This window comes from Canis lupus, chromosome 22 (genome assembly GCF_011100685.1).
Source record: "Canis lupus familiaris isolate Mischka breed German Shepherd chromosome 22, alternate assembly UU_Cfam_GSD_1.0, whole genome shotgun sequence".
Classification (NCBI taxonomy): Eukaryota; Metazoa; Chordata; class Mammalia; order Carnivora; family Canidae; genus Canis; species Canis lupus.
Window position 1 is genome coordinate 45,392,997 of NC_049243.1, and position 72,089 is coordinate 45,465,085.

A 72,089-nucleotide genomic window follows, 5' to 3' on the forward strand; every position below is an offset into this window, starting at 1 on the left:
AGGATGAAAAGCAAAGAAATTAAGCTACTAGGAAAACCTTCTTCTTTCCCTCCATCTTCCAATCCTGTGAAATATTTCCATTTTAATTGAAAATGAGAGATGGGGAAAATTATGTAAAGAACTCACCAGGGAAGAAAGCCTATTATAGTAGTAGTCATCAAAGAAATTTTGTTAGAAAGTCAATAACCATCATGAACAAAGCGGGGATGGCTGTGGCAATCCTGGGAGACCCCAACATTTGGGTTGAGTTATGTAACCCGATATTCCACTAGAGATTCAATCTGTCTTTCCGCGTTGGGTTGATTTCATGTTCTCTGCTTCAAAGAAAGGGATGCCTGAATATGAGCTGGGTGTCTTAGGGAAGGTGAGTCATTGAATGTGGGCCTCTATAGCAGTGGATGTGGGACTCCATGGAAGCCTCCAAGATTAGCTTCTTTTGGAAATAAGAGCAGGTGGCACCATTGTCCCAGGAAAGAAGTGTGATCAGCCATCTGGACCTCCAGGTCCCGAGGGGAAACACTGTCCTTCCTCTGCAGGGACAGAGACAGGGAGATCAGAAACAACACTAATCTGATGTCAAACCCCATGGTCCTGGGGCAGCCGGTACCCAGGGTGAGGAGAGTATGTGTCATTGAGTGAGCTGCATCCAACTGCAGCTCAAGCAAAGAAAAAGAAACAGGACCCTTCAAAGGGCAGCCAAAGATAAGGGAGTACAGAACTTCTCAGTAAAGAGTGGGCCAGGATGTGGTTGAAGGGTATAAGTTCCCAGTTATAAGATAAATAGGTGGTGGGGATATAAGGTACGGCATGATCGCTGTAGTTAACGCTGCTGTATGCTGTATTTCAAAGTTGCTAAGATAGCAAATACTAAAAGTTTTCATTACAAGGGAAAAAACATTTTTTCTTTTTTTAGATATCTACATGAGAGAATGGATGTTAAGAAAACTTGCAACCATTTCATAATATATGTAAGTCGAGCCATTGCACTATACACCTTAAACTTAACATGCTGCTCTCTGTCAGTAATATCTCCATAAACTGAGAGGGGGAAAAAAGAGCCAGAAAGAAGGGAAAAAGGATGTCAAGAGTCACAACAGAAACTGTCCAACCCACATGCCTAAAATAACCATTTGGCTCTTGACACAAAAAGTTTGCAAACTGTTGAGGTTTGCAAAACCTCAAATACAACAAATGCAGCTTTATTACTGCAAAGTTGAAAAATATGTGTAAATCTGTGGTTTTATATAATTGAAAGTAAATGAAATATTAAAGACAACTAAATTCAATTATTATTTCAAATGATTGGTCTTGTGTCGTAGCCAGCAAGATTTGGATGAGTAATAAGATAAAGACGTAATAAAACTATAGATTTATTTTATAAATATTCCTTCATATGTTCCATAAAATTAAGCTTTGTCTTAATGTTAGCAAATTCAATATGTTTTCTCTCTAAATTTTACATAATTTATGCTATGCTAATAGCAAAGATTGGAGGATTAGAAATACAATATAAATGTACTTAAAGCATTCAATATTTTAATAAATTTTCATGAAACTGCAAAGTAAATGTAAATTTTAAATTACTTTTCATATTGTGGTTCAAAAACGTTTTGCTCTAGAATACTCAAAATGTATTAGGTTTTTACAAATAAGCAAGCTATTAATTAATTTCCAATTGAAATCAAAACTATAAAAAAGTCGAATTTGTATTTACTTTAAAAAAATTTTTTGAAACATTACAAAAAAGTGAACCAAGGTGATTGGCTGAACTGTTTATAGCCAGTTTTCAAAATCCACACAAGGAATCATGAGAAGCAATATAAAGAATGATTAATAATTAATTAAAAGCCAGTGCTTTTTCCCTCAGGGATGGAGTCAGACTAAAGATTATGCAACCCCTGGGAGTGTTGAGCAGGTCAGGAAGGGGAGAGCCCTGAGATGGAAATCCTAAATTTCTTACTATTGGGTCCAATATCATATAACTGGAAAAAAAAAAAGAAATATAATTCTTTCTGGACCTTGAGGTTGTGACTTCAGTTATGCCTACTACTTTTGAAAGAGCCTTTTTAATTAGGGTTAGGAATATAATTACTATTTGTTAATTGAATTGTAACAGTGATGAGTGATAAAAGAGCCAAGTTACATTTGCTTAGTTTCTTTAAGCTTGTTCAGTAAGTATATAATTTGGAGAGAGGGGGAATGAAATTCATTTTGCTCAGATTTAGCACTTTAAATACACAGACATTACTTTTACATGCTTAATAGCCTAATGAAACAGAATAGTCCAGGGTTAGGATTGCAAATTAAAATTAGCCTTAGCTAGGGGCATATGGGTGGTTCAGTTGGTAAAGTCATGGTCATGACTTTGGGGTCATGAGATTGGACTCTACACTCAGCCAAGGAGTCTGCTTGAGATTCTCTTTCTCCTTCCCCTTCTGTCCCTACCACTTCACACTCCCTCTCTCTCGATTCTCTCAAATAATTAAATCTTTATAAATAGATTAGATAGATGATAGATGATAGATAGATAAATAGATAGATGATAGATAGATAGATGATAGATAGATAGATAGATAGATAGATAGATAGATAGATAGATAAAACTAACCTTGGCCAAATACCGTTTACCGGACAGCAGCCAAATCTAATTCTAATGATGGTAAATATCCAAAGACGTTGAGGTTGAATGACCAGCAGCAAAAATATATTCTAAGGGAGTGAAACTATATTCTAAACATTTCGAGTACACTTCACCATTTCCACATAATCTCTGATGATGCACTTTTAGGGTTTTTATTACTCTTTCTATTCTTTCCTTTTGCAACTACACCCACAGTTAACCAGGTAACATCCTGGGAGTGTTAAGTCTATCCCCACTTAATCACCATCTTCCATCCAGGGGTATTACATTTGTGAAACTTACCACTAGGGTTACTTTCTTATGTTAGTTTGTTTCCCACTCACCTTTCTAAAATAGTAAGGATTAAAATGAAATTAAATATTCAAATAAGTATGCAAACTGTGCAGGAAGAAAACCCTAAGAACTCTGGAAACTGAGCCGGCCTCTGGCAGGCAGCCCTGCTGTGGGGTGTAGCACACAATCTTCATTGGTGCAATGATATATGCAAATCCCATGTGCAATGTGTAAGGCAGTCTAAAGGTATCAATGCATGATTTGGGGAAGAATATGTTGTCCAGCACTCAACTATGTGAAAGACAACAGACACAATATGAAAAGACCAAAAATGACCTCTGGAAGTTTGAAATTATAAATTGAAATCTTTGGGGTGATTGGATAGCTTAGTGGTAGAGCATCTACCTTTAGCTCAGGTCGTGATCCTGAGGTCCTGGGATCGAGTTCCCCAGCGGGCTCCCTACGGGGAGTTTGCTTCTCCCTCTGCCTGTGTCTCTGCCTCTCTCTGTGTCTCTCATGAATAAATAAATAATCTTTTTAAAAAGCAATAAAAAAATAAATTGAAACCTCCAAATATTTAGGTGTGTGCTAAGGGGCAGGTGGCTTAGCAGGGGGCATCTCTTCATTTTTCCTGCCAGTAAATGGCTCACACTCCAGACAGAGATGGAGAGTTAGTCAACCCTTCCTTCCCAACTGTTCAGTTTCCTGTTTATCTCCCACCTCCAAGCCAAACCAAAGGAGCAAACTAAGGAAAGCGCAGTGTCTGAGGATCCCAGTATATCTGTGGTGAATCCAACTTGAGCCTGCCAGTAAAGTTCAATTCTTAGGAAGGATAGGAAACTAGGAGCATTTGCTCTGGCTTCACTGGAAAAAAAAAAAAAAGGAAAGAAGAAAGAAAGAAAGAAAGAAAGAAAGAAAGAAAGAAAGAAAGAAAGAAAGAAAGAAAGAAAGAAAGAAAGAAAGAAAGAAGAAAGAAAGAAAGAAAGAAAGAAAGAGAAGAAAGAAGAAAGAAAGAAAGAAAGAAAGAAAGAAAGAAAGAAAGAAAGAAAGAAAGAAAGAAAGAAAGAAAGAAAGGAAGGAAGAAGGAAGAAAGGAAGAAAGGAAGAAAAAATGAAATTGGTAATGAAGCAGAAGTACCATGTCAGTTGCTTAAAGTTCACTCACATTTAACATTTCACACACCATTTACACTCCTTGTTCTCTCTCCACCAAGTGAAAAAGGCAGTGGTGCCCTTTGGGGCTTCGCAGGCTGGTTGGCCTCCTTGAAGTGTCTCTCTCCCTGTCACTTTCTCCCTTCCCCTTTTTCCTGACTCGGTAGTGAGAGATCTTCATGCCAGTTGAGACCATCTGTGGCTCAGTGACACTCCGCCCCCAGCGGAGCACCAAGAAATCACACAGGCCCTTCGGGCGTGAAAGAGCAATGATCCTCCAGCAGAATCATGCTTAGTTTTGCAGATAACTCTACAGACCCCATAGAGCCTGCTTTTGCGTTTCGGAGCTCTGATGGCTTGGCTTGATCAATGAGATTTCACCTGCAGCACTGATTTCACACATTGGGCATTCCAAAGAGATCTGACAGGTAACTTCAACATTTACTGAGCGGCTTTTCTGTTCCAGGCTGCTATAGGCTGAATTATATCCCGGTCCCACTTTATATGTTGAAATCCCAACCTGCATGCAGTATCTCCGAGTATTGCCATATGTGGAGATAGGGCTTTAAAGGGGGTGATTAAGTTTCAATGAAGCAATTAGGCAGCCCAAATCCAATCTGGCTGGAGTCCTTAGAAAAGAAGACATTTGAACACACACAGGGAGACACCAGTGGGGGCATGTGCATCGAAGAGAGACCATGTGAAGAGGCAGCAGGAGGGTGGCTGTCTGCAACCAAGGAATCATCAGAGGAAACCAACTCTGCGGGCACCTTGATCTTGTATTTCCAGCCTCCAGCACTATGAGGGAATAAATTTCTCTTGTTTAGACCACCCAGTTTCATACATAGGCAGTGTTCTGAAGAACTTACGTATATGAACTCAATTCATTCCTACAACGACCTGTGTGTGGACAGAGTAGGAGGAGCATCTTGCAGACCAGGAAACTAAAGCCCAGAACAGTGAAAAAAGAAAAAGCCCTTCTTATGCACCAGTGTTTTTCTTGCAATTTTTAAGGAACAAAGAAAATATGTTTCAATAAAGGCATAGATTATGGTGTCTGAAAATAAAGAAACCAGCTCCTCTGCTTTCTCACTTTATTTTTAAATTCCTTGAAGATGAGGGTGGCTCAGTCGGTTAAGTATCTGACTCTGAGTTTCAGCTCAGGTTATGATCTCACAGTTGTGGATCAAGCCCGGAGTCGGGCTCCGTATTCATTGCAGATTCTGCTTTAGAGTCTCTCTCCTTCTCCCTCCCACACACACACACACTCTCTCTCTCAAAAAGAAATAAAATATTTTTTTAATTCCCTGAAGATGATTTATCTTCATATCGTAAGAGAAATCCCAGCTCAAACGTCTTGAAAGAAAGAAAAAAATTGCCCCCTTCACTATCAAAGTTTCCCTCAAGGAGACAAAATGGTTGCTGTGATTCCAGACTTCATGTCTCCATACCATAACACTCAAGGGTAAGACCTCATCTTTTGGCTTTACCTCCCAGAAACCTCAGAAAGATTTCTTTCCGAGGTTAAGTCCTTCCATTTTGAATTCATGACTGAAACCCTACAGCCAAGGGGATGGAATGGAGTAATTGATTTAAGACAATAAGGTTCCCATCCAAAACACAGAGCTTGGGCAGCCCAGGTGGCTCAGCGGTCTAGCGCCACCTTCAGCCCAGGGTGGGATCCTGGAGACCCAGGATGGAGCCCCACATCAGGCTCCCTGCATGGGACCTGCTTCTCTGCCTGTCTCTCTCTCTCTCTCTCTCTCTGTGTCTCTCATGAATAAATAAAATCTTTAAAAAGCAAAAACAAACAAAAAACACACAGAGCTGAGGGTCTCAGGATGGAGATGGGAGAGACTCCTGAATACCTTGTTAAATAAAGGTATCCAGGGGCACCTGGGTGGCTCAGTGGTATCTGCCTTGAGCTCAGGTCATGATCCCGGGTTCCTGGGATCGAGGCCCACATGGGGCTCTCCGCAGGGAGCCTGCTTCTCCCTCTGCCTATGTCTCTGCCTCTTTCTCTGTGTCTCTCATGAATAAATAAATAAAATCTTTAAATAAACAAAAATAAAGATTTCCAAGGCCAGTGGAGAGGGAGAGAATGTTTAACGGGCACAGAGTTTCTGTTTGGGATGACCAAAGAGGTCTGGAAATAGATGGTGGTGACAGTGCACAACACTGTGAATGTACTTAATGCTGAACTGTACACTTAAAAATGGTTGAAATGGCAAACTACGTTGCGTATATTTTGCCACAAAAAAAATTAATTTAAAAAATAAAATTAAAAACTTTCTTAACACATTTCACTTGCATGCCAGCTGAAGCCAGTTGGTATTTCATCCGCAAAGTGCCCCTTTGCCATTGAAAATAGCCCTTGGGGACCCTCCCTAACCACTGAACCAGCGCCAAGGCCAACGGGCATAAAAAGAAACCTGCCAAATGTCAACACAGAAAATTATGCTCAGATTGTATTGAACACTGGCCTGTGACAGGGCTCAGGAAATACCATGCTATTCATGAGAGCAGAGAACCCTTATCTTAGACTGCCAGATATTTCATACAGGGAGATAATTAAGGTCAAGTCTCTTACTGGTGGCTTGAATGGGGAAAAATAGTGGGCTTTTTTAACAGATATCTTCTAGTGGCTTTTTTTTTTTAGTGTAGAGAGGAAAGGAACAAGCTCCAGTGGGGTAAGTGACAGCTATAAATGGGAAACGGGCTGCAGCATCTGTCTTGTCCTGCGTCTATCTATAGTGAGGTACATATGCAGAAGTCTCAGCCAAACCTTCCGGAGAGCAGAGTTCTTGCCTTCTGACAGCTACAACAGAGGTGAGCAGATTGCTCTGTGATAAAAGCCCGCATGCCACTGCATCCTGTCGCCAGCAAGTGGAAAACCAGGTCCGAGGCAGCCATCTAGCTGCAAGGTGAGTTCACAGTAACCTGCCGCTCGGAGTAGCTGCTGTTCAAAACCAAGGAATTTACATCCACTGCGCCCTCTGTCAATTTCCGAATGATTTTATCAAGCCTGCTCTTGTGCCGCTAAGCTGGAAAATGTGGACTGTGACATCCTGAAGCAGAAAAGGAACAAATTTGCATGTTACTGGGCTGGAAGAGCCCTTTGATTGTCGGAGACACACGATGATGCTGTCAAGCGCGGGCAGACAGGGCACCCGGGACGCAGCAGATCTCCACTCCCGGCGGCTGACAGCAAACGATTTAGAGTCAGCACAAGATCAAAGAGTGGGGACTATCTCAAGTAAAAGTGTTAAAAACACAAAGAAGCCAACATCTTGATAAGAGGACATCGAGAGGAGAGAAATGCACGGAGAGAAAGAAAACGACCTTGAATGCATAATACGTTACAAGCCTCGGAATTGTAAAATGCCTGAAATGAAAAGAAAATGTGCAGCTGGGATGAGAGCTGCAGAGCTGAAAAGGTTGGAAGTTGTATGCTTGTCACAATGGAAGAAGAGACTATTGGGGGAACAATAGGCTACTGCAGGATTATGACTGAGATTACATGTCTGTGTTCAAGGTTGATCACTTGCCTGCAGAAGTAGGTCTGTGACTTCGAGCCCCAACACATATGCATTTTAGCCGAGTGTGCCTCCTTGGTATCAAACACAAGACTTTTGAAATACAAGTATTCTTCTAAGAAGAAAAGGCCGATCCCTGGCAACAGTCGAGTCAAAGCTTGCTATTTAAAGAAGCACATAAAAATATTGGAAGTGAGACTTTGGGTAGAAATATTAATAATAAATTTGCTGCTTTGGGAATTAGCTTTTCAGCAAAGTGTGCCATATAATAACATATTTATCAATGGGGAATATATTAATGATTTCCTTCAAGAGAAGGCTTCATCTTCTGGAAGCATTCTAAGTGTTTCAAATCCGACTCCCCAATATTTTTTTGCCTTTTTCCTACTCTCCATAAAAACAGCTACCATCACTGTGTCTGGAATTGCCATTTGAGAGAACCACCAGAGAAGGAGAGTGACAGGTATATTGAGGTGCAAAATTTTGAGACTCCATTTTTCTCATGTACACACAACTTCTCAAAATAAGTGAAGAAGAAGAAGAAGAAGAAGAAGAAGAAGAAGAAGAAGAAGAAGAAGAAGAAGAAGAAAAGAAGGGAAAGAAAGAGAGAAGAGAAAGGAGACAAGAGGAGAGGAGTGAAGAGAGGAGCTGTGCCCTGTATTTCCTCCTTTAATCCTTGCCTGGGTATAGATATTAGAAATGGAAACTTTATAAAAACTACAGATAAAGCATGCTTTCTTTACTATTTGAGTCCTTTTTTCAGTCACCTAATATCAGATAAACCCCCTGTGGGCACCCAAATAAAATACTTGCTTTTGGTACCATCATACCAGTTGTGTAGTCTTGAAAAGTGAGTTTTCCACAGTGAAGGATGTTGCCTGACACTATTCACACCCTCACCTGAACTCAGACACTTATTTATGCCTGGTTTCAACTCACCAATCCAGTAGTTTTTCTGAACACTTCTCAAAACTTTAAAATTTACCAGCTTCTCAATAATAGATTTTAATTGAAAAAAAAATTTCCCCAACCTCCAGCTATGGTGTGATCTTATTAATAATATTGTATGATAAATTATCCCCTGCGTATATTTGACAAGCATAAAAGAGTTTTGCCCAGCAGCTGAAATGTTCCCCCAAATTTTTTATGGTTTGCATTTAACATTTCAAAATATATTAAAAGAGAAATTCTAAGAGCCTTAATAACTACTACCTTGCTTGCACAGGAAATCATTTCCTCCCAAATAGTGTGCTTTATCTGTTCTGATTTCTGAACTGACAAATCTTGCAACATTTTTTTCCCCCAATCTAGGTGATTAACCACAGTAAAGCTATGAGAACTTTAACACGTGGTGCAATTTTTTTTTTTTTGCCATGGTGCAATTTTCTAATAAAACACAAGAGGGCAGGTTTTGCTTTAGTGTAGGCCTAATTTCACTCTGCTGTTCTTCAAGGTGGTCATTGTGCTAATTACGAATTCAGAAATGCTTAATAACAAAGTGAATGAGTAATAAGAGTTTGTGCTCTGGCAGTGAAAGCTTTGCTGCTTTAATAAATGACAAGTCTTTCTATGAGACATTATTTATGACACAGAGCACAATTACACTTGGGGGGACATGGGGGTAGCTTTACCAGAGAATGGCTTGAAGAAGAAAGAACCACATTCATATTGCATCCATGAAGTCTGACTTGAGTCAATGAGGCAAATTACACAAATGGATTTAGGGTTTTTACCAAAGAGATACAGTCTTGATGAAAATAAATAAAGCATACATGCTTTGAATAGAAATGTTGGGTTTTATTTTTTTTAGAAAACTTCAACTTATCCAATTGCTCACAATTTTCTTTCATGTTGTTTTCAAGATTTCATTAAACTACCACCAAAGCATAATTCCTGTTGCAGGAGTATTTTCATCTTGAATTACCCTTGTAACTAAAGCCAAAGTCTCATGTCATAGGTGGACAGTTTCTGAAGCAATCCTTGAGTCCATCTGCATAAGAAAGGCACCGGCTTGCCTGCCTTCATTATTTGGCCACTGAAACAAAGTTTTTAAGACATCAGATAGTGGAGATCCCTAAAATGATAACATGAAGTCTTCACTTTCTATCCTAGTCCCTACAAATGGTACGAATGAAGGCCTACTGATGGTGGGAAGAATATAGCTGAAAGTGCCCCCTTGCATTAGGGTGCACAGAGTAAACGTCCAGGTAGCGTATATACAATTCAGAATCCAAAAAAGAGGTTGTTACTAATCTCATGTCAGGGATTCAAGACCTCACTACCTTCTGCTTTATCCAGCACATGTTAAAACAGATGCCAGAGGCCCTGAATGAAAAGTTCTACTTTGAGTTCAGTTTATTCAGTAAATAATATTTATAAAGGACTCAGGATGAGCAAGGCTCTGTAGAAATAGGAAGAGTTCCACCTTGGGTTTTGCCATTGCATTGAGGAGAGTAACTATCTCCCCACTGGGGAATGAAGTGGCTCTTTTATGTGCCTGTCTGATTAACCACCACCATTTTCTGGGTACTGAAAGTGCTTTGATACAACGGCATTGAACCTATACAGACAGGTGTCCAATCTGATCTCTAGAAGCTTCAATTCTAAATATGGAAGCCAACTCCATATAACCTCATTGACTCTACCTTCTTTCTTCTGGGGTCTCCAACAAAATGTTTGAATTGGCAGGCTTTCCAGGAGGATCAGCAAGCTAGCTGCTGTGGGGCCTTGGCTTCCTGGTCAGTGACTTGAAGTAGCCACCCTATCCCATCCCCAACCCCAAGACCAGTCTTTAGACTGTGGGGAAGTCAAAAGTAACTCAACACCTGGGGAGAGATGAGTGTCTTGTTTTTCTGCCTGTATAATTGAGAGCCAGGAAGTAGCAATTACTGAGAAACTCAAAAGAAGGTAGAAACATCAATTTATCTAAGAACTTATTTTCAAAAGTGAAGTAGTAAGTATGTATTATATATACATATACATGTATACATATTCTATTATATGCATGCTGAGTACAAAAAAAATGGGAATGGGTGTTCACAAATTAAAAAATAATAGCTCCAACAGATGAACAATATAATCTGCAAAACATTTATTTTTATTTTCCTCTTTAATAAATTTTTTATTTCTTGTTAATATGAAATTAAAATTATTCATTAGGATTACTATAATTAACAATGTTAAATCCTAAGCAAGACAGAAATTAGTATCAAAGAATTTTAAAATTAGAAGGGAATTTAATTCACAAAGGAAAGAGGCTATTAGATTTAATTTCACTTCTGAATGTTAACTTTATAAGCATTTCTTTTGAAACAGTAATTCATATACATACAATTTTCTAATTCTGAGGATATAAGCATGTAAAGTGATCTATTCATTTTCTTCAAGGTTAGAGTTTTCCTCCATCATTGAGAAATATAACCAACCCTACAACGCTTCGAGGTATTTTATGAGTTGATTTGCATAATATTCATGTAGGTAAATACTAATTTTTTCATTCTAACAGGTTTGTTCTACCTTTAAATTTCTTAAAAGGTATTCATCATTGACTGACTGTAATGTCAGGAAATGTTAGAAAATTTTATTTCTCTTCTATGAACTACAAAATTAGGAAATCGTTTCTCTTAGGAAGACATTATAAAACATAGTATTTATAAGAAGTTGCATCTGCTATGGATAAAAGTAGCTAAGTATAAATGATTACCCTCTAATTCTACCTCAGATCTTGCTTTAAATAAATCACGTGGGAATACAGTGAATGAAAATTCTGATGTACTGGAAAGGGAAGAGAGAGGTGGTTATTTGCTTTATAGAATTATTCATATGGCTCATCTATAAAAAGTCATTTTTCCTGCTACTTTTATTTTTTATTTTATTTTTTTAAGATGTATTTTATTTATTTTAGAGAGAGAGAGAGCACACAAGTGGGGGGGAGGAGTGCAGAGGGAAGGGAGAATTTGAAGCAGACTCCCAGGGGAGGCCTGAGCCAAAGGCGGCCTCTGTCTTACTACCTTGAGATCAAGACCTGAGGGGAAACAGAGTCCCTCCCTCAACTGACTGAGCCACCCAGGTGCCCCTCCCCTACTATTTTTAACATGTAATTAATTTAAAGATAACTTTTTAGAAACACACCTACCATGAAAAGTTATGTCTTCATTTCAACATTTCTCTTTTGGCTTAAAAACAAGATGTAAAACCGTGTTCCCCAACAACCCTGCGTTCAGAGCATAAACCTTCCAGAATGAGTATGTTCATGAAACTTTGCAGTATTTTCCATAGATGCTGTTAAATGCAGGGATTAAGATCTACTTGTGGTGGTGGCTACAAAGGCCCATGCAGGGCTTCAGCCCATGAAGAACTCTAGGCTATCTTGATTCTCATCTGCTGAGCCCACTCTCAGATATGCCTGTAGCTTTATGAGGCTCACTCAGACTCAAATTCGGTTCAGATTGGGCTTTGTCCAGTTCTCTGACTGTCACAGTGTCATTCTGAGGAGATAACACACCTTCTAGTCCCCTCCTCCATATGTAGAAGGCAGCTAGCCCCAGGGTCCTCTTCCCATCCATTCTTTACACACATCCATTCCAGTAGAGAGGAGGTAAAATGAATGGACAGACAGGCTACCTTCTAGAACTTTGGCCTCACCCCTGAAGCACATGTACCAGATAGGAGCAGATGAGATTTACCTTGACATCTCAGTAACTGCCAACTTCTCAGAAGTAGGGATCATCTTGGTAAGTCTGAGCATATTAGTAAAGATGGCTTCATTCTTATCTCTCGTGATATGATGATTATGTAGTGGAATATAACCGTTTAATTCTGAAATGTTATGTTTTGTATGGATGGTTTGCTTCTAAATGATAGGAGTTAGTTGATGAGCATCCCTAAATAACTGTCAGTACAGTGCAGCATTAGTAAAGTCTGAGGTCAACTCTTAAAAATAAACCAACTGCATTATATGTGAATAATTTTTCATCTGAGGTTACCTGCTAAAGAAATTGGTTTGGGACCAGCCAAATGAGAACTCAGAGCAATGGAACTCTAATCAAATTGTTAGGATTCTAGCCTCACAGCCTTTCCCAGCCAGGCTTTCCTGGAAGAAGTGGTTCTATAAGTGTTAGTAGATTTAAAACAGTGTCTAATTAACTAGAAAACTCTGTAATTTATCTCTCATCTATTTATCACTACAGGATCAATGTTTACCCAGCTATTGAATCTCATGATATGTCTACTGTTAAGAACTACAGATTTGGATAAATTCTGGAAAGTCTAATGTACAAAAGAGAACCAAACTGATCATTCATTCATTCATTTATTTATTTTCCATCCTTTTTGGAAAATAAGGCCTATTTTCATCTTTAAGTCCATTTTACAGGCTGGAGAAGACAAAAAAAGAAAGGAGAAAAATAAGCCACAGAAAGATGATCAGGAAGGCACCTAAAAGCATAGATGTTTATAGCTAAACTCATGGAGACTCAAGGAGTACCTGCCACCCCCGGCCCCCACCCCATTACAAAAGGAAGACACTTGGGCTAAGAAAAAAATGAACATGAACCATGTCCAGGTCTCAAATTACACTGACCTGCAAATTAAAATGAATGCTTCTCTTTCAGTTGTGTGTGTGTGTTTCAGAACAAGGAGGCTTGATCAAAATGGGGAATTATTATCAGATACCACAAATTGTCAGCTTTACCTTCGTTTGATGGTAGAGATAGCCTCAAATATCCTAGTCTGTGTTTGTTAAACAACAAGTAAACTAGAAACTCGAGCTAAGCATCCTGTGTATTTGGGATAATCCCTGCAGTGGGGGACTATATGGAACATCTTCAGCTAAAGGAAGAACACTGAGTAATTGTTCATCAGCAAGGTCAGAACTCCAGCTTGGCTCATGCCTCTCTAGAGGAAGGCACGAGATCTCTAGGCTTCTTCTGTGTACTTCTTGTCGCTTAAATGTGTCTCCATTAGGGGTGTATAGCCTTTTCGGAGTCTTCGGTACTGAAGGAAAAACAGCACCACAAAAACACCAACCAAAGCCACCAGCATTCCCATGACCGCCAAGAGGGTTGTGGTCCAAGCTGGAGTTTCTTCAACTGGAATCAAAGCAGAAGAGAAGGTTCTATGATTGGGAGTTTCATCAGCTGAATAGTCTCAGAGAAGAAAAGAATGAACCAATTTGCTTTTCATATGCATTTTTGTTGAAAAAGCAAAACTATACTGGCTAGAATAAAATTTATCTTCTTCCCCACCAACAATGTGCCATATCCACAATTGTTTGTCTTGAGGAAACGGCATTTCATTATTTAAATACAGCTGATTGCATTTTTTAAATTTCTTACAATAAACACTTATACAGAATAAACCCTCCAAGGAAGTATATAACTACTTTTGTGAGTTAGAAACTCATTTGTTAAAGTGGATGTAAAGTAGTATCTGGGGAACTGCAAAATACACAACCCTCAGGTGGAGAAATTCCGCTATTGTCTCTACCTTTTTATAGGGTGATAAATGTGTAAGACAGATCAGATTAGCTATTGTAATAGGAGACATTCAATAGCAGGGCAGATGAAATTTGTATCCATTTAAATAGTTGTGAATAAAATCTGAATTTTCCACCTGATAAAGCTAATACTAGGCCCAAATATATTTTATAAGAACTCTCTACAAAATTAATGGGTTTCATTTTAATATATTTATGCCTATTTGTTGTTTCTTTAAAAATTCTCTTATTCTTGGCCAGCTATTCTGGCCAAATTAAAATTTTTTTAATTTTTTAAAAGATATTATTTATTTGAGAGAGAGCGCGCGCGCGCATGCACAAGCAGGGGGAGGGGCAGCGGGAGAGGGAGAAGCAGATTCCCTACTAAGCAAGAAGCTGGGCTTGATCCCAGAACCCTGAGATCATGACCTGAGCCAAAGGCAGATGCTCAACCAACTGAGCCACCCAGGTTCCCCTTGGCCAGCTATTCTTAAATTCAATTTCTCTGACCTGGGTTCTTATTCTAAACCCTGCATAAGCCTAAATGTAAAAATCTTCCATCTAGTTTTTTCCTCCATTTCGCAGAGGGCCCTTACTCATCCTGAAGGGATTTCTCCAAGATTCTAATTTTTCTCCTCCAGCAATCCAGCATCTGTTGCCAGAACCATCTTCTTAAAATGCAGATGTTTATTCTGACATTTCTTTGTTCAGGAACCAAAATGACTATTCTTTTAATTGTGGAAAAATACATATGATGTAGATTTAACCATCGTAATCATTTTTAAATGCTCAGTTCTGTGGCATTAGCGCATTCACACTGTTGTGCAACCATCACTGCCATCTACCCAACAGGACTTTTTTCAGCTTGCAAAACAGACATAATACCTCCCCAGTGCCCCAGCCCACCAGCCCTCCAGCCCCTGCAACCCCCATTCTACTTTCTGTCTCTATAGGTTTGACTACTCTAGAAAACTCATATAAGTGGAATCATACGGTTTTTACTGTTTTGTGACTGGCATTTTCAGTTAACATAATAGCTTCAAGATTCACACACATTGTAGCATACAGCAGGATTTCCTTCTTTTTTAAGGCTACATAACATTCCATTGTGTGCATACACCACACTTTGTTTATCCATTCATCCATCAATGGATATTGAGTTCTTTCTTTTGTCTATTGTGAATAATGCTACTATAAACAGAGGTTCACAAATAATCTGTTTGAGTACTTGCTTTTAATCCTTTGCTGGCTCGTATGGTAATCTGATGTTTAATTTTTTGAGGAGCTACCATATTGCTTTCCACAGAGGCTAAATACCACTCTACACTCCCACCAGCAGTTCACAAGGGCTCCAATTACTCCACAGCCTCATTGGCACTTGTTATCTACTGCTTTGTCAGTAATAGTCATCCTAATGACGGGAAAGTGGCATCTCATTATGGTTTCTGCCTAGCTTCTAAAGCCCTCCATAATCAGGCTCTTCTCACAGATCCAGACTTAATTCAGGTAATCTTCCCAAGCCTTCTTCTCCAGCCAGGCTTCTTCACGCAGTTCTCTAAACAGACTACACCTTTCAGAACTCTGTCCCCTACCTCTTTTCAATCTAAAATGCTCCCTTCTTTCTGCTTCACCAACAGAAGATCCACTATCTCTTTGAGTTGTTCAAAGACCCATCCCTTTCAAGAAGCTTGTCCCAAATGTCCTACTCCCTTCACCAATCTTCAGCTATCGTTGTCTCCCCAGATAGGATTGTGAATTTCTTTGTCAGACCAATAAATGAAATGTGAATTTGTGTCTTCCCATGTGTCTTCCCACATTCTGGGCATATTTAGACTCTCAGTCTATGCCTGTTAATTGGCTGATGTCAGAGGGACAAAGGCACATCCTAAACTTTGTGATTGTTACTCTATTCAATTCCAGAGAAACAAGAATGAAGTTTCAAAAAGATATCTCAGTTGTCCAAAGAAAGGAAACTTCAAATCAGTAAGGAGAACAGGCAGTCAAGGTTGCAGGACTAGAAGGAAAAGCAAGGGACAGATTCCTGGGTCTGGAAGACTCTGAAGTCAGAGAAAGAGAGAGAGAGAGAGAGAGAGAGATGAGCTCACAAGTCACTATGATGACACCACAGGCAGAGGTTTAGGGAAAATGGGATAGACACAAATGGGGAAGACTCACCAGTAGATGGACTCTGTGTTTTTTTGGGGTTCTGGACAAAATAAGATATTTTTAATCACATTAGCTTTTCTTTCTCAATCTGTCCTAACATTGCCTAAGTGGCCCATGGAGCTATATTGGGCCCTGGGCCAATAGAAAAATATGTGCCCATATAGACACTTATCAAAACATCTTCCCATATTTTCAACCAAGTGGAAAAAGCCAATAAAAAACCTACAGTGAAAAAACATGACTTAAAGAACTTTAATTAAGAACACATATACATGAATCCCCATGTAGCCCAATCTGTTTGCAGGCCAAGGTCAACCTCATAAACCGACCCAGCAGGGCTTGAAGGGGCTAATTGGAAACAACAGGTCTCATTACAAAACAAACAATAACAGCAGCCTGTCTTTATTTAAAATTTTGAGAGTGTATTCATCTTTTTTGCATTAATTTTGATTTTTCAAAAATAGTGCCTTACATTATTATTTATTTCAATTACTAAAGTTTTTGGTCCCCCCTCCAACTTTGTGCTCAGGGCCAGTGCTGCACTTGCCTTACCCCAAACCCAGCCCTGCCGTCAAGTAACGATTCTCCAAGTCGCAATGATCCCCATCCACATGTGGCTAATGCATTTTGATTTTATTGATTAGACATTTCAAACCACAGCTGGTTTTTTTATTAATTCAGATTATTTACTATATATTTATTATATATTATTATTTATTAATTCAGTCACCAAATCAGTCCCTCTTCTGATGTTTAATTGGTAGTGTAAAGGCTCTTTTGCCTAACCTATATTCTAGAAAACTGCTAATAAAATTAACTAAACCTGAGTACTTGAATTCTAGACCTTGGTTTGCATTTTTAAAAAGAAAGAAAGGTCCTTCAGAAGATGAATGAATTACCCACTTCAAAGTTGTATTTGTTACCTGGTAGATCGATGGCATAGCTGTAGCCAAGTTGGTCTGCAGTTAAAAAGAGTTCTTCATTAGTCACCGGAGGGAAGAAAGGAACCATGTTATACATCCGATTGTGACCGATGGGTGCCAGCTCCTGAGGCCAGGCATCCACAGAAGGATTGGATCTTTTCATCCACTCATCAAAAATGGCATCGGTAAAGGAATGAAGTACCTGCAAGACAATTGAACGTGGCATTGACATTGATCTATCTATTCCAATCAGGCCAGTCTGACTGGAGCTTTCTCTAAAGGGGAATGGGGTTCTTCCTGACATGAGGAGCTTCTCTATACCCAACCTTGTCATAGTGACATACCCACTGACATTTTTAGTTAAGTTTTCAAGGCTGCTTGACATCTCCCCAAACAGGATCATAAACCCCTTTGTCAAGCGAACAAATGAAAGAAAGTTCATTTGCAGATTTAACACTGGTTTGGAAACATCTGATGCTTTCAATAAGTGAGTGTTAATTATTAAGTTGAGGAGAGATGCAAATATGATTAGATATATGTCTTTGGTTTTGGTTTTAATAGAAGAGAAAGAAGAGGCTGTGTATTTTAACAGTATTAAAATACAATGAACAGGAATACAATGAACAGAAAGAAAGAAAGAAAGAAAGAAAGAAAGAAAGAAAGAAAGAAAGAAAGAAAAGAAGGAAGAAGGGAAGGAAGGGAAGGGAAGGAAGGAAGAAGGAGGAAGGACCTTCCTTCCTTCCTTCCTTCCTTCCGTCCTTCCTTCCTTCGTCCTTCCTTCCTTCGCCCCTCCCTCCCTCCCTCCTCCCGCCCTCCCTCCCTCCCTCCCCCTCCTTCCTTCCTTCCTTCCCTTCCTTCCTTCCTTCCTTCCTTCCCTTCCTTCCTTCCTTCCCTTCCTTCCTTCCTTCCCTTCCTTCCTTCCTTCCTCCTTCCTTCCTTCCTCCCTTCCCGTCCCTCCGTCTTCCCTCCTCCCTCCCCTCCCTCCCTCCCTCCTCCCCCTCCCCTCCCTCCCTCCCTCGCCCAATGGAGTTTTCATCTCCAAAATGAGTTTTCAATTTTTCTTCAAGAGGATGGCTCTTCTATGTACTCATTTTATAACCCTCTCATTTAAATTTTCAGTGTTAACGCCAGCAAAACTAAGTCTAAAAAATGTGATGTGCATAGCGCTCATTTTTATTTTCTCAAGGAAGCTATTAAAGTCCTTCTCAAATATAGCAATTATTACATGTCTTAAAATAATTAACAGCAAAAGTTCCACATTTATAGCCCCAATTTTGCAACACGATGTAAATGGGAAAGTTAGCCTTTCTGCTGGGTTCCTCTTTTGTTCCTAGACTGTAAGTTCGAGGACCTAAGGACACTTCTCTTCTCACCCCTGGGTCCTATGTGCTGTCATCCCAGAGCCTGTCACATGGGGGCAGGAGGGTACTGATTCCAATAAATAAATGCTTATGAAATGAATTCATTCACCTAATCAATCACCACTATTCCTTGTACTCCAATTAGAGCACTGACCAAAGTATACTATAACTTGTTACTTATTTATCTATTTTCCTTAACAACACCCCTAACTCATAAAGGTCAGAGATCAGGTCTTTTCACCTGTGAAGCATCGGTTTAGCATTCAACCCAGACAGAATCAATGTTTAATAAGGATTTGTTGCCTGAAGACAGTGTCACGCAAAGCAGTTTTATCTTTTGTACAGTTCAACTAAAGAGGCTCCTTTCTAACTGGTGCTGTTTCCTCAGCTTGCAATACCATTTCTTCTGTTTTCTGGTATCAGTCTATCAAAGACCAATGCAATGGTCCCTGCCCTGAAGCATTTTCCCTGATTGCTCCCAGCCTGGATTCATAACTTCTTGTACTTCTCAAACACTTAAGTGCATTGCCCTGCTGGCTTGTGTTGCTGTTGTTTACTTATGAAATAATATTTTCAAATCTTACCCGAGGGTCCTTGTAGTTACTTCCCCTATCAGGCAACAGCGAGAACTTTCTACCTGCATTATCTCACATGACTACATACAGGATAGTTAAAGGAATCAAGTGATTTACTCAAGGGATTCTTTTTTCCAAATGGATTTTTACAGTTCATGGCAGAGACAATCCTCTTAAAAACAAAAACATCAAATTTTAAGAACTGGGCTTTTGCAGAGATAAAAGATTTTTCTAAATTCTAAAAATCTTAGCTTTGAATAACAAAACTGAAGCTCCAAAGAAATAAAGGTATAATGTTTATTGTATAAGCATCGACTTTGGAAGACACGTGCTAATGCAAGTGATCAATGTTTCCTACAAGGAGAGTTTAGAAAAAGTCACCAGCCCTGGTAAAAGAGCTAAATGTTAGTTGTTGGTGTAGGTTGCTGAAAAGGTACCTTATGTCCTGAATCCTGGGAACTCCAGATAAGGTTAGAAGTTTCCCACACAGAAAAGTTATGCTTCATCTTACAGCTGCAGCCTGGGGAGCCTGCCAGCTTCAAATAGAACTTTTGCCATGAGCATGGAGCCCAAGAAAGATGGAATGCCTAAGGATAACAAGCACTAAGAGTTGCTTACCAAATTTCCACTCTCCTCTTTTTCCTCTGTAACCTCCTTTGAATTCTGAGTGAAGCAATGTATCAAACTATGTCTGAGACTGAACTAGGAGTCACTAGACATGACTTCTAAGAAAGGTCTTTAAAGGTAGTGGTCTCAGCTTAAAAATGGCCCTCTTTCCCTTTCCATTTATCCTTGCTGTTTCCTGGAACATGGATGTGATGGTTGGTGCTGCAGCAGTCATCTTAATTACCAGTGAACAAAGTTAGGAAAAGAAGCCACTCACCCAAGGTGGTAGAGCAAAGATACAGAAGGGGCCATCATGACTATAGAGGTACTATACCAGCCCTGGACTGCCTGCCACTGGGGATCTTTTACATTAGGAGAAAAATAAACCTCTTTTTTGCTTGGGTTTCTATAACAGGTTTTCTGTTCTAAGCAGCTGAACCAAATCCTAAGTGATAGGCAGGAAAAGTGTCTAGGGGTGTACCAGAGTATATTTGCCAAAGAAGGTCACACGGTATCTCCTGAGCTTTTAGATACTGAGTTCAAGTCAGAGATCAAATTGTGGTTAGAAGAAGAGACAAGGAACTCTCAGGACATAGAAAGGTCCAGATTCAGTGCTGCAAGAGGCAAATAACTTTTGGAAAACACCAGAATTCACCCAGTGTAAAATTTAAATAATTAAGGAGGGGACAAGACTCTGCAGCAATTCATAATTTGGAGAGATAAAAGATCAGGGAAAAATAATGAGAGATTATAGGTCTCGGAAGGGCTATAAAATATTTTACAATAAATGCTCTGGTAGGAACTATATACAGAGCACCCAATTTATAGAAGGTAGTAAAAGAGGCTAGTGTGTGCCAAGAAGATGCAAAGAATGCAATAAACAAAATGCTGCAAGCAATAACGTATCCACAGCCATAAAGAGAAGTAAGTAGTGCAACCTGTAGAATAGGCATTTTTGTTAGAGTTGTCAACATTGTTCCTAAACAAGATACCTTGAATTGCTCTTGAGAAACTAATAGTATCTTTGTTTGACATAAGTTAAAAATGAGCTCAGTTAAAGTCTCTGTAAGGCTAAGTACAATTTGAGGGTAATAAATAAAAGCCAAAGTAAAGTAACAGTATACCGTTGTTGCCTTATATCTGCTATAGAGGTACATAGTTATATTTTGATATTAAATATTGAGTGCTTCAGATATGAGGTTACAATTTTGGTTTACAAACCCATTCTATCTTGCTCTAACAACATAAGGATAGGTACAGGAAGAAACAAACTTTCACCTTGGAGGCAGTATTGAAGAAAATGTGGGGCAGCCTGGGTGGCTCAGCGATTTAGCACCTCCCTCAGCCCAGGGCGTGATCCTGGAGACCTGGGATCAAGTCCCACAGTCAGGTTCCCTGCATGGAGCCTGCTTCTCCCTCTGCCTGTGTCTCTGCCTCTCTCTCTCTCTCTCTCTCTCTCTCTGTGTGTGTGTGTGTGTGTGTGTGTCTCATGAATAAATGAATAAATAAAATCTTTAAAAAAAAAAAAAAGGAAAATGTGATTCCATGGGCTTTCAAGGTAAAAATTTTTTTAAATGCAACCCTTGTAGAAAAAAAGTAATCAATCAATGGCTATTGTGTTTGCAGGCATAAAAGTACTTGAATAAAATACAAGGAAAGCATGCATATATTTTTCAGGATCACTGGAAGATAAAGTTACTATCAGACTCAACCTTAACTTAGATGTCTGCATCTGCACATTCGGATTCTTGCCACAATGACTGACACCAGTATGTCGCCAAAGACCAGAACATTGTGATTTTCACCACTTGTGTTCATGCATTACTATCCAGAAGACATCATTCATAGTCAGAGTGACTCTTATTGTAGTAATGTTTTGCTCCTCTGAGAACTCATATGTGATAGACACCCATTTAAAACTTAAGGTAGGGGTGTCTGGTTGGCTCAGTCAGTTCAGCATCCAACTCTTGATTTTGGCTCAGGTCATGATCTCAGGGTCACGGGATCGAGCCCTGCAGCAGGCTCCACACTCAACATGAAATCTCCTTGTCCCTCTCCCTCTGTTCCTCCTCTCTCTCTCTCTCTCTCTCTCTCTTTCTCTCTCTCTCTTTCAAATAAATAAAGTCTTTAAAAAAAAAACACTTAAGGTAGAAAGCATAAATAAAAAGTCAAGACAAAAGTTGTAAATAAAAGAATCCGTAATTGTAATTCCCAAAACCTCTCTCATCACACTTACTATTTCATGATGATATTTATTTACTCTTGCCTTGTTCTACCAAGAATTTGAGGCAATGTACTATCAGAATATTGGCTTTACATTCCTTAAAGTAGCCATATGTAATAAGGCATGAAATAGTTCAACACCCCCGCTCCCCGCCCTATTTAGCTGACTCAGCTGGGACACAGGGAGGTGGATATGCCATAGATAGCACATTCAGTGAGAGACTTAAGCAATCTGAAAAAAGGATATTTGAGCAATAATAGTCCTCCAGGCAGTGCTCTGCCAGGATAGTGTGTGTTTTCCATTTTGCCAATATTTTTTCTCCCTAGCCTTTCCTACCTTCTTTCTCACTGCATCCTGAACAGACAAAATTGAAGACATTTTTCAGGCATTTTGGAGGAGTCACGCTGAAAAAGCACCTTTTCGGGTGCATGGGTGGCTCAGCTGGTTAGGCGTCTGCCTTCGGTCCTGGGATGGAGCTGCTACATTGGGCTCCCTGCTCAGTGGAGAGTCTACTTCTCCTTCTGCCTCTGCCCTGCCCCACCACCGCTCACGCTCTCTCTTTCTCTCTCAAATAAATAAATAAAATCTTAAAAAAAAAAAAAAAAGAAAAAGAGCATCCTTTCTACACATATGAATATAATGGCATTGTATACAAAATACACATAAGTATACATAAAATGTATGCAATATATGTTGTATGTAAGATACATTAGCATGTATATAAAAAGAAATATCAATTATGTGTGGTGACAGATGAAAACTGTATGAATTGTGATGACTGTTTTTATGAGATATACAAATATTGAGTAATTATGTTGTACACCTGCAACTAACTTAATTTTATATGTCAGTTATATTTCAATTTAAAAAAGAAATGCTAGTTGAGCCTTTGAGGAAGAAAGCTTATACTTTAAGAATTAAATTTGGAACACATACAAACAGAGGACTACAAGAAGTTCTGCTATTAGTAGAACATCCTCAGAAGAAGTCACTGATTCAGTCATTAGCACATGGGAGGGAGAGAACAAAGGTGATGTTAGCAGAGATTCTAGAGAAGAACTGAGATACTTCCAGGCCATTCATGTCTAAGGAATTACCAAAGCTCTAGGAGAAAGGAATCCAAATCAATGCTATAACCACTTTAAATTTGTATATAAATGTGGTTTGTCATTATACTACTTAATTTCATCAATGATGAAGAGTATGTAGTTCACCTCAGTATAGGTTTCATTTTTCTCAATACAGCATGGGTCTATCCTTATAAAGTTAAGAGCTGAAAAGAATTTCTTCAGGCGTCATTTAGCCCCTGCCAAGTTAAAAAACCAAATTATCTCCTAGACCAAGCATATAGCAATCGTGCCACCTTGGGATTCTCTGCCCAAGCAGCCCAACCTTATCCAATACCTCAGGTCTTATAAAATTCACCAAGGTGTCACACTCCTTAGGAACTGGTGACTTTATCTCAATTGTTTAAAAATACATACATTAATTAAACAAATGTAGAATTATTTAACCTTCTGGAGGGCAATTTGTCAGTATTCACTGATATTTCAGATGCATTTATTTAATCTTTGACCTATTCTCCTGACTTATGCTATATGTTCATGCACTGTAATGTTGTTTGCAAAGTGAGAGATTAGAAACCACCTACACGACCATCAAAAGACAACTGGTTAAAAATTTCAGGATAAAGCCATCCTATAGAATACCATACAGCTATACAAAAGGAACTGGAATGGCCTTTATGAACTGAAATGGAATGATTTAGAATAATGAAAAAATACAAATAGAAACAATGAAGTCACAGAAGTGTCTAAGTATGCTACAATTCAGATAACATATTTGCTTGTATATTTATAAAATAAATCTGGAAGAATAGGGAAAAATGATAATGGCCAGCTGGGAGATGGTAGTGATACAGAGACTTCATTTTACATCTTTTATATTTGAACTCCTTCTGTGCATTATCTATTTTAAAATTTCAAAAAGAAAATATTTAGGAAACTAAGTAACAGCCTAAAATGTGTACATTATAAGTACAATTGTATGAACATAGAATATAAGAGGAAATAAGCAGAAAATTGAGACTAAATTACAGACAGTTAAAAACCTTTTTGCCAATATTTCTGAAACTCTCAATTATTAAAAATTGTTAAACTATTTAAAAATTAACATAAAAGGTAGGCAATGTTAAATACTCAAGTTATTAGCTTAAGTATGCTTTTTTAAAAAGATTCATTTACTTTTTTTGAGGGGGTGGGGGAAGAGGCAGAGGAAGAGAGAGAAAATCTCCAGCAGATTCCCCAGTGAGCAAGGAGCCTGATGTGGGGCTTGATCTCATAACCCTGAGATTCTGACTTAAGCCAAAATCAAGAGTCAGATGCTTAACCGACTGATATGCTTTTTCTTTTGTAAGAAAGAGAAACAAAATGGATCCATTTGAAGTGCTTCACTCCTAGAGAGAGAAAAGCAATGTCCTATATACTTCTCTTTAAAAATTTTAACTAAACTCAAACTAATTCACAAGTATTTTGTATGTTATTATGACCTATTCATTTTACTAATTTTATTACAGCCTAGAACAGTAGAGTCAGAAAGGGATTAACTTCACATAGTCCATTAGATTCTTATTTTTAGAAACTCATTTTCACTTTTCTTGCTTTTTTTCCCTAAATTAATGGAGCTATTTTATCCAACTATTAGTCATAGTCAAGAAATATAAACAATGATAAGACTCTGTGTACATCTTATCCCATGTAGAATTTCAGTGTAGGAGGTGACAAACACATGAACTATGCAGTGAGTATTAGCCATGCAACCTATGACGTCCCCAATCACTTAGGAATGGAAAGAATTAGAACTTGCCAGATGTACCTTTCTAAAAGACTAACATCCAAATGCAGCCCGAAGAAGAATTGCTTTGAAACAGAGGAAAATATTTAGTCTCTAACATAGTTTCTTTCTTGGCAGTTAACTCAACTATTTAACTTGAGGGTCTATTGGTCTTTCTCTCCCCCGCCACTGCTAGATTATGCCTAGATTCAATATTGAAGACAGCACTATTTAGCATTTCTGTGACCTAATCTTACTTTCCATGATAAATATGTGCATTTCCTTCAATTACCTTATGAATTATTAGGACTTCAGAGACTGGTTTCAGAGTTTTTCCTGTATTTTAACATTGTATCTTTTACTCATTATTGTGATCACATACAACTTTGTACCTCTCTTGCTTGAAGAGATTTCACTAAAATAATTTTAATAAATGTTGTATGTAATATATTTGCATAAATTGCCCTGTGAATTTGAAATTCCAGAAGCTGTCACTCTTTTAATTGAAATGATTTAACCTGGATCTCAATATGTGCAAAAGTCATTTAAGCTTGAAATGGTCTCAACATGAAACTATATAAATAGCCTAAAGTAATTGTGAGTTCTGGAACTAGTGCTGAAACACTGCACGCCTGCAACAACAGCAAAAAAAAAAAAAAGGCTGTGGCTTTTTGTCTATTTATATGCATAGGACAACTTATATCAAAGAAAAACAGAATTTTAAATATTCAAGGTATTAAAAGTAATGAAGATGAGGATGATTAAACGTCTAGTATGTTGCATTACATGTAAGTCACAGAATTCCTCATCCATAAAATCATAATGTGGGTTCTCCTAGAACAGGAAGAGAAATATGATAGAGAGAAAATACTGCAGAGAGGGAACATTGATTCCTTAGAGCAGGATTTGGCAAACTAAAACCTGTGGACTAGGCTCTCTTTTGAGAGAGAGAGAGAGGGAATGGAGTGGGGGGCAGAGGGAAGGGAGGAGAATCCCAAGCAGGCTCCACACTCAGATCAAGCCCAATGCAGGACTCAGTCTCATAACCCTGAGGTCATGATCCAAGCCAAAATCAAGAGTCAGATGCTTAACCAACTGAGCCACCCAGGTGCCCTTCACCACCTGTTTTTTAAATAAAGTTTTATTAGACCACCACACTGATTCATTCATGTATTGTCTATTCAAGTATTGGCTGCTTTCACGCCACAGTGGCAGCTTTCAGTAGTTGCGACAGAGAGCATTTGGCCTGCATTCACGGAAAAGTGGTGCCTAGCCCTACACACTTACTGAGCAGCCTCCTAATAAGGAGATAAGATGTAACAATCCTTGAAACTTAAGGTGTTGAAAAGCAAGTCACTGGCATCACCCTTGTTTCCTTTAGTAGGAGAGAAAGGTTGTATGTGGACATATAATCCTCAATTTGTCAGAAGATTGTGCTGTTCTATTTATAATATTTTGAAGTACTGGATAAAGAGTACTGTGACTTTTTTTCTCATGAATATAGACTGTGTATAAATTATATAGTTGAAAATATGTTTTATAAACTTAGAGAAATACAGTATAGATAAGCAGATTTAAAGATATAGAGCAGAAGGAAGACACAAGTACTGCATGGCATAAGCTGACGGCTGAGATAAGAGCCAGAAAAATGATGTGAAATAACAGGTTAGAACCAATAAATAAGGCAAGCATCCTCCAGAAGAAACTAAGATGGCTGTGGAGAACTTGCACACAAGCCTCTGCTTTGCTGGAGGTTGGGATCAAGAATTCACATTTCTGATAACTCCTTCATGTTTTGCTACACACAAATATGAGGGAAGAAACACTTTTTAAAAAAAAATTTTTTTATTTATTTATGATAGTCACACACACAGAGAGAGAGAGAGACAGAGAGAGACAGAGAGAGGCAGAGACACAGGCAGAGGGAGAAGCAGGCTCCATGCACCGGGAGCCCGACGTAGGATTCGATCCCAGGTCTCCAGGATCGTGCCCTGGGCCAAAGGCAGGCGCCAAATCGCTGCACCACCCAGGGATCCCAAGAAACACTTTTTAGAAAGAAAGAACAATTCCATCAACTGCTCTGTTTTTGCATTTCCCACAGCTCACCCTTCCCAGGCATTCACCTATCTGGGAATCCAGAAAGCTACCTAGACCTTCACACCACCAGGCAAGCCTAGAGCATTGTGAGCTATACCTTTACCCTCCCTCTTCATATCTCCTTTTTTGTACCCTGGGTGGAGTAAAAATAATAAATCATCTTTGAAATACCTAAGTATTTCTTGTCAGTAAAATTGCCTTAGGGCACAACAGTCTGTTATGGAGAACAAGATAAAGAAATCTTAATTAAGGCTTGGAAATTCAGAGCCAACATACAGTTCTTTAATTCTTTCCCAGCGACTACGGTAAGAACACATTATTGTTTTATAATTTTTGTATTGTATTTGGCAGTTTCTAAGGCAGTCTCATATTATTCTAATCTATTAAGTGTTGCCTTAATGAGCACACCTCTCTCCTCTAACACCACATCAAGCCCTGTGACCTGCCCTTTGCAGCATAGGAAACAGAGCCTCCACACAGTTCAGTGAGACTCCCAAAATTACACAATTCAGGACTAAATAAAAAACTTATTTAATTTTTAATCCAGGGCTCTTTTGACGTGGCCTCCCTGGAGTCCAAAAAACAAACTGCTGTAAACTGATGGTTTCAGGAAACATTATGATATGGACTGAATTATGGCCCTCTCAAAATCAAATGTTGAAGCCCTAACCCCCAATGAGACTGTATTCAGAGATGGGACCTACAAGGAGGTTATTGGGTTAAACACAGTCATGTGTGTGGGGCCCTGAGATTATAGGACTAGTGTTCTTGTAAGAAGAAACACCCACGAGAAAACTCATTACCTCTCTCTCCACTATGTAAGAACACAGCACCAAGGAGGCAGTGGTCTGTAAGCTAGGAAGAGGGCTTTCACCAGGAACTATGGCATTCAGTGCCTTGCTCTTGGACTTTCAGCCTCCAGAACTGTGAGATATAAATTTCTGTTGTTTAACAGTCTATTTTATTTTTGTCATGGCAACCCAAGCAGACTAAGATACATTGATAAAATTAACATTACGGTTAGGAAAACTCTGGAAAAAGTGCTTATTACTATACAATCTATACTAATAACAATTCATCAAAATACTCTCAAAAAAAAAAAAAAAAAAAGGACCAGTGGTGCAATTTCTTCTTCTAATTGCTCAGAAACCATCAATCCAAGACACACAACCCTGAAAACAGACCATGTTAAAATAGTGGGTAATGAGTTAAGTATCTGTAAAGTGGAGATGGTTGGAGGGGGTTAGCAGCTAGAATACAAATTTTTAAGATATCTAAAGGTTCTAAGCCAACTCTGGGGAGCTGTATTTAAGGGGTGAAAAAAGCAACCCCAGACATCCTGGAGCTGGCCTGGCACTGTCTGGGAGGCCCTTGGTAAACACATTTTTAAAACTAACAAAACTTGGATTCTTTACAATCCAGTGTCAAGTTTCTTTCTGTTTTTCCTTTTGTTCTAAAGTGAGACAGAAATCAGATTCAAGCATATCAAGCGGGGGGTCATCACACTTTGAATTTTAAAGAACTATGAGATTTCACCCTAGTCAACAGCAGCCCGCTGTCCTGGCTGTATTTACTCTCAGGGATATGAAGCCAATTAAGAAATTAAGAAGCATCAGGGGTTTTTATTAGCTCAATGGTTGAGCATCTGCTTTCGGCTCAGGGTGTGATACTGGGGTCCTGGAATCGAGTCCTGCATCGGGCTCCCTGCATGGAGCCTGCTTCTCCCTCTGCCTGCGTCTCTGCCTCTCACTGTGTCTCCCATGAATAAATAAATAAATAAATAAATAAATAAATAAATAAATAAATACATACATACATACAATTTTTTAAAAGATCTTATTTATTTATTCATGAGAGGCAGAGAGAGAGAGAGAGAGAGAGGCAGAGACACAGGCAGAGGGAGAAGCAGGCTCCATGCAGGGAGCCTGACATGGGACTCGATCCGGGGTCTACAGGATCACACCCCGGGCCGAAGGCAGGCACTAAACAGCTGAGCCACCCAGGGATCCCTCTTTTTTTTTTTTTTTTTAAATTAAGAAACACCAAATGTGGCTTTTATATTAACTAAAGGCATGTGTCCTTTTTCTATCCAGCCCTCCTTCCTCACTCTCCACCCCTCTGCTGACTAACACAAACTTTCTTTCCTGCAGGGAGCTCCCTAGAGTGGAGTGTGTGGGGGTTCACACACCTGCCCCGACAGAGGGGATGAACATGTGACCTTGCTCTGGCCAATCAGAATACCTCATTCCCCTTGCCACACTGGTTCACAGAAGGCAGATCATCCAGGCCTGGCCAATCCTGAGACTGTTCTCCGTTACTATGGTAACATGGCTGCTCCCCCACTTGCTAAGCTGGTTGCATGCAGGTTCGTGGCTGCTGTTGGCTAGCTCAATTCCACGTGGGAAGAGGTTGCTTATGAAGACAGGGACAGAGCTGACATCATTTGAGCCCACAGATTCAGCAATACCTGAAACCAGCAGCACTCGTCAGTTTCCCAGTTATTTAAGTCAATAAATTAATTTTTCTCCTAAATTAGTTTGAGTAGAATCTGTTCATTTGCAAGCAAAAAAGAAATGGCTGAATATACCTGCAACTTTGCAAACTGACCCAAATCAATTTTTCTGTTCACGAGCGGGTGTTCATAGTGGGTGTGTATTGCCATAGTCCTCACCATCTCGAATAAACTTGTTACTAGGTGACATATAATCATGAAAGCAAGACCAGATTCTGGTAAACCTACATTGATCAACAAGTAGACACCGAATGAGTAAAAGAACCTGTTCTTGTACACCCAGGGAGGTTCACACTCTCTTCTGACAAGTGTCTTACATGGAAGGTTCAGTCCAAACTGGGACACAATGATATTATGACCCCAGGAGTAGCTCATTTTTAGGCATAATGCTTTGTGAAGAGAGGGGGCCAGGGCCAAACACCAAACAGAGCTGTGGACTTCGTGTGCTGCTCCAAAGGTGCCAGGTGGCTGGGCTTCGTGCAAGAGTCATGGTGGTTCTACACTCATCTTCAGCATCACTCATTTTATCACTGAAAAATTATTGTCATTATACTAACTTGTTATATAAATTATGCTAAATTGTGATATAATATCATTATGCTAACTTATGAATCCACCTCTCAACTATAAACTCCTGTCTGGTGTCATTCCAAAACTAAACATCTCTAAAGCATGGGTGTGTGAAAAGGGGAGTTTAAATACTATCTAACCACCTCTAGGGTGGAGAATAAATAAATTTACATATGAATACGTCCCTTTGTTCACAAAGAGAATAAAACACACACCAAACCTTAATCTTACTGAAAAGCAAATAAATCCAACATCAAATGTAGAAAATTTTTCATCTATTCTGAGCCTTTGAACATACCACAAAAACAGGATCATTGGCAGCAGAATGTGGCAAAGCGCTTGTCCCATTCAAGAAGGAATGAACCAAGTTGTGTAGGCTCATCACTTGAGAGTCCAGGATTCCATTTGCTTTATCAAATCCTTCCAGGGCATTCCTGAGAGAAAATCAGTTTGTCAATGACAACAGTTACAATTGACAAAGGTCTCTTTTTATTGTTTCTAACCTAAATAATAGTCTTCTAACTTGATATGGGGTAGGGAAATGGGCAGCTCTGTCATAGCTAATTAACTACAAATTAACCCCAACTTTTAATGATGATCTTCTATACGGGGCGGAAACTCTTAATCAATGCTACTTTTGCACCTGCTCAGTTGGATTAAACCTCTTTTATGTACTGTATGACAATTCTTCATATCTTTCTTCTGTGCCAGACTATGATCTCCTAGAGCACACAGACTGTTTTTTTCAGATTTTCATTGCCAGAGCTCAGTACCATGCCCAGCATAGGCTCTGTGATCAGAAATATTTTTTGAATTAACATATAATCTTATATTCCCATTTTTCAACTAAGTAAACCTCTAGCTTGACTATAATATATTCAGCATTCTAAATTCAGCTCAACCAAATTCCTCCTATCCTTGTCTTTTCCTCCTCCTCATTTTTAGGAAATTCAAATTGTCCTTATCCTAACTCAGTGATCCTCAAATTTAAGCATATATGGGAATCACTGGAAAAAAACACATATTTCATGCCCCACTTTCAGAATTTCTGATTCAGTAGGTGTGAGCTGGGTCTTCATATTTATATTTCTAACTAGCTCCCAAGTGATGCCATTTATGGTGGTCTAGGCACCGTATTTTGATAATCACTCCCTTAACTCAAATCTATAAAGATTGCACTCCATTCCAATAGCATTTTTACTACTGTGAAAAACGAATGCATTTCCAAACAATCTTAAATGTCAGCCTTTATATGACCTTTGACACTACTCTGAGAGCCATGTCCAACCCCCACACAGACTGTGAGCTCTGCTGCACTTAGCACACCTTTGCATTTTTCAGTTTGCCCCACCCCATCCCCATATAACCCATCAGCTGTATAATTCACACACAGTTAAGAGAGAGAGAATTTGGTTTGGGGGAAGACCATGAATCTATTCACCATGCCTTTTGGGAGCCCCATTCATCTTTGCTTAAAATCTTATTTATATCCATACATATTTCTCACAATTCTTAAAGTCTTTTTAGAGGGAGAGAATTATTAGTTGGCCTTTAAATTTCAAGTATTGTAATGTCATTGCTGTGCTATAACTTGAGTTGCATTTGGCTTACAATACTCCTCTGAGATCTCAGATTTCAATCTTAGGTCTATGGCTGGCAAACTTAAAAGAAAAGAAAAAGAGCATGAGCAAATTTTTTTAAATACTATATTTAGTGAAGTACCCTGATTCTGAAGACTGTACCTATATATGTGAAATTAGAAATATAAATGATGGGTTTGAATAGCTAAGTTAGAAAAAATTAAAACTACACTATTCATTATAGTGGGTGGATGATGACTTTCCTAACACTGGTTCCTTGTCCTCACATGTCAAGGCCTTCTGCTTACTTAGCTTTGTACATGGCTCCCAAAAACTGGATTTCCTTCCAGTTCATGACAACCAGCGGCATGAAAATCTTAAAAGTATTTTTAAAATGCCAAAAAATAAAATAAAAAATAAAAAATAAAAGATAAAATAAAATGCCAATCTAACAGAGCTTAGAGCACCAACCTGAAACTGAAGGTAGAGTTCTGGAAGAAAGGGGGGCTGTCAAACTTCTTGAGAGACAGACAATCTTGTATGTCTTTTAAAGTTGGCAATTTCTCACTGTTTAGTCCCACTTGATTTCTTCTTAACAGGCCTTCATAGGTCCCATTACACAGGGTGACCCGGCGGTTATAATCATCTAGGCTATGGGTTGTAAGGAGAGTAAAAATAATAAGTTTTAATTTGTGAATAGTATCTTAACTTTGGGCTAACCAAACCAATCAAGATCTTAGTTGTGATTAAATCTTATTAGAGTTACCTTAAGAAGGTCAAAAATACATGGTAAAAGTACTACCTCCAAAAGTAATTATGGATTAAGAAGTTTCAAAAACCCAGATGCAGATGCACAAAATACGAATATATGCATAACTATGAAGACAAAGTGCCATTTTACTGGAAAGTAAGAAGATCTCCAGAGCAAGATGCTGACTCCTAGGAGGTGCCTTTGAATGTTGTTGAGTAACTGAGCAGAGTGACCTGTTTTATACGGAGCTAAGCCAGTTTTGGCAGAAGTGTCTGTGTAAAGCTAGGAGAACATTTTGGGCAAAATGAAGGCAAACGCAGGGTGCAAGAGTAAAAAGCAGATGAAACTAGGTAGAGGACAAATGTCAAGAGAAACGCTGTGTCAGAAAATGTTCCAAGGCAATGGGGATGAATATGGGGTAAACAAGGAGGCCAAAAAGGTTCCACACCCATTAAAGAGTATACCTGCTACGGTCTGGAATTCTACCAGTAGCACATTACTTCGTTGTGGGATATAAAATATTGAAGATGTTTCTGTGTGTGTGTGTGTGTGTGTGTGTGTGTGTGTGTGTTTTAAGATTTTATTTATTCATGACAGATACACACAGAGAGGCAGAGACATAGGCAGACAAAAAAGCAAGCTCCTTGCAGGGAGCCTGATGCAGAACTCAATCCCAGGACCCTGGGATCACGACCTGAGCCAAAGGCAGACACTCAACCACTGAGCCACCCAGGTGCCCCTCTGTGTGTGTTTTAATGGGGATAGTCATGGGTATGTGAGAATAGAATCAGCACACATGTGAGAATGAAAGAGGCCAGTCCCTAACAAGAAGGCAAAAAAAGGCCTCGAAGGCAGCATTTCTTAAACATGTGCCAGTGACATGGTCTGTGAATTAAAGGTGCCAGAGTCAGGTAAGTTTAGGCAACCTCTAATAATAGACTTCCAGAGGAAAAGTTCTGAGATAGTTTCAAATTTACAACCTTTTTAACTCAATATTCCCTAAATTTGATCATAGGAATCTCTCTTTGCATACCACCTACTAATACCCCAAGGCAGTATGAGAAATGGTGCTTTATGGAATTACACCACCACATTAAAGAGCACTTATTACATCCCTACATGTTGTGGAGCATTATCCAGCAGGCTGTAGGAAAAGCTTAGGATGTAGGAGAGGGGATCCCTGCTAGGTTGGCCTACACCCCTGCAAACATGCATATGCCCAGACTGAAGGAAGGCATTGACAAAGAAGCTCAGTGCCATGGAGCAGGAGAAAGACACAGGGCAGGGGAGCTAGGTAGCAATAGGGTTAAAAAACAGAGGATTTGAAGGAAACAGATAAATAAAGGAAGGCAGAGGAGCCTCTTGGGGAATCTTTTTCTGAGATGTGTGTCAAGAAAAAAAACAAAGTAAGGTATCACTGAGGACAGGATTTTCCATGGGCTGCAGGTTTTTCAATTTGCTTATGATGTGTTCTTCAATACTTCAGAGATCATTCTGCCCTGCTCCATCCCCTGTCCCTTTCCGCTCACTCTCGCCTTATGGTCCAGCCATCCCAGGGTGTTACCAGAGACTTTTCCAGCTTTAGACATGATGTTCCCTCTACCTAGGACAGACTTACCACACTCCCCTACATCTGCTTGAGGTCTGTGCCTCTGCCTCTTAGAGACTTTCCCTCTCTTCCTAGCTTTGCTCTTACATCAATCATGATACTTTTCACACTGTACTATAATTTGTTTACAAGCAATCTGCCTTGGTAAATATAAAACAATATGCAAAAGGGAAGCTCGATTTTATTCATCCTTGTATTGTCATACGATTACACTGCTTGAGAAAAAAAAAACAAAAAAAATGATTACACTGCTTGGAATATGATCAGTACTTAAGAAATGTTTGGCTGAATGCAGAAACTACTTCTAATTTTATTTTTTTATTTTTTTTAAGATTTATTTATTTATGATAGACATAGAGAGAGAGAGAGAGAGGCAGAGACACAGGAGGAGGGAGAAGCAGTCTCCATGCCGGGAGCCCAATGTGGGACTCGATCCCGGGACTCCAGGATCACGCCCTGGGCCAAAGGCAGGCGCCAAACCGCTGAGCCACCCAGGGATCCCCTACTTCTAATTTTAAAACAGTTGATCTAGAAATGATAACCAAGCACATTCAATTCACAAGTGTGATTTCTATACCTCAATTTTTTTGAATAAAAGGGCTTAGAATTTCTTTTAAATCCCACTTCCCTCAGGAAAATCATTTTCGGAAACATGTAAAAAGAACCCAGCATGCATTCAAAACTGAAATATAAAGTGCCTCTCCATCTCTAATGCATAAGAAAATATGGTCTCTGGATTTTTATTGCAGGTACATGTGACTTTACCTATCACAGACAATTTCCCAGTTGGAGAATCTTGAGTTCTCACTAATTAGAGTTGGATCATCTTGTCTCGCTGCCCCAAGAAGCTGGTCTGTGCACACATCACAATCATTCCTCCCAGTAGCAAAGTTCCAGTAGGGCAAAGCAAAGGATTCGTTGCCGATAAGTTGCTAAAAGCAAAATGCACAGCCAGTTATTTAACTCATAATATCAAATGCAATAAGAAAGCATATAAAGCAAACACTAACATGGGTCTTGACCAAATGCAAAATTAAAAATACCAAATGCTTAGTTTTGACCAACCTGGAGATCCCTTTCCAGCCACAACAAATGGTACCGGTGCCAGGTAACAAAGGCAGGACCTTGGTGTGAGAAGTCTATGGCCTTGTATGGGCGCCCTGGTCCTAAAACAGTTGGGAAACATTAAAGATCATGGAATTTTAAATGTGAAATCTTATGCCAGTGGGATGTGCCTGCAGAGCCAATAAGTCCATGCTGTTTTAATTGAAAAAAAAATTGTTTTTTTTAATTTATCTCTCTGAAAGCAACAACAACAATAAAACAATTTCAGAAGCAACTAACACTTCTAGGATAAATTCTCCATCTCTCAAAAGTTTGATTGTCAACAGAGATCTAGAAACATTCAGGTCACTTTTAGCTTTGAGAGTCCCTGCCAAATATTTAATTTTTTAAGTAACATTACAGCAAGATGAAATAAGCATATCCGAAGGATTCGATCATCAAGACCTCAGTGAATTATATTTCCAAAGACATTTTCTAACTTATTCCTTACAAATGCACACATTTATAAGAGAGGGATTAATTAATAATAAAGCAACTTCAACTACATTTCATCCTAATTCAGGCATTTATGTCACCAAAAAGAACTTCTATGGATTTAGCCTCAGCCATCAATCAGTTACAACCACTAGCTGACAAGCATGGTCGCCAAGACTAGAAGAGAGAAAAATATATTCAAACCAATTTGGCTGGCCACTGGAACTGCCAGTTTTAGTGAAAAGCTTTGGGCAATTTAATGACCCCCTTACTGCCTGTTCCATCCTTCTTCCGCTTTCATAACAGCTTTTGATGGTTATGTAGAAACTTTCGCTAACTTTAGTTCTTTTTCAAAGTACCTATAATAACTTCAGAGAGCTGAACAGACACGAATATAAATTTAATTCCTAGGTATGACCAGAAACTATAGTCTTCTTTCTCTCTTGAGATACTATCCTCTCATAAAGCAAAAATTTCTCCAAGTGATGACAGGAAAGCTATAAAGGTTTATAGCCAGAAGAGCCTCCTTATCTATTGATAAAGAAAGACAGATGCTTACCTGAGAGGCAAGATTTTAAAGGACTCACACTGAGGAAAGAAATGCTATTGCTGCTCATGGCTATGTAGTCTGTCCTTTTTAAATGTTTTAATTCAGAACAAAGCTTAATATTCCAAAACAAACTAATGAGGTGACATCAAGCGACGGGGAACCAGTGATAAACTCAAGGACAGATAATTCTAGTGAGAATCTGACTATTCAAAGGGAGCTGGATGCCTCAATTCACCCTGACCCCAACAAGGGGCCCCAAAGGTGGAGATAATAGGTACAGCCAAAGCTTCAGAACTGCACCAAGAAAAGAAAGAAAAAAAAGAAAGAAAGAAAGAAAGAAAGAAAGAAAGAAAGAAAGAAAGAAAAGAAAAGAAAAGAAAAGAAAAGAAAAGAAAAGAAAAGAAAAGAAAAGAAAAGAAAAGAAAAGAAAGAAAAAGGAAGGTATGCCTCGGTGGCTCAGTGGTTGAGTGTCTAACTTTGGCTCAGGTCATGATCCTGCAGTCCTGGGATCGTCCCCCATCAGGCTGCCCATGGGGAGCCTGCTTCTCCCTCTACCTATGTCTCTGCCTCTCTGTGTGTGTCTCTCATGAATAAATAAATAAAATCTTTTTAAATTTTAAGAAAAAAAGAACTGCACCAAGCAGAACCAGGAATGGATTCACATCTCCCTGGAGTGAAGCAGCATCTGTGGCATCCACTGACTAAGAAATATCTGAGGGCATAACTGGTCCTACTAGATTAATGAAGTTCCTAACAAACATCCCCCCCATTCCAAGTCTTACACAGGCCCCCAATTTCTAGGATCTAGAAAGGCAGGGCACCATGCTCCCGAGTATTCCCTCTAACAGTCCAAGGGGCTAATTCAGGAGGAACTCTACATTGCCTCTCCATTGCTGGAGTAGTTTTTTATTTTTATTTTATTTTATTTTATTTTTTATTTATGATAGGCACACAGTGAGAGAGAGAGAGAGGCAGAAACACAGGCAGAGGGAGAAGCAGGCTCCATGCACCGGGAGCCCGACGTGGGACTCGATCCCGGGTCTCCAGGATCGCGCCCTGGGCCAAAGGCAGGCGCCAAACCGCCGCGCCACCCAGGGATCCCGCTGGAGTAGTTTATGCTCTTCCTTGACAGTACAACTCCAAAAAAAACCCGAGGATCCCAGCAGCGATGCACCATATTATGGACACCATAAATGACTCAAAAGTCTAAAGACCAACACACGTGAGTTTAATAAAATGCACTTTCTACACAAACACTCTAATTCTGCTCAAAGAAGCTTCATGTGCTTTAGCGCATGTCCAGTTAATTCCTCTAATCTGAGGACTAATGTCAGAGAAGGCTTCTGTGGCCAGATTTTGACATGTTTTCTTCTAGAATCAAAAGGAATTTGCCTCTGCTTCACCAACTCTTGCCTTTGAGGATTAACAGCTTCATAAAGGAGAGTTTAGACTTTGAACCCAAAACACAAACTACCGGAGAAAACATTTTCCCAAAAGTCAGCCAACATACTGGTAGAAAGTGTTTCATTGTAGCTTCAGGCAGCATTTGATCATCCTATGACTTTCATAAGCCTAACCCTCCCTGAGGTTGCTCTCTTGTTAATTAACCTGCCTGAAATTACTTCCCCACCCATTCCCCCGCAGCCCCAAATGATAATAATATACCCTCGGCTAAGGAAAAAACCTACCTAATAAAGTATCCCTAACAGAGTAATAATGGAGCCATACAAAGAAATCATAAATGCTGCAGTTGGCGATCTGTGGCTGGGTCCCGTTGGGCCCAAGCAGGCCGAGCCAGTGTTGTGTGGTGATCACGTAGTCCGGGTGTGTCGTGTTCTTTGCAAGGTCTAAGGCCTCCAAGAATTGCTCCCTCTCCTCAGGAGTCAAGGAATGGATATTCTTCCGAATAACCCGAGCTTTCCTCTGATTGCAGTCATGGCCGGTCCAGCCAAACTTGCAAACTCCACAGTTGTAGCCACCATAATGTCCTAGTTCATTTTTAAAAGAAAAAAAAGGAGAGATGGAAGAGGGAGTCAGTTTATGTAGTTGGAAGAAATTTCTGAATTTGTGCTCTGGGAAAGAAAAGAGAAGATAAAGGTGTTTACAAGAGGGCAAAGAAAGCCAATTTCCTTCCTTTACTCTTCTCTTGAAATGGTTGCATCTTCAAGTGAACTGAGTACTGGAGTTCCTTAGAAATACTCCCAGCAAAGAGGGGCACCCTGGTGACTCAGTCAGTTAAGCCCCTGCCTTGGGCTCAAGACATGATCCCAGAGTCCTGGGATAGAGCCCCATGTAGGGCTTCCTGCTCAGTGAGGAGCCTGCTTCTCCCTCTGCTCTGTCCCTCCTCCTCCCTCCTCTCCCCATCCTCTCATCCTCTCTCATGCTCTCTATCTCTCTTTCTCTCTCAAATAAATAAAATCCCTAAAAGAAGGAGGATGAAAGGTTTCACATGCTGTTATGGGTGGACCATGTCACTGTGTCCCTTCAAAATTTGTACATTGAAGTTCTAACCCCTAGTTCCTCAGCATATAACTATATCTGGAGCTAGGGTCTTCAAAGGCTTAATAAAGTTAAAAAATGAGGTCATTAGGTGGCCCCAAATCCAATACAACCGATGTCCTTATAAGAAGAGGAAATTTGGACAAAGCAGGAGCGAGGCCCCAGAAGAATCTAACCCTGCTGACACCTCTATCTGGGACCTCAGTCCTCCAGAACTGTGGGACAATGAGTTTCTCTTTGCCACCCAGTGTGTAGCACTCTGTTACAGCAGCCCTAGCAAACCAATCCACGTGCCACTTTCCCAGATCTCCCTCCTCTCATGGCTCATGCAGGTGTCCCTGCCCACACCATGTCACCCCACACACACAATGTCCTCCCCACATCCCCCCCTCCCCCGGGCTGCACAGCACTCTTGGGTGTCCACGCGGCTGAGCCCTGCTATCCTGTGGCACACACCAAAGGGCCAACACAGAGTGATTCCATGGATTTAGAGAAGGAAGAGAACAAACACCAAGCTCAAGGTGGAACCAAAATAAATAAGCTGATTTCCAGGAATTTAGGTGAAATCTAACATTACAAAAGCTGGTTTATTTCACAAAGGAGACAGAGTTAAGACAAAAGTGATGGAGACTAGCAGGTCATAAAGGTAAATTAGCCACTATGGTATCAAGAAGTGCAAATCACTGCAGGGCTCCCCATCCACAGCACAAATGTCTCTGCTGTATCAACCTGGGAATGGGTACTAGTCATGTGAACTAAGCATCTTTCTGATTAGCATCTATAGTGGAAATCCTTTCAACTTGTCCTTGACTTTTCCCTTTTCAGTCTTAATTACTGCTTTTGGTTTAACCAGCACCTCATCCCTTAGGTGGTAATCAATTAGGGAGTAAACATTTAAGTATGATTGGAGCAAAATGTCGAAACCAAAGGGGATGGCAATGCTTATCTCCCAAGGGATTAGAAGGGCTACATAAAGGGGCACCTGGGTGGCTCAGTGGTTGAGCGTCTGCCTTTAGCTCAGGTTGTGATCCCAGGGTCCTGGGATTGAGTCCCGCATCGGTCTCCCCTCAGAGAGCCTGCTTCTCCCTCTACCTCTCTCTCTCTCTCTCTCTCTGTGTCTCATGAATAAATACATTTAAAAAATATTTTTTAAAAAAGAAGGGTTACATAAAGCATTAATGTGGAGACCAATTCTGCTCTCCTCCTCCTCTTCCTCCCCTTATTCCCCTTTCCAGACCTCTTTACTTGCTCTTACTTCAGTCCACAGCATTTTCCCCTCATCTCCTTAAATTCCTCTTTGCCTGGGTTGCCTACACCTGCTTGCAGCCTCACAGTGGGTGGTCTACAAGGTCATCCTTGACTCTACGTGTCCGGGTCAGATGTTCTTGCCCTGGATTCCCTGGAACCTCCTATGCCCCTTCCATTAGATTGATCACACCAACAGTAATTATCTACTTGTCTCAGATACAGGCAACTGGAAGACAGTTTCTCCACTGTCTAGGTCTGTGCTTAGCCTTGTACAAAATGAATATTTGTTGAATGAATAAAAGAAACATAAAGCCAAATTACCACGATGTGCACTTTAAAAATCGTGCACTTTTATTTATAGCCATATCGCAATAAAGCTGAATTTTTTTTGAAAAATTAACTAAAAACAAAAAAGTATAAATCATGTGGTAGATAATCCAATATACATAATATTTTTTCTCTTAAAATAAAAATTTCTTCTTTTTCTCCCTATCCTTATGGATTAGAGGAAAAGCAGGCCTTGCAAATAATTTTGATAGACTGTAAATAGCAAAGCAGAGGTAAGCAAAAAATGCTATGACCATAGCAGAGAGAGGATCATTTGAATTTCTAAAGACAAAGAAAATTGTACAATAGCATGAAACAAAACAATTAGCATTTGTATTATGTAAACAAAAATACACAGTCCTCCTTTTCTACTAACCCAATAGATTTTTTTATGGTTAAAGAAAATGTCATTAAAAATATCATGAGTAGGAAGAATTTTTCTTAAGGTAATTTATTTGGGTTCTACCCTCCTTGTAACATACAAAATATCCTATGTATCCTCACAGAGCTCAGTTAGCTGTAGTTTTTTATATTGTAACATCATATGAGAACATAAATAAAAAATTATTAAAAGGAAAAAATTCTACTAGTCCCAAGACTGAAACATGTTTTTTTAATATTTTTGGTTAAACATTAAAATTTACATTACTAGAGTGAAGCTATTACGTACAAATTATTTATAAATATTTATTGAACAACTACTACAGTACCAGCTGCTATACATCAAGCTCTAGGGTTATTTTCCCCCCTCAGGAAACCTACTAAAATTGTATATCTGTTTCAAAACCCCTTTGATTAAAATGTATCACCTTCTCTGGCAACTTTTACAGCAATATTTTTGAGGAGTGAGTGAAAAAAATACATCCAAAAAATACTAAATGCCCAAGCTTCCAGCTATTTACCTACCGCCAGATGACTGGAGATGAATAAATAGCCACGCTTTACAATAGAAGAGTGAGTCTCTCCTTCAAAATGCTAAGGAATAGCTCCCCCTAATTTTTATAATAATCAATTCAATACATTTCTACATTTAAATGCATAAAACTTGTCTTTAAATTTTGCTGAAATTGAGTAATTTATAACTTATGCCATGAGTTTTAATATTCCTTCACTTCCTTTTCTACAATGATTTTTGGTTGCTGGAAACAAAATTATCAATAGATAATTATCTCCCTCATTTATTTATTCAACAGATCATTCATTAACACCTGCCACCTAAAGGCCAGTCAAAACTCAGCATGCCTCTCTCTGTGTTCCCACTCGGTGTGTTCCCACTTGAAGTTACATGCTTTGTAACTTTGAACTTCACTTCTCCAAACCTGTCATATTAGGATGAGAGCACTACCTAATAAAGTCCTTGTGGAAAACAAGCAGATTAACATATTAAGCACTTAGAACAGTGTCTGGAATAGTAAGTTCTATATTAAGTGTTATTATTATTACTAGATGCCACTTACAAGCAGTATGGTAAAAAATATTTTCATGTCTGTCTTCCTCATCAACTGCACTGTGGACACCTTAAAAAAATCATGTTTTTCCCCTCTTTATACCTGAAGGGCCTAGCATAACTGGGGCTACATAACCATTGGTTGGGTGGGTGATAAATGAATCAATGAATAATTGAATAAAAGGCATTAGTTACTAGAAGATACAGATAGAAATAAAGCACAATGGGGACCCCTGGGTGGCTCAATGGTTGAGCATCTGCCTTTGGCTCAGGAGTGATCCTGGGGTCCTGGGATCAAGTCTAGCATCAGGGTCCCCGCAGGGAACCTGCTTCTCTTTCCTCCTATGTCTTTGCTTCTCTCTGTGTCTCTCATGAATAAATAAATGCAATCTTTAAAAAAAAAAAAAGAAGAAGAAGAAGAAGAAGAAGGCACAATGCCTTCATCCAGGAGATGAAGGGCACATGTGCAATAGGACCACCAACACAAGTCTAACTGTGGGAAAAGTGAAAACAGAAGAATAAACCAAACACCACAGAAGACAAAAGACAAAATGATTAATTCTGACTCAGAAGACCAGAGCTGCCTTACAATTATATTGAGCAAAGATGTTTCTTTTTACAAAACCATCCTTGCCTCTGAAAAGCAACGTAGAAGGAATAATGAGAAAGAATTGAAGTGGGGAAGGAGGCAAAAGTGGGTGAAGGGGATTAAGAAGAACAAACATCAAGTGACAAAATAAAGAAGTCATGGGGATGTAACGTACAGTATGAGGAATATAGTCAACATCACTAGGTATTAACTTTCACTGAACAGTGTATACAAGTGTCAGGTCACTGTATTGTGCATCTGAAAATAATATAATATCATATATCAATTACACCCCAATAAATTTTAAAAAGAAAGAAAGAAAGCATTTGTCTGAATGTGAGCTGACCTGTGCCCTAGAAAGGTAAAAAATTCCTTTTCCAGCATCTCTCCAAAAGTTCTGTAGTCAGGCCTCTCTTATGTTTTTTGTTTTTTTTGGTTTTTTTTTTTTGAAGATTTTATTTATTTATTCATGAGAGACACAGAGAGAAAGAGAGACAGAGACACAAGCAGAGGGAGGAGCAGGCTCCTCGCAGGGAGCCTGACGTGGGACTCGATTCCAGGTCTCCAGGGTCACACCCTGGGCTGAAGGTGGTGCTAAACCACTGAGCCACCCGGGCTGCCCCTCTCTTATGTTTTGAGCTTCTAAATGTGACCTAAAGACTTCATTAAAATGCTGTAGACAACTGAAAAGTGTCTTCACTTGGAAGTCCCATGCACAAAATGTTTATTTCTCTAATTTAGATTCCCTAGTGGTTCCCTACATCAACTTAAGCTCAGTTCATTTATTCCCTTAATCTACCAATAGCAGCAGCAAAAAATACAAGGAGACAGGCCTTTTAGAAAAGATTGCATTATCTTACTGGAAAATGGAGTGAGAAACAAAACCAAAGGATCCCTAGATACCAATCTATCTACCATTGAGTATGTCCTTGGCAAAAATTAAATTTAAAAAGACAAAGTCCTAAACCTACTTAGGACGGGGATAGAAATGGAAAAAAGTGAGAACAACCAAACCGTGCATGTTCCTACATGAACTGTATCAGCTCACCTCAGAAGGCTATTAGACTAAATATGCTTAAAGACCACCGATTAGTGAATTTACAAGGAGCTCTAAATAGCCTATTCCTTTTAATTAGAGATTCTATTATTTTAATAACAATACTTTATACTCACATAAAGCCTTTCATCTACAGAGCTCAAAAAGGTTTTACAAGTGTGGTTCATCATCATTCCCATTTCAGAGATTGGATAAACAGAGGCACTTGGTCACTGTACAAACAAGAAGTTCACCAACCGTTCAAAAACTATTCAGTGTGCACATTTTCCAAAAGTCCAAAAACAACTGCAACTGATATGTTCTCAGAAATGCCAGCTGGCAAGTGAGACATATAAGGTGAGGAGCCAATGCCAAAGTCTCCTGAAATTCGTCTCTTCCTGACAATTAAGTTCTGTAAGCTTCTGGTTTCAATTTATCCCTCCAGAGAACAGAGAAATTCTCTCTAGAGGATGTGAGCATATAATTTAGGGGATTTTTCCCCTTCAGAGTTTGTTTTTATTTCTCTTTGTTAGGCTATATCTTTTACCAGCTTGAAGCTGGTGAAGACTATGGAGTAGCTTTTTAAATTTTATTTTATTGTGGTAAAAACATTTCACATGAGATCTACCCCCTTAAGGCATTTTTTAAGGGTACAATATGTTACTGTTGACACTGGGTGCAATGTTCTAAAGTAGCTCTCTTGAGGTGAATCATCTTGCTTAACTGAAACTTTATGTGTACTGATTACTAACTCTATGTCTCACTCTCCAGCCCCTGGTAACTACCATTCCACTATTGGATTCTATAAATTTGAGAACCTCATAAGTAGGATTATATCCTATTTATCTTTTTGTGACTGACTTATTTCCTTCGTATAATGCCTCTTACGTTCATCCATGTTGTCACATACTACATGACTTCCCTTTTTTTTTTTTAATATACATCCATTATACCACTTAACTAAAATGTGGAGAAATGGAATCCTTGTGCACTGTTGGTGGGAACACAAAATGGTGCAGCCACTATGGAAAAAAACAACTGTAGAGCTTCCTCAAAAATTAAAAACAGGGGATCCCTGGGTGGCTGGCGGTTTAGCGTGTTGCCTTCGGCCCAAGGCATGATCCTGGAGTCCTTAGATCAAGTCTCATGTTGGGCTCCCTGCATGGAGCCTGTTTCTCCCCCTGCCTCAGTCTCTGCCTCTCTCTCTCTCTCTTTCTCTCTCTCTCTCCCTCTCTCTCTCTCTCTCTCTCTGTCTCTCATGAATAAATAAACTCTTTTTTTTAAAAATGTCCCTTGATGGATAAATGGTCTGTTTGTTTTTCCATTGCATTAACAAAGTTCAGGACATCAATAATGTGGGTTCCAGAAGCTAACCTATATCTCTTGCTTAATAAATATTGGGTGTCCTAGAAGAATCCTAGGGCCCTATTTGCAAAAAAATTATGAAGATACCAGAGAGGAGAGCTTTTGGAGGTTCAAGGTCAGTTTTATTTTTTTATTTTTTTTTTTTTTTTCAAGGTCAGTTTTAAATTCTGAAGACTGCATCCCCAACCATGAAGAGCTACTGCTGGAAGGCAAGCAACTCACTCTTTAGGGGAGAATAAGCTGAATGAAGGTCCTAGGTCTTGCTTTGGGACATGTGGCCCATCACAGAATGATCATTACTATTTATAATAAATTGGTTCCCAGCTCATCCACTAGGACTTGGTCTGATGCTCTGAGACTCAAAGAATAAGACAAGCTAGCCAACATAAGTGGAGCCATCCAGAATTGGTATGGAAAGAGCTATGGTCCTGAATGAGTCTACACAGATCAAATCATAGAAGAGGGGTGGGGAGCTATAGCCTAGTAGTTGGTCTCAAGAGCAGCCATGCCCTTGATAACAGCTGTAAAAAACCATACACGCCGAGGGAACTCTGCTTCCTTGGACTGGCCTACAGATATGTGATGTCCTTAACAGTCTGGACTCACAGGACAAATCCTGTTTCTGACCCACTGCCTCCTAGGTATATGTTTATCCTCCTCAGAACAGAGGATCCCTTTTTATGTTAGGAAGAAGGCCACTGTGACCCTAACTTCCTGCCACTTCTAGAAGAGTATTTATAGGTCTTCCTTCTGGAAAGGGAGATTATAATTACCCCTTCTATTCTGTTATTCTCTATTCTCTCCATCCCCGTTTTTAGAAGACAAAACAAAACAAAACAAAACAAACTTGATAGACAGGTCAGAAATATAAAGCAGATGATGGTAAGAAGAGGTAAGAGTCATATCTGATTTCTTAATATCTTCTGCCCCAGGATTTCATAAATGGAGATGGAACCATTGTAAGTTGTGGCACTCTATCATTGATTGGCCCAGAAATAAGGGTTCTAGAAGAATTTTTGAGTCATAGACAAAGAAGTTACTATATAATGTGGTTTAGATCACACAGGCAATATGAAACCTGCTGCTTCTCAGACAAAAGCCATGGGAATCCATGAGATACTGTCTATAGAAGACAGTGCTCAATTAGCTTAGAAAAAAATGGATAGAATATGCTCAATATACTTTTGTCACAATGAATACCCAACACAAAACTAATGGTTCCTTTGAATCACAGAATTAACAATATGACTACAAAAGGATTATACAGCCAGAATTTTTGCAAGTTAAAAAAACTAACATCATTCCTACACCAACATCCAAGTCCTTTGTAGTTTTCCTTAGTTTACCTTTTTGGTTTTTTTTTTTTTTTTTAGTTTACCTTTTTGTATCCTTCCATAGCCCAATTATCTGTATTCCCTACCATGTGTGAATGTAAGTAATAATAATAATAATAATAATAATAATTTTAAAAGGAGAACTTGTTGTGCAGCTAGATGCTGTAGAACAATGGCCAAGTGCTTTGCTAAAGTTGTTGCTTGCGCTGTGTGTCAAATGCCCTGCCAGCCTTTGAGTGTTTATCACTGCAGTGCATGGCTCCTGAACACAGACAGACTCCACTGAGGATTTGGGAAGGCTCAGAAGAGCTGGAGGCATAAGAAATGCACAGAGATTTCAAAGAAATGAGTAGTAAGAGAGACCAAGGTCTGAAAGAAGGACACTGAGCAAATTTCGAATGGCCCACATCCAATTGAGGTAAGAGCAGGAAAAGCCATTGTTATCTTATGACTCTTCTTCCCCAGTTCACTGAAGCCCTGTCCTACCACATCCCTCTGACTTTGGCAGAGTGACAACCCAGACAGAACCTTAACTAGCAAGATGTACTCTACCTGAGACCTGTTCAAAACGTTAGAAAGGCTGAGGCTGGGACCACGGAACACCTGCCTTTGACGCCTGCCTGTCTTCTAGATGCCAAGGCTACCCACCCCCCTCTTCTACAAGTGCAAACCCATTTCAGAAGGGGAGGCCACTGAATCCATCTTGAAAGGACTTGCTCTGAGGTTCAAAGCTGACTCTGGAGCTCGTTAGCTTCCCCTTCCAACAAACAAGCCAATGGCATGTTGGCATGAGTTCACATAACCAGGCTTGGCCCATGTTATATTCATTTGGTTTCCATAACTAGATATCCTAGAGGGTGTGAGAAATATAACCAAGACATCAGCCTTACTCAGTTCACTGCCTGTGAAAAACAAACTTGGTTGGCCATTTAAAGCCTAGTCTAACAATTTTAAGAGTCTCATCTCTTCCTGAGAAGGGGCTCCTTGCCCAGTGGGGGCCTCCCCACCTGGCTCAGGTCATGCCCAGCTCTGCCCACCTCCCTCACCTGTGCATTGGCAGGTCCGGTGGAAGAATTTCCTTGGCCACCCTTCTCGGTCATCCTGGTTCCGCAGGACATAGGGGCCACTCCAGGGCCTGGCGTCAGTTTGCACCTCCATGCACTGGCCCCGGCCCTCCTGAGAGCCGCAGATGTTGGCTGGCTCCAGACCCAGCGGCGGGCAGCACTCCTTGGCCATCAGGTTGTCCACGGTCATGCAGACCCGGGGAAACTGTGCCCAGGCTCCAGGTAGGAGTCCACCACCCAGACAACAGAGCACAAGCCCCCACCCAAGAGGGCTCATGGCTTTATCAGCAGGAGAGCTCCCTCTTGCTTTCCACTCCCTGATCCTATCCTGCCCTTCTCCTCTTCCACTCTTGAGCTCTTGAGCCTGCATTCAGTCGATTTTTGGTTTAGGGGGGTGGGGGAGTTGATAAAGTTCTGTTTTGCAGTTCTATTTCTCTCCTCCTTAAAAAATACCTACAAAAATCGCAGAGCCTACGTGTGTGCACATGTGTATGTGCACACGCACAGACTATTTTATATGATTCAAACAACTAAAACAAATTTAATACCATTAGAAGCACCTCTAACAGCCAGATTTAATGAGGGTAACGCTTCTCACCATCTTTCCCCCGTTAAATCAGGCTTTGTCTAATTGAGTTAATTTACGGGGTACTGCAGTCATACTACTTATTATACTGGTATTTCTAAACCCCTCCTTCCCTCCTTACCCATAACTTTAATTGCCTTGAACTCAGTTCAAAAGCCAAACACCGTGCTGCCTTTATTCTGTCTGGCGTGCCAAACCACGGGGCCTGGTGGGGTTTGTGTAAGGGCTGGGAGAAGCCATCATTAGGGGGATTAGTATTAGAGAAACCCTCATTGTTAGCACATGACCCAAAGTGTATAATGAAGTGCATACAGTTGCTGGCTTTGTTTCAAAAGGGCAAAACCATCTTCATTATCTGGGCTCATGTGCCCCAGCCAAGCTTGTGACCTCAGACTTCCCGGGGAGTCAATAGATGCAGTGAGCTCCTCGTTGTCGTTAAAAGGCCTTTACAGACAAGCGTGCATTGCTAACCACAATTCACTCCTGACTGCTCCCTGACGTGCTAGAAAGACCACGACAGGAGGTCACACAACTTGAGAAATAAAGAAACATTTATTTAGGGCTGACGTACAAGGAATTGCTTTGTTCCACAATTAAGGGCCCTCTTCCCTCCAGATAAGCGTGTACTATTCTCCTATTCAGCACATCTAGGCAGTAGATGTTTTTTAATCACACAAAGTAGCATGCCATCAGAAATTCAAAATTATAATTATCTGGTTGTAAGGATGGCAGTGGGACAGTTGGGAGCAAGGGCTTGCAAGTCACATCTTTTGATTTATGTTGAAGTTAAGCGTTGCCAAGCTTCAGTTTAGAACATAATGCCTCCCCCAGTTCTTCTGGGGCAGCGAAGGGAGGGTCCCGATCAATAATGACGGCTACCGTGAGAGCATCCGTTTATCCCTTCGTGGGGGAAACAGGACTGACTTCGTGCCATTAGAATCTGTGTAGACAGCCTATGTGACACTGCTTCAGATGGTTTCCAAGAATATATCTAGGCATAAAGACACAGAATATTTCAAAGAAAATTCCTAAGGTTAAAAAAATGTTTATATAGATGCTCCTCTCTCGGGCACTTCTGTCATCCCCATGATATTAAGTTGTTATGACTTAATTATTATTTATTTATTTATTTATTTATTTATTTATTTATTTATTTAATTTAAATTCAATTTGCCAACATATAACACCCAGTGCTCATCCCATCAAGTGCCCGCCTCAGTGCCCGTCACCCAGTCACCCCACCCCCCACCCACCTCCCCTTCTGCAACCCTTTGTTTCCCAGAGTTAGGAGTCTCTCATGGTTTGTCTTCCTGTCTAATTTTTTCCCTCTCAGTTCCCCTCCTTTCCCTTATAATCCCTTTCACTATTTCTTATATTCCACATATGAGTGAAACCACATCATGATTATCCTTCTCTGACTGACTTATTTCATTCAGCATAATACCCTCCAGTTCCATCCATGTTGAAGCAAGTGATAGGTATTCGTGTTGTGACTTAGTTAAATGGCTGTCCTCATCTCTGCCTGTACTCCCATGCCAGCCGATACCCAAGCCCAGAGAAACAAAATCTCTGAAGGTGTGGCCAGGCCAGTGTTTGTTAGAAGTTCTCTAAGCCGTGGTATTGTGGGTATTGTGCAGCCACAGTTGAGAAGCAAGGGGTTAGAATAAAGCATAGTTCCCAAAGAAATGTTGGAATAGAGTCAGCTACAAAAATTGGATGTGTGTTTGTTTCCTGGAGCTGCCTTAGAGAATCACCATAAACTGAGTGACTTAAAATAGAAATATTTTCTCTCATAATTCTGAGGGCAGAAGTTCAAAGTCAGTGTGTCGATACGGCTGCCCTCCCTTTGAAGGCTCTAGCAGAGAGTCTTTCTTGCCTCTTCCAACTTCTGGTGGCTGGAAGCTCCATTCCCCTGGTTGGGAGCAGCATCATTCCAATCTCCGCCATAGTCACATGGCCTCTCCTTTCTGTCTCTCTTCTCTGTGTGTCTCCTATTAGGACACTTATCATCAAATTTAGAGCCCACCTTGATAATCCAGAATGGTCTCATCTTCATATTCTTAAGTTAATTGCATCTGTAAAGACCCTCTTATCAAATAAAGTCACATTCATAAGTTCTAGGGTATGGGCATAATTTCTCGGTAGCCACCATTCAACCCTCTATTTCATGGATATGAAAGTTGAGTAATACCAGAATTGCCATATCTCAAAGTGGAAGGGTTTTCGGAGCCCATTCATCCATTCCATATGTACCTACTAATCCAGTTCATGCCAACATTTTGCCACTATGTATTTCCACTCTGTGTTGCGATGCCCTGGTTCCGTAAATATCAGATTCAAAGTTCTTAGATGACGCCACTGACACAAACACCTCTCAGAATGCCCCCAGGCCTAGTCCTAGGATCACTTTTCTTTTATAACAACACTTGCTAGATAACTCATCTAGTCTGTGGCTTTAAATGCAGGCTATCATGATTCCCCCAAATTACAACTCTGGTCCTGACCTCAGCTGTGAGCCCCAGACTTATATATCTAACTACCTGCTTGACCTCTCACTTGGAGATCTAGACATGTCTCACTTAACATTTCAAAGTAAAGTTTTTCTCTCTCCACCCAATTTTCTTCTCCATTAGTCTTCGTCTTAGTAAACAGCAGCACCACAATCCCATTAGTGGTCCTCAATTCTTCTTTTTCCCACCTCCTCTGTATATGCTTTCCAGTGCACTTAGAGTAAAATCCAAGGTCCGTTCCATGCACTAATCAACGTGAAGGCCACAGATCCACAAGCATGTGATCCTGGTCTGCATCAAAATAAATACAATAAGTAGAGAAATGGAGAGTCAGCATTTAGAAACTATCATGGCAATTTGGCATTGCGATATTGTTCAGGCACATGATCAATGGACACATCTCATTGAAGAGGAGATCTACTTAGAGGATTGTCAAACTTGCATGGACATGATCTTGTAGCACAACCTATAGACTAGTCACATTTGATTACATGTTGGCCTATAGCTGAAAGAAAATTTTAATTATTTTTTAAGCTCTTTGCCATGGACAGTTTGAGAAGAACTGGTATGTAAGGTCCTCCATGGTCTGTGCCTTGCCCATCTCTCTTTCCTTCTTGTTCGGCCGTCACAGAGCACACCCATCTCTCTAGTACTCAAATACACGTTCATTTCCAAGTTGGTCTTTCTTTTGCCATTCCCACTGCCTGGAATGTTCTTCTTCAGAACCCTCCTTGTCACTCAGGTGTCAGCTCAAATGATAGCTCCTGAGAGAGGTCATCCCAGACCAATCACTCTACTGTGACTACACCAGGTAGCTAGTCTCCACCGATTGCATTATTTTTCTTCAGAGCACTTATGACTATCTAAAATTATCCTTCTTGTTGGTTTAGTTTCTGATAATCTGTGTCTTCTATCCTGGTATAAATTCCAGGGAAGCAAGAGACCTAACCATGTTGTTTTCCCTAGCACTAAAAACAGTATGTGGCAAAGAGACTGCTTGATAACAGCTGGTGAGTAAATATCCTCAGTTCAATTTTTTATGTTCATCAGAAGAGTCTCACCATTAAAGGGATTGACTTTATACAAATTAAATGTTATTAATTTAACTAAATAAAGTAAATTTAGACTACTAAATACCACTATTGTATTAAGGGTTCCTCATAAGATTTGTTATGTTTGAAAACCACTGGTCTGGTCCAACACTCCACACTTGGCTCCCACCACATCACCACCACCAACAAATTCCCTCCTCAATATTTCTTTTTTTAAAATTTTATTTATTTATTCATAGAAACACAGAGAGAGAGAGAAAGAGGGGGAAAAAAAAAGAAAGAGGGGGAGAGAGAGAGAGAGAGAGAGAGGCAGAGACACAGGCAGAGGGAAAAGCGGGCTCCATGCAGGGAGCCTGACATGGGACTCCATCCCGGGATTCCAGAATCATGCCCTGGGCTGCAGGCGGCGCTAAACCACTAAACCACCGGGACTGCCCCCTCCTCAATATTTCTAACAAGATATCAGCAGTGTCTGGTTAAACGCCTCTAGTAAGGAGATTCCTTTAAGAAATAGTTCTAAAGGTCAGTAAATCCTTCCTTTTTAGTAAGTATTTAATATTTAATATAATTTGAATTTAAATATAAATAGTGAAAATTTCCTTTGCCAATGTTTCCAGCAAACGCCCTTGGGAACTTGCCCACCCCAGCTCCCTAGAATGGATACAGTCCACTTTTTATAGAATTCTCTTCCTTATCTTCTCTTTTTTCCGATGAAATTTCCTCAGTTGCTTACATTTTTCCTTCATATGACCTAATTTTAAATCCTCCCATTAGCCTATACTCTCCTTTTCTGGAAAATTCAGCTTGCCTTTTGACCCCTTGATGCACGTTTCCCATAAGTTAATTCAATGTTCCTTATACAACCTAAGATGACTAAAAAATTAGCTTGTGAGCTTTGCTTAGTAGCCACATCACTCAACAATTTTGCATCTGTAAGCTCAAGCTAAGTCATGTGGCAGTAAAGACCTCAAAATCTCATTGGCTTGTGAAACAATGTTTACTACTCATCAGCTCTAGTTATGCTCCACACTGCCTTCACCCCAGGACTCAGGGTGAAGGAGCATTGTTTCCTTACTCTCCTGATGCTGCTCATCTTGTAACGAAGAAGTCAGTGATGGGCCACTGCTTGTAAGTAGTCTACCTCGCTCATTTCTGCTCATTCTACTGGCAAATGCAAGCCTCATGGGCAAGACTGCTGTTCTCAAAGACAGGGACTCTGTAAAGAGAACTCCTACAGGGAGGGTCAGCAAGTAGTTTACTGCATTTAAAATCATCTTAAATCCCTACTCTTCTTTCATATAGCTTTCATGAAACTTCTTCAAAGTCAAGTGTCTCTCCTATCTCCATCCCCTATTCTTTTCTTATGGACTTGCCTTTGGGGTCTGTATTACTTTGCTGGGGTTGCCATAATAAAATGGCACAATAAACAGAAATTTATTTCTCACAGTCCGGAGGCCGGGAGGTCCAAGACCAAGGTGCCAGCAGGATTGGTTTCATCTGAAGCCCTTCTCCCTGGCTGGCAAATGGCTGTCCCTCTCATGGTCTCTCCCTTGCGCGCACGGGCCCTGATGCCTCCTTGTGTGTCCAGACGTCCTCTTCTTGTACGGACACCAGTCAGATTGGATTAGGGCCCCCCCAAAAAAAACCTTGTTTTAACTTCACCTCTTTAAAGGCCCCATCTCCATGTACAGTCACATTCTGTGGTAGTGAGGATTAGGGTTTCAACGTGTTAATTTTGAGGAAACACCATTCAGTCCATAACAGGGTCAAAATGCAAGAGTTTACTTTTGTCTCTATTAAATTAGAATTACCTTTTGATATCAAGCCATCAGCCAACATGAAGGCGTGTTATGGGAAACCACTAGGTGGGACTTCTAAAGCATTTTTGATGTCATCTAATACACCTCTTGATGCCACTTTATGAGGATCCAGGGGAGGGATTTCTCACAGGGCTCAATATCCAGGAAAGCTGTGTTTCCACATAGCAACTAGCTTATCCTGGACTTTTAGACCACGTGGATCTTATAATGGTGTTTCTTTCTTTGCATTGACTAGTTATGAAACTTAGAGCCAATCTGCAGCCCTCATGTCAAGCAACTGATTCTCACAGTATTTATCTAGTTTGATATTTTCATTCCCATATGTTCCTGGATTCTGGGATTCTTATTTTATCCTTTTGCAAATTTATGCGTTTTTTTTTCCAGCCTATCTCAAATCTCTAAATATCACACATATACTGCTGTGAAGGTCCAAAGGTAAGAAGCCACCCAGCCAAGTAGTTGTTTATAAGTAAGCCAGGGGTTAGAGAAGAATTCAAGAATTCTTGGAGAAGTTGGTGCAAGTAACCAGAAATCTAAGAACCAAGCCAAGATAAGCTAAGAAGATGTCACATCATGAGCACAGCTGTCATTAAATATTGCCTTGTTTACAAAAGCAAAACTCTTTGCTAGAAACTGAAGACCAGGATCCAGGAGGAAATATCTCATGGGCAGATTGAGACTGTTTGCTACCAGTGGAAACCATAAAATCAAAGACTATTCTAAAGAATGTTCTGAAACGCAGTAGAGAGGAAGCTGTATATCACAGAGCTAAATAATCTGAGAGCAGAGAGTGCCTTATTAAAAAGCAATGTGTTTTAGAGTAGAGGGAAGCAGCTTAATAAAAAGAATGTTCTGCACACTTTCATTTTGCATCTCAGCACTTAGCATCTTCTTGCACATAAGAAGAATTCAATGGGTGTTTCTGGGAGTGAATTAAATCAGATACTTTAGGGAGTTTATGAGTGAATGGTGCAGGGTGGGCATGCAGAACTTTACAGTAGGATGCCAGCCTGTGCTTCCCTACATTCAAAGGAAGAAGACATGGCTCAAAGCCTGGTAAGCCAACCAATGGGGCAGTAAATGTTTTAGAGCTGTTGCTAAGGTTAATACAGAAAAAATGATTTACATCTTTCTTCTGCCTGACAGTGAGTTGCCTGCTCTTTTCTCTATGCCTCTGAATGTGAAAATCCTCCCTGTTTTTGTTCCCTGCTGGACTCCTCTGCCTGATGCTTTTTGATCTATTCTCTGCTGCCACATCATGGGGAAAAGAGATTATTTTTTTCCCCTGTGTCCAAATTGTTTCTTAAATGCTGGGCATCTGTCCTGATAAGGGTTTTGCTTTCTACATCTAAAAGCTTTTCTTTTCTTGGTGTTATAAATTGTTCTTCAGAGGAATTAAGGGTTAGGAATGTGCTGTGTGGTTTCTAGTATTTCAGTTGGATGTAGTTTCCCACTGTGTGCATTTTGGGATAGTCTGTCGTTAAGGCTGTATTGATACATCAAACACATTTTTTAATTTCAGACTTTGCATTGCTCATCTTTATGTTCATCTCAGCTCTTTGTTATACACACTGGTGCCCTCCAATTCTTATTTTTATCCCTTTGTTTTTTTATCCTCCACCCTAGTAACAGGTATCCAATTTAGATTTTTGTGTGTGTGTACCCCTATAATTTAATGACCCACTTGGATAGGTAATATAGCTTCTCCTCCTTCAAAATATGGATTTGTGGGAAAAAGGAAGGTAATCATTCCCCTTTCTGCCCACTTCTGATCAAACCCAGCAAGTTTGCAAGAAATCGTATGGGCTGAAAATGTAAACTCTTCTGGCCAATTCTAATACTAACAGATCCACCAGAGTTTACAAAGGTGTGACTAAAACTGTTTGGGATCTAGAAGGATCACCAAAATACCTTGTCAAGTGAAAAACATAAGGTATATGACTGTGAATTCATTATGGTCATGTTCATTATGCTGAGTTAGGGGAGGGAGAGAGGAAGAGGCTGTGCCTATCTAGCTGTGTGTAAATGTATAGGGCATACACAGGAAATAAGTTGCCTACCTCTGGGAAGCAAGCAAAGGGCTGGGAAATCAGAGAGGAAAAGAGACTTATTTTTTATTTATATTTTTGTACATTTTGAATTTTGAACCATGCATATACAGTACTTATTTTTTTTAATCAGACATCAAAAATTTTAAGTTAAAAAATGTAGAACAAGGAGCATTTGTGAGAATGACATTATGTAGAAGAACTTTTTCTGTAAGTCTAGGAAAAGCACCATGGCTTTGGCACAACCCAGATTGGTTTTATTGATTTGGACCCTGCTACTTCCTAGTTTGATGACCTTGGACAATGTGGTTACCTTCCGTTAGCCCCAGGTTCCTCATCTGTCAGCCCAAGATGATAATATCTACTAGGTTTAATTCTAAGGGTTAAATATAGCACTACATATAAATTGCCTAGCAGAACCTGGCATACAGTAGGTACTCAGCGAAGAGTGACTATAATTATTATTTTCAGAAAAGAATCCATTGAGACCACAATCAACTTTTTAAATTTCTGTACTGGCAAATCATTGGCCTGACCCATTATGCCATTTTTTATTTGTTTGGAGGGCCGTTATCCTCCTAATCAATAGCCTATAATGCCTCTATTTCAATGGACAACAAAGAAGGGGGAAAATCTCACCAGGATACTGAAAAATCCTCCCCACTGAATCTTTATCCCAGGATTTATCAATTAATACACACATATGCATGCACACACATGCATTCATACCTATACACATAAACACACCTAATCCAAGAACCTAACTATAAGTACTTCCTCTAATATGTTTCTCTCTGGAAACTAAATCAGTGCTTCTCACTTTGGCATATAGAAAATATTCTCATCCATAATGCAATGTTACTACCTAGAAATGAAAGGAATTGTTTTTGTTTTGTTTTGTTTTTGTTTTTGTTTTTGTTTTTTTGTATTTATTTAAGTAATCTCTACACCAACCTGGGACTCAAACTCATGACCCTGAAATCAAGAGTCACATGTTCCTCCAACTGAGTCAGCCAGGTGCTCTGGAATTGTTCTTTCTTAGATTCTGCAGGATTAATTAAATGATATGTTATGTTTATAGATATGGTATTCTCTTAGCCTTGGAACTTATGAATCTCCATCAATTATAACAAGGATATGTGTGAACAAAACTTAAATAAAGCCACAGAGACTATGGATAAACCAGATTTGAAACCATTCTTATTAATTTTAAGAGCTGACAAAAATGAATTCTATCATTAAAAATAAGAAAAATAAATCTTCTTCAAAAATGACTTGATCCGAATCTGGTGCTTTATATGAAGCACATTATTTTATAACTGCTGTCAAAAAGCATCTAATCATGGTGTCTGATATTCTCTTTGAAAATGACTCTTTCTCATTTAATCTCAGCTGCTCTAATTCAGTTACTTTTAATAAGCCAAGTGCACACACACACACACACACACAGCCCAAAAGAATAACTCTAAACTTCCAATTCATTTCATAAGCTACAAAAAAGAATTATGTTCTTACAAATCATGGCAGACAGCTGCCTGCTAAATATAAATTTCCCTGTTATGAATTTTTCATTTCTAAAAAATGTTCTAGTATAAGAAGAAAAACAGACACAACAAGATAATTTCATGGGGGTTTTGGTTTAGCTTTAGTTATAAAAGAAGCTTATAATAATATATTTTTACAGTCACAAAATCTATTGGATTTATGCCATGGAAATGGATTCCGTCTTGAGCAGGGTAGTTGAAAGACCAGGTCAGAACTCAGCAGAAGATGCAGAAATGATGGAGGGGTGAACACTCTTCTCAGTGGAAACATGTTTATCCTCACAGAAGTCCTGGGCAAATAGAAAACTGTACTTGAACAAGCAAAGTCATGGTGTGTAAGGGGACCAGGAATCATGGAGGGTGAACAGTTAAAACAAAACAAAACCTCCCTATCTGTCTTCAATTTCCACTGAGAAAATTTGAGCTCAGAGAATTTGTGTGAGTTATCTAAGATTGCACAGATGGTCTATTAGTTTGCTATGGCTGTCATGAGGAGCCATTGAAAGATAAACTGAAGCATTTAAAATTTTTAAGAGTTTATTTGAGTAAACATCAATTCAAACCGGGTAACTCCAAACCAGAAGTGATTAGGAGCACTCCCCCCAACAGGAGCTGGGCGCAAGGCTTTTCCACAGAAAATGGGAAAGCAAAGCAAGGAAATTATTGGATTGGCAATAGTTCACGTGGTTGCATTCTTTGGGAAAACTCCCTTGGCTGTTTGAGACTGGTTGTTCCTAATCTTTCACAAGAATTCACTCTGGCTTGGGTTTGGGTTTGCTTATATAGACTACCAACGCATTAGGGCCACCTTAGACCTACCGCCTCCTTGTTTGACTGCTTTAACACAAAGTACCACAGACTGAGAGACTTGAATAATAGGCATTTATTCTCTCACGGATCTGGAAGCTGAAAGTTGGAGCTCAGGGAGCTGGCCAGGCCAGGCTCACTCTGAAAGCAGCAGGGAAGGAAGGATCCATTCCAGGATTCATTCCCAGCTTCTGGTGGTTCCTTGGTTTGTGTCAACACAGCTCCAACCTTTTCCTCATGTGCCCGAATGTATCCAAATTTCCCCTACTTATCAGGACAGTGGTGTATCAGTTTGGGCCCATTGTTCTCCAGCATGACTTCGTAGTATGTCTAATTAGACCTGCAAATGGCCCATTCACAAATAGGCTTGCATTCTGAGGTACTGGGGTTAGGACTTCAACATATAAATTTGTTGATGGGGCCACAATTGAGCCCATAACAGATGGTAAGAGGTAAACCTGGGCATCAAAGCTTACAAGCACATTCTCTTTTCACAACTAGGTCACCCTTACTACATTCTCAAAACTGTTGAATTTAGAAGGAGAGATGGAGTGGGTCCCATGGATGAGGAGGAGACTGAAGAGAAACCAGGGTGACACCATCATATAAGCCTTAGCTAATTTCCAGTGACATATTGAACTCTGCTTAATCTCATCAAAAATTCCAAACTGGGTGGAGGGGGACCCACTTCTGTAAAGGTTAGCCTGTGTCAGACAATACCAGGAGCTACCCATGGTCTCTGAACTCTATCACCTCACAAAATATAGATGTGGACAAGAAATCATTAAAAATAATTTAGATAGAACTCTCAGCTGAGAAAGCCAAGGCCCACCCAACTAGTCTAGCAACAAAGCCTCAGTCTCCTGATTCGTAGTGCAGTGCTCTTTCCTGACACCAGGCAATCGGGATAAGTAAAATATGAGATGTCTCTCTCCAATAAGGATACTTTTTCCCCCCTCTCATCTTCGCCTCAAGCATCTCATATTTAAAAGTCACTCTTAATTCTTGTCTCTCTGCCAATTCAACAGTGAGGGATGGACAGATAGCAAGTGCTCAATGCTATTTATTAAATGAATTTATGAATGAGGTCAAGGAAGTACTGTGCCTGTAAGGCTAAACTTCTGCTGAACATCAGGTGGCCTCCTGACTTCCTTGCATCTCCATCACATTGGAAAGACTGCGGGAGCTCCTTCACTGTCTTCTGAATTGGGAGGTGGGTTGGGCTCCTTCTGGAAACACTTTGCCTGTCTTCCCCTCCTAGATGTTTTCCTTGAACTGACTCTTTAGGGTTTCCAAGTGTGGCTGCTCCTCTTCTTATAGAAGAAAGAGAAGCCTCCTCGTGTCTGGCACCTTAGCTGGCTGTGGATGGAGACTGCATTCACTTCTGGTTTCCACTATCAAGCTCCTTTGAGACTGGGCACAGCTGGATGATCTCCTTCGGGAATATTCCCTCCATCAGTTGTATTCCTACAAACATACTTAATGTTCCCAGGTGAAGTTATTCTGCCCGGAGTCCCCACAACCTGATGTTCTTTCACATTTATATGTTAACCTCATCCAAGAAGATAATCCAAATTTAAGGTGATTGTCACATCACCCTTTAAGGAAATATTTAAATATTTTAAGATGTCAAGAAAAAAATCTATCTCGAGGAACACCTTTATTAAATAGCATGAGAGACAGAGCCAATGTTGCAGAATCCTACTAAGAAAGGGAGAGGTACCTGTGATGTTCAAAGTTTGATGAGGGGTCAAAGCTGTCTGTTTTTCCTTTTCCCAATATTAACCGCTCCAGAACATGTGATACTGTACTATAGCTCTGCAAGATGTTACCATTAGGAGCAATTGAATAAGAGGCACATAGAATCTCTTTGTATCATTCTCTTACAACTGCATATAGGAACCTACAATTATAAAGTAAAAATTAACTTTAAAAAATCTCTGGAAGGAGGAGTCAGCAAGCATACTGATAGAACAACAGTTGCCAGAGCACTAAAGCACTTTAAGGCCCTTCCTTGTTTTTGCAGTTGACCGATGGAAGCACCAGTACAATCAGAATAACATTTATCTTTGGAATGGGTTCACATCCTTGAAAACCAAGAGCAGCACATTTCTCCTTCTCTTCCAAGGCCTACTTCCTAGATGAAATCTTAAGCAGCCCCATGGACTGACCCATTCACATCAGTGAACTGACCCATATAACTGACTAACTATAGAGGGTCCTTTCTAAGGGAAAAGGATGGCTATTTTGTTCATCTTTATATCCAATATCTAACACAGAGCCTAGCACCTCGTTACTGAATAACAAATGTTTGTTGGAGGCATAACTGAATGCATGAATGATGGATGATAAATAACGACACTTGTTGCCTTGGGTTCAAGGTAGTTGGAGATGGGAACTATTCCAAATAACTTGCTGATTTCTTGCAAATCAAAAGCCCAAATTTGGGGCTTAATATAAAATTTTTTCACACCATTTCTGATAAGAATACACAAGTCATTAGAAAATTTGCAAAACACAGAAAAGGATGAAGAAGAAAACTTAAATCACTCATAATTGCACCACTGAGAAAAAAATTCTAATTAATCTTTTGCTGTTTATCATTCCAGATGAGTATAATTATTCATTCCTTCAGTAGTCTTTTTAATCAAATTGGAATTATAATACACACATTTTTATAATCTACTTTTATTCTCCATTTAATCACACAATGAATACGCTTTTCCATAATTTGCAGTTGTCAAAGTACAGACTAAAGAAGGCTGCATGCTTCACTCAGTCAAAACTGTGTCAGTCGTATCAAAACATGGCAGTCATAGGCAGTGGCAGCATCCAGAGGATTCATTTGGGCTTGGAAGGTTCATTGTATCAGGTCATGAAAATGCTTCATGGCTGTACCAAAGAGACTGGAAACTCTTTTACAACATGATTCTGAAGGAAAGAACAGTTTTAGCTATTGTCATAACTAAAGTCAAATATAAGGAGATTTTCAATGAGGGGATAGTTAACATTAGGAAAAATCTCTGGCTACATATTTTTTATTGACATCCTCAGGAGACTTGCCAACTTCTTGAAATTTAGACCTCTATAGAATCCAGGGGAAAGGCTTCCCTTGTGCTTAATGAAAAAAATCAGACAAAATGAGTTCATACTGTATGATTCCATTTATATAAACATTTAGTAAACACAAACTAACCTCAAGTGATAGAAATCAGAGTGTTCACATGAGGACAAGGTGGCAGGTAAAGGTGTGAAGAAGAAATTATAAAAGGCTATGGGGAAACTTTGAGGCAGTAGATACATATACATTCATTGTGTATATATATTGTGTGTCTCACTGGTGTATAAGTACTTCGTGAAACTCAGACTTGCAATGTGTGCAGTTTATTGTATATCAATTGTATCTCAATAAAGCTGTAAAAACAAATAAATGTGCTAGAAGCAACTGAGATGCCCTTCAACAGATGTATGCATGAACAAACTGTATGGTACATCCATAAATGGAATTCTAGTCACATATTTTTTTAAAGCCTTATCAAGGCATGAAAAGACAATATAGAGACCAAAATGCATGTTACTTAGTAAATAAAGCCAATTGAAAAGGCTACAAACTGTATGATTCCAATTCTACATCATTGTGGAAAAGACAAAATTATGGTGCCGGGGGTTTAGGGGAAGAGAGAGAGGGACGAATGAGCAGAGCACAGAGGATCTTTAGGCCAGTGAAATTATTCTGAATGATACTATAATGATAGGGACACTTGTCAGCAACCATACAGTGTGTAACACAAAGAGTTGACCTTAGTATAAACCATGGACTTCAGTTCACAATAATGTATTGATATTGGCTCATCAACTGTAAGGAATGTACCTCGATAACATAAGATGTTAAATGATAGTGGAAACTAGGGCAGAGGTGAGAGAGTATACAGAAAATCCCTCTACTTTCTGCTCAGTTTTTCTGCAAACCTAAAACTAACTCTAGCAGAATAATCTACCAATTAAAAAAAATTAAGGTGCCAACAATTACCAAATGAGGAGATTCCCCTCACAGCTCAAATCTCAAGCTCATCCCCCAAAATGGGAAACTCCAGCAACTCTGCTTTAAACCCACTTGCAACCCTCCAGGCTCTCACACCCAGGTCTTGCCCCACGTACCCTGCTTCCCCAACCCCTGTGAGTCTTAGAGTCAGTGACAGCTGCCTTGTGTGGTTGGCCTCCCAGGGTCTTGTTCCTGGCAGATCCCAGGAGATTTTTCCCTGGAGTTCTGATCTCATTTCTTTGTCCCTCCATCCCCAGTCTCCATCCTTTGGTTTGGGCTCTTTCAATCTATTTTAGGTGCAGTCTGACACCCTCCTTCCACTGAGGGTCTTCTGACACTAATTTATCTTTTTTATTTTTGGAGGTTTCCTAGGCAGGGTTCTACTCAAGATTGCCTTTAATTGGGATTATTCACTAATCTTCCTTTCCCACCCACCTTCCTCATGTGCACCTACTCTTCCCTGTGTGGCAAAATTACGGCATCCATGTATGAAATCTTCTTCAGCCCTTTGCTGTCTGGTTTCTTGTAGGTCTTCCTTAGCATTCATCTCATATTTACCCTCTGGCGAAGGAATGACTTATTTAATTGTAGAAAGTTTATAACATATCAGGGAAGCCAAAGAGGAAGGCATTCACCCATTATACCTTCTTCAAAGATAACTACAGTTTACATTTTGATGTTTATACCTTCAATCTTTTTTCAGTACATAAACATAAATTTTTTTTAAAAATGAACATATGTTATGTAGTATAATTTGTTTCTTTTTAAAGATTTTATTTATTTATTCATGAGAGACAGAGAGAGAGAGAGAGAGAGGCAGAGACACAGGCAGAGGGAGAAGCAGGCCCCATGCAGGGAGCCTGACATGGGACTCGATCCCAGGTCTCCAGGATCAGGCCCTGGGCTGAAGGCAGCACTAAACCGCTGAGCCACCCGGGCTGCCCTGTAATATAATTTGTTTCCACTGAACAACATATTATGCACATTTTCTCATCCAATTTTAAGGGCTGTATAATAACTCACTGCACAGTAAGTGATTGTGATGTTATCATAATTGCTTTAATCAATTCCCCTATCTTTGGACATGTAGTATTGTTTGCAGTTTTCCACCTGTATTAATAATTCTGCAACAAACATCCTTGTCAACTAATCTTTGTATTCATCTCTGATCATTTTCACAGGTAAAATTCCTAGAAGTCGGACTGTTGTGTTGAAGTACATGTTTATTTGTAATGCTTTTGTTACATCTTTCCAAATTGCCTTCCAGAAACATTGCACCATCTCCCCTCCCAAAAGCAGAGTACCAAGTGCCCAAGAAATGATTTCATCATTAAAGTCAAAACTCAAAGGACACATCAGAATTTAAACCTTGGTGGGTTAGGGAGAGCTTGTCAAAATGTAAGATGCATAAATTTGGAGAGATAATAAGAATATAACATAAGATGTTCCTGGACTGTGTTATGACACTGTATTTCTGTTAAATGTTAATTGCTATCCACTCTATATTAATCACTCTACAACTGCAGAGAATAGAATGACAGTGTCTCAAAGCGAGAGGGAAATATGGTTTAACTGTATAAGCCTTTTTAGAGTCATAAGAGGTTTACATGATCTTTTAGATTTCAATTATGAAGAATTTCTTTTAAACCTGATTATAAATAATGTAATATGCACCTCTTCAGCATTCACACAAAGACTCCTCTGCGATGCCCAGGGACCTTGCCTGGTAAGTCGGTTGTATGAAAGAAGCTTAGATAGCAGGCTCTTCCCAGATGTGTGCAACATGCCTGCATGCCTCTGGGCATTGCCAACTGACTCTTCTCTCTCCCTTTCTCATTCTCCATTCATTCTGTCATCAACATCCACTTACCTTCCATGACATGGTGCTCTTACCCAACCCTATCTTCTGACCTTGTTCTGAACCTTGTAAAGTGCAATCCAGATTAAGCAACTGAGAGCTGAAGAGGTGTATTCTATGCTAATTGTTTTTGGAATGGATTCTGGCATGTTATCAACATTTTCACCCATCTCAGGGATGTTACTATGGCATGTATGGATCTCAAGGATCTTCTTCAAGTATGGGCTGGTGGTAAGGCACATAATTTGAATGTGCTAAGGCATAGGAACAGAAGCTGTGAAGGAAAGAAAATATTTGCATATGGTGTATTTTGGACGTGATATGTTGAGCCGTTTTAACTGCCAAAGCATTAGGATGGCAGCATTGTGTGAAATCCGGTCAGCTGTCAGTGATCAATATAAAACCAAAGTCCTACTGCTCCCTACTACTGTTCAGAAATTTCCAAAGATGACCAGTTGTATGCCAGCCAAATCATCCTAGGCTAGTTTCCCAATGACCCCAGATCACCATGATCCCCATGCCCTGGGGCAGCCATGATCCACGGTGCCTCCAAAACGCCTGTGCCAAATGTTGGCTTGCTGTTTACCAAAACATAGGTGGACTCCGTAGATTCCAAATAGAGCTAAATCCCCAAGTCTTACAAATGAATGCTCACAAGCCTCCTAGGAATGATTCACAGTTGGAGAAGTGTTAGAAAATCTGATAGAGAAGAGAAGACAAGACCTAGGCTGGGGCCAGAGCTTGAAAAAAGTTATCCAGAACCAGAATGGTCTCAAAAATGGAGCCAACTGGACTTACACACTGCCAGCATTTTTCATTTGTTTTACTTGTTTCCTTCCGAATACTCTTTTAATAAAATGCTTCCTGTGTAATTTTCTCCCCCATGATATCCATCTGCTCCCTTGGTAATTTTAAAGAAAGACAGCAGAGCCTCACATAATTAAAACTAAATTTCACTACAGCATATCACAAGATGTCAAAACAACCTCAACGGATGAGCCAGGGATAAATAAGGAATCTCCACTGAATCGGTGGATTTGGAGAAAAGTAGATTATTCTCCACAAAGTGGGTGGGCCTCACCCAATCAGTTGAAGGCCCTAATAGAACAAAGATTGACCTTGCTGAGCAAGAAGGAATTCTGCTAGTGGATGGCTTTTGGACCTGAACTGCAACATCAGTTGTCTCCTGGGCCTTCAGCCTGCTGGCTCACCCTGCAGATTTCAGACTTGCCAACTTCCATAACCACGTGAACCAATCCCTTAAAAATCTCTTGACTGAGAGATAGATAGATAGATAGATAGATGTATATATATAGAAAGAGAGAGACACACATCTCTACATACATAAACAAAACATACACACACATACACATTCTATTGTTTCTGTTCTCTGGAGAATACTGACTAATGCACCTGCTCAACGCTTTTCAGATGGGAAGATTCCAAAATTGTAAGAACCAGGGTATCTTTAGGGGGCCTAAATAGAGCTTCTATCCTCAGGAAACAAAAATAGGATGGACAACAATAGCAAGACAATCACAAGTCTCCTTTCCCCCCAGGAAGGGAAAACGCTGGATCAGTCAGACCACCGAGGTTGGCGTATCAAGAGTTGCATGTAGGTAAATGTATGGAGAACTCCACCACACACTAAGTATCCTGTTTAATCCTTTAGTGAGAGAAAACAGGTGGGCCCAGCATAATGAGAGACTTTGCTGATTATCTGTTCAATCCTACAGTTAAAATTGTTGGAGAAACCTAAATAAGTAAATCAGGGATCCCTGGGTGGCTCAGCGGTTTAGTGCCTGTCTTTGGCCCAGGGCGCAATCCTGGAGACACGGGATCGAATCCCACGTCGGGCTCCCGGTGCATGGAGCCTGCTTCTCCCTCTGCCTATGTCTCTGCCTCTCTCTCTCTCTATCTCTGTGTGACTATCATAAATAAATAAAAAATTAAAAAAAATAAGTAAATCAGAGTTGAAGCGAAAAGCTAGGGAGTTGTACATTTACCCTCCTAAATAAAATTTAGTGTAAGGAAAGCTAAAAGTGTGAGCTACTTATTCCCATTCCAGAAGCACTAAGAGTACAGAGGAAGGATTTTTTCCCTCTGAAGCACAAAACAATGGCTGTTGGTGACCACAGCAGAGAGAGCAACATTCTCTTCAAGATGCTCAAAAGCAAAACCATCTGCATGAATTAGAAATGCACAGAATATTCCTGACTCTTCTTGAAAAATAAGTGTAGCATCAGTGGTTAAATGCCATTCCAGTTTTCCACTGGACACAAATAAATGAAATTATAAGTCATTTGACTCCTAGGTCTAACCTCAAGCTCCAAGACATGAAGTATATTAAACTACTCTCTCCTAGCAGCTCTGGACCATTCTGTGTTCCAGACTTGCACCCTTCCCATCGGAGATGATTGTATCCCCTGTACTCCAGCCCAATGCAGCTGCCTTTCATCTGTTAAATATTGTTTCATTTTTTAAAAATCTTTCAGATGAACAAGAAGAGGAAACGCTTAATAATACAATTCATCACTCAGAGATGACCCTAATTAATATTTGGTGGCTCTCTTTCCAGACTGTTCTCCCACTGCCAACCTCACACAGGTCATTTTTAGTTTCTTTCTTTCTAAATAATTGCTCCGAAAAGCTTTTAAAGCAGTTTGAGCACTTTCTCCTTTCCACGCCTCTGTTTTTACCATTTATAAAAAGAAGATCGTATGCATAACAGCTATGTGATCAGGTGGTTGGGAAAATTAAACAAGTTCACACACCTAGTACATAGAAGATAACTTGACCTTCTCACCCTTCCATCTGTCCTTCCTCCCTTCATTATTGATTCATTCCTTGAAATCGTGTTTACTAGTTACCTATTGTATGTCAGACACTGTGCTCAGTACCAGGCTCACAATAATAAAGACAAGCCATGATTCTTGCACTCATGGTACATGGACACACTGAGGTAGAGGAAGTGACAGGGCTGTGGAACAGTGGCAAGAACATCAGAACTCGAGGATGAGGAGGAAAGTAGTGTCCCAAGCATAGGGAACAGTAAAACAAAGGCCCTGAGACAGACCACTGAAATGTGGCTGGAAAAGCAAAGAGCTTGGAAAGGACCTGGCTGGAGCCAGCAGAAGCTGGAAGAGACAACGAGAAATTCTCCCCTGGAAACTCCAGAGAGAGAGCAGACTGCCTACATCTTGATCTCAGATTTCTGGCCTCCACGGCTGTGAGAGAGTAAGTTTTTATTGCAGTAAACCACCTAGTTTGTGGTCATTCGTTGTGGCAAACTAATACATATTCATTATGCTCCTTTTTAAAATTGGTCGTATAATTATCAAGCTGGGGCCTTGGCTTCCATAACTACTAGAATCCTTCACAAGTTACATGTTTGTTTTTTACCTGCAAAATGAGCGATGTTGATTGTGCTTAAGTGAGATAACCAGTTTCTTCCTCTGTTTGTTTATGTTTTTGCTTAGTGAACTCATTTATCAAAGTCAAAGCAAAAATAAACATTAGACTATCCTGATCCAAAGCCAGACTTGTGAGATGTGGAATTACTAAGATGCTACTGTAAAATGGTGAGATCTTTGCTATTTTTATAGAAGGTGATGCTTGTGTTTGTGTTTGGCTAATGTACTTAATCATCAGCCAAAATCATTGGCTCCAAATCTACACTCCTATTCTCAATGCTTCATACCATTTGGAAAGCACCACTCAGCTTCTGTTTGTTTCTCAGAGCGAGTTCAGCAGCTTTATTGCATGCAGGCTGATGCTTGTCTGTTAGCTTAGGCAGAGGTTCTCAGCCAACGCAGTGCACACCCTTGGTGGTGTTGGTGTATTTGTTTTTGATTCAGGAGATGCTTGTTACTGGAATTCAATGGACAGGAATCAAGACTGCCCCCCTCAAAACATCCATAACCACCACTGACATAGATTTCCAACGCAACATTTGTGACATGCCAAAAAGATGTCTTTTGTCTTTAGCTGTGTGAAAAATACTAAAAAGTAATTTGTATTGGCTTCCTCTCTTGGTATCCAAGATACCTTATGGATAACTCCCTTAGATCTTTTTCCCATCAGATGGTGTGTTCACACATCCCTCTTTCCCTAGTCTCTGTGTTACATCAGAATTGAGACATATTTCATTCATCTTTGTATCCCTAGCACATGTTAGGAACAGAATGAGTGCTCATTTCAGTTTGATGAGTGAAGGAATGAAACCCTGGTAAACCAAAAAGTTGAGAAAAATTTTTATAAGAACAAATGATCCTTTTTGTTACAAACGTACTCTTTGGGGAAAGAATGTAGGATTTGATGTCCTGGCCTGGGGTTCCTGACGTGCCAATTCTACTATAATCTTACTAGGTCCTGGTTTCTTCAACTGAAGAACAAGGGGAGAAATTTTGAATTTCTTCAAAAATTTTGCTTCTTTGTTAAATAAAGATAAAAGCACACCCAGATTAGACACTATAGCCCTATTGCTGGGTGCAAACCATTTAAAAATTCTTGAGTAATCTAACAGCACCCTTTATCATATTCAGTGTCAAAGTCCAGATTTGGCCAAACAACCATTTTTGAAATGCCTTAAAAAAAAAAAAAACAAATGTAACTGGTTCTAGAATGTAATCTATGTGGTCATGTGTCATCTTGGTCTCATGGAAGAGTACTTTTTTTGTCAGCCCTAAGACTAAGAAAGGGAGTTATACCGAGAGATGTTTTAGGTAGTCAGAGTTGAAAGAGAATGAGTATGGCACAAAAGCAGAGAAAAGAGAATATGACAAAAATAACAGGATACGACTTTATCATTTGGCTGTAAAAGACAGACTTCCATCTTGCTAGCAAACCCTCCATTTCCTTCTCTGCTTAAACCATTTCTGAAGTAAGCTGCCTTATTCACAAAACCCATGTGGCAAAAAGTTGAGGGGAGCCTCCAGCCAATAGCCAGCAAGAAACAAAGGCCCTCAGGCCAACCCCACAAAGAAGCAAATCTTACTAATAAAACATGAGCTTGGAAGTAAATCCTTCTCCAGTTGAACCTTAAGATGACAAAGTCTGGTTTACACCTTGGTGGCAGCCTGTTAGAAACCCCAAAACAGAGGACCCAATTAGGCCATGGCTATCCCTGACCCACAGAAACTGTCAGATAGATAATAAATGTGGCTGCTAAATTCGGGAGTTGTTTGTTACACACCAGTAGATAACTAATATACTTGGTATCAGGAACTCACATATGTTGATGGACATCTGGGCCCTTTCCATAGTTTGGCTATTGTGGACATTGCTGCTATAAACATTGGGGTGCAGATGCCCCTTTGGATCATCACATTTGTGTCTTTGGGGTAAACACCCAGTTGTGCAATTGCTGGGTTGTAGGGTAGTTCTATCTTCAACTCCATCAACAGATGAATGGATAAAGAAGAGGTAGTATATATATATACCATGGACTACTAACCCAGCCACTAAAAAAATGAAATCTTGCCATTTGCAGCAATGTGGATGGAACTAGAGGGTATTATGCTAAGCAAAGTAAGTCAATTAGAGAAAGACAACTATCATATGATCTTACATGGAATTTAAGAAACAAAACAGAGGATCATAGAGAAAGAGAGGAAAAAATAAAACAAGATGAAATTGGAGAGGGAGACAAGCCATCAGAGACTCTTACTCATAGGAAACCAACTGAAGGTCACTGGAGGGTAGAGGGGTGGGGGGATAGGGTAACTAGGTGATGGGCATTAAGGAGGGCACTTGATGTAATCAGCACTGAGTGTTATATAAGATCGATGAATCACTGAACTCTACTTCTGAAACCAATAATATATTATATGTTAATTAATTGAATTTAAATTAAAATTTTTTTAAAGAACTCACATATAGTTTGTTACCTGACACTAAATGCCAACAACTATTTTTTATTCTTCCCTCCAATGCTTACTTTATTGTTTATTAAAGCTCCATTTGGTCACCTATCATCCAGATCTTGGTTTTTCTATCAAAATGAAAGAGAGCTCTTTCTTAGAGAAGTAGCTGATTCCAGCATTGGGACAGAAAAAGCAAACATAGAGCGTAAAACATTTTGGGGTGCCAGAAAGTAAGGAAATGATAAAAAATGATGGGCTATGTCAAAAGGATAGAAGAACCAACTTGAACAAGATAGTGTGGTTGACCTAGAACAAGTTGAGCAAGAAAACAAAGTATAGTAATGTTTTATAATATACAGAATAAAATGACTACTCATGACTCCATACAATATAAATAAGCATGGAAAAAAAGACAGAATTTTATTAATAAACATAGAAAGAATGATGCAAATAGAAAATAAGCAAAGACAAATTCCACAGTAATCGTTGTATGATGAGAGATGGTACGTTGACATAGTCTAAAACTAAGGTATCTGTTAGTTACAAAGGTGGGGTGACTGGAAAAAGCTTGAGATACCACCTTAACCAAATGATCAAATTTAACATCCCCAACAAGAAGACATTACATGTAAACATCATGTTCTTCCTCCTGATATCATGCAGTAAAAGTTCAATATCATTTTGGTAGTATTCTTGCCAAAAATGACTAACTTCAATTTATTTAGGAAAACAAAAATAAGACAAATGTACATTGAGAGTTTTATTAGTATCTAACTGTATGGTGCTCTCTAGTCCTAGTTTCTTTCTTCTGGAAAATAAGGGGGTTGGACTGGTCAGTACTCTTTCAAAGTTTCAAAGTCATAGAAGACAAGAAAAATAGGATTTTCACAGATGAGAGGAGACGAGAGACATGACAATAAAATGCCATATGGACCAGAAAAGGGACATCAAGGAACACTGGTAAAATTCAAATAAGATCTCTAGATTAGCTAGCATCTTGTATCAACGGTGTATTTGTATCAATTAATTATGAAATCGATTATTAAGTGTATATTAATATATTCTGGGTTTGATCATTATATGTTTACACAAGATGGTAGCATAACGATAAGCTAGGGTGAGGGGCATGGGGAAGTCTCCCACTCTTTTGCAACCTTTCTGCAAGTCTTAAGCTTTTCCAAAATACAGGGTTTAAAAGTAAAGAACTCTACCTGCTGTCCTAAGATTGGGATTCTGAGGGTCCTGGGCCTCAGATCACAACTAAACACGAACAAGACCTTCACTCTAATCTGCAAAGGAGGCTCTTGTTAGTAGATGTCTATCGACCCATAGCAAGGGATACCCTGCTTTTGAACAGTAGGTGGAGTTTGCATTTCTGCTATATTGATTACTTTTATTTAAACCCCTGTAAGATGTTATCTTAGTTTTAATTAACTTTACAGAGTCAAGAATCCACAGGTTTTTTGTTTGTTTGTTTTTTTATGATAGGCACACAGTGAGAGAGAGAGAGAGAGAGAGAGGCAGAGACACAGGCAGAGGGAGAAGCAGGCTCCATGCACCGGGAGCCCGACGTGGGATTCGATCCCGGGTCTCCAGGATTGCGCCCTGGGCCAAAGGCAGACGCCAAACCGCTGCGCCACCCAGGGATCCCTACAGGTTTTCATCTCTGTCCTTCAAGTCATTAGTGAAAGAGGTGTTATACAAATCACTGACAAAAGAAAAAATGTGTACATCAAAGTTCTTATATACTGCTCATTAGTCATGTTTTTCATGTGACCTACTCAAACCTCAGTTATCTATAAATTTGTTCAGAACATATGTAGCACACTACATTTCATAATGATCTGAGGAAAAAGTGATTCTACTAATCATTATGTGTGTTACGTTGTTGGTGGAAGCTGACTTTGCCTTAATTATTTCTTGTAATAACTAACATTTTACTCTTCCTGCATATTGGGCACTGAGCAGATCAATTTATGCATTATTTCTTTTAATCTTTCAACGGCTCTGAGGTAGGCACAGATGAGACAGAACATACATTTGCTAGTAACATCTGGCTTCAGATAAAGAGCAGGATGGGTATACACTGAACCCCGTGGAAGTTCTGGGCTGGGGAAGTGACTGCGTTGCCACAGGAAGTGTCCATTATTTGACCAGTCTCCTTTTATTTATCTCTCTCTTTTTAAGGGGTGAGGGGCAGAGGGAAAGGGAGAGAGAGAATCTTAAGAAGGCTCCACACTCAGCCCAGAGCCTGACGTGGGGCTCGATCTCACGACCCTGAGATCATGTCCTGAGCCAAAATCAAGAATGAATGCTTAACCCGCTGAACCACCCAGATGCCCCTTTTATCTCTTAAATTAGATTATTCTATTAGCATTCGGGTGAGGGAGAGGGGAAAAGGAGTTGAGGGAAGGAGGTGTGAAATGAAAGACAGTAGGAAAGAAACATCTCAAATTGTATGAAGATTCTCAGTGTTGTCACAAAAAAGGAAACTTTCAGGTTGATGTGTTTTAAATTAGAGAAGTTTCCAACTGGAAGAGAAGGACTCAGGGGGAACATGAAAGCCATCTTAAAAAATGTGAAGGGCTGTTTTGGGAAAGTGGGATTCGATTGTTGTGTGTGGTCTGAAAAGGAAGTTTAGAGAAACATATTTCAGCTTATTATCAAGAAACTCCTTCTAGTTTCAAAGTCCAATTATGGGTGAGGCTGCCTGAGAACTTGGCGAGCTCCTGGCCCCAAGAGGTGCTCCACAGAATGCCAGACATCCAGCCCTCAAAGAAGAAGGATAAAAACAGGGATTGGTGCTTAAATTCGATGACCTTGAAAATCTCTTCCAGCCAAGAAGCTCCAGGAGGAATTCTGAGCATCCTCTTTGCCACCAGATCAGATCCTTCTGTGAGATGGCAACTTGCAGCCCCTTGTTCTTGGTGTCACGAATCTAGTCTACTTGAGCATTGAATGTAGAGAAGCAAACTGAACAGTGTTTGGGGATAATAGGCTGATTTAGACAACCAGTAGACTGATGTCAGTCTTTCAGAACCAAGAGAGATCCACATGAGCTCTAAAATTTGGAAGACT

General features: G+C 39.7%; 1 protein-coding gene across 1 annotated transcript; it reads right to left on the reverse strand.

The window, feature by feature from the left end:
• Positions 1-13,491: 13,491 nt before the first annotated feature.
• On the reverse strand, positions 13,492-47,250 carry DCT (dopachrome tautomerase). Its single transcript, NM_001284466.1, is given in 8 exon segments — positions 13,492-13,690; positions 17,166-17,367; positions 30,241-30,376; positions 31,994-32,173; positions 34,648-34,814; positions 34,948-35,048; positions 37,660-37,959; positions 46,863-47,250. Coding segments are annotated over 8 exon segments (1,647 nt in total). The 3' UTR covers positions 13,492-13,517.
• Between the last annotated feature and the right edge of the window lie 24,839 nt (positions 47,251-72,089).